The 72,089-nt window shown below is 50.1% G+C and overlaps 2 protein-coding genes across 2 annotated transcripts; one reads left to right on the top strand and one right to left on the bottom strand.

Annotated features, from left to right (window-relative positions):
• Positions 1 to 3,436: 3,436 nt before the first annotated feature.
• On the bottom strand, positions 3,437 to 57,748 carry LOC119092372 (carbonic anhydrase-related protein 10). The gene is made up of 11 exons (XM_037215336.1): positions 57,691 to 57,748; positions 37,441 to 37,464; positions 36,440 to 36,559; positions 18,028 to 18,164; positions 15,748 to 15,963; positions 14,065 to 14,157; positions 11,262 to 11,328; positions 5,659 to 5,813; positions 5,311 to 5,430; positions 4,576 to 4,621; positions 3,437 to 4,445 (listed from the first exon to the last, which is right to left on the bottom strand). Exons 1-11 carry the CDS (start codon positions 57,746 to 57,748, stop codon positions 4,423 to 4,425), a joined length of 1,059 nt encoding a protein of 352 aa, XP_037071231.1. The 3' UTR covers positions 3,437 to 4,422.
• Positions 28,875 to 30,480, top strand: LOC119092602 (zinc metalloproteinase nas-4). Its single transcript, XM_037215557.1, has one exon. The coding sequence runs from the start codon at positions 28,989 to 28,991 to the stop codon at positions 30,303 to 30,305; it is 1,317 nt and encodes a 438-aa protein (XP_037071452.1). The 5' UTR covers positions 28,875 to 28,988; the 3' UTR covers positions 30,306 to 30,480.
• Positions 57,749 to 72,089: the final 14,341 nt, after the last annotated feature.

Consider the following 72,089-nt stretch of genomic DNA (forward strand, 5'->3'; position numbering starts at 1 on the left):
CGCATGTGCTCGCACTCTTCACCCCTGTGTATTTATATTTGGGATGCGACCGATGCTTCTCAAGTTTCCAACATCCCTTTACTTTGCTTGTTTTTCAAAGCAGTTCGCAAAGTGCAGCATGCTTTCCACCGTAACGACTTACAGTTTCGTGTGGAAAGAGAATTATTATAACACCTGGCGACCAGGATGGTCCGGATTGCGGCATTGGAGTGTGAAGTGGCGTTCGAGCCCAGCGAAGAGGATTTTTATTTTCTTCGATGCCACAGCATGATCTCGGAACAACCTTAACACGAAGCCTGGATCCGTACTCGTCATCGGCTTTCCTGTCGTGCTGCGGGCAGGCGGTTCTGGCGTCCTTGCCTCGATCGCGGGAGGGTGACCAGCTGACCGTACCGGAGCCCCGCACGGACAGATAAACATTTATGGAATGGTCTTGCCCGCAGCGGATGAATGCGCGGAGCTGAAGCAGCAGGGCATGTGGAGAGATGCACCAGAAAAAGGTTTGAAGCAAGCCTTGCCATTGACGTCATCCTTGCGCATCGTACGCACATGAAAATTGGAGGACCCTTATAGCCTAGACTGGCTGCATCTCTGCAGCTGTTCTGCAGCAGTACCCAAGAAAAACAGGAATCAGTACACTCTGTTCTTACCCTGAGTGTGCAACCTAGCGAACAAGAAAATCCAAGAGTTATGCTGACAAGCTATGGGATACATAGATCTGTGTATCAGCCAGATGCATGCGTTACCGCCTTGAAAGAAGTCACATAATATAACATGAAAACTTAGTGTGTTGCACGATCTGAAATTAAATGAGCCATAAGCGTTGTATGCCTTTTGTTCTGCGAAACGTTTCTTAGCCTGACATTGAGCAAACTCCAAATGAGCGTTGGTTGCCTCCAGCCGCCGGTGCCGCGAGTCATCTGTTGGACGCTTTACGAACTACAAGTGCTGACATGGGTCGTAGGCAGGGATCCATGCAATTCCTTTTGCGGCTGGGACGCTTTTACGGTGCATTGAGGCTACTATAAGATGGAGTGATTGCTCTAATCAAAACACTTAGCTTGAAATACGTCTCAAAAGAATTTTACGGTGGGAAGGCGATCGATGAGAGAGGATCCAGCTAAGTCAACTATATTGCATTAGGTGAAGGAACGTATCATAGAGTAAGAGAACAACACCAAGTTTGAAGTAGCTTCTTTCCCGTAAGCTTAATGTTCGGCGTTCTCGGAAAGTGGGAGCGCTGTTACACCCATAAACACCTGTCTCTACGCCTATGAATGCTACATGAATCGGAAACCACGAAAAGGAACAGCAGCCACCCACCGATGTCGGACTTGTTTTCATCCGTGGTCAGTCATATCTATTGTATAAATTATTTTGGAACAGAGACAACTGGGCAGCAACGTAGCCTCACTTAAAGTGTGTTTTGAAACGGTCTTGTCTCATATTATTTCCATGAACGCTTATATTTCTTAATAATGATGCATTATTTATGAAATAGTCCTTCTATTCAGCAGCCCAGTAGTTGTGGGAATCAAGGAACGTCCAACGAAGGTAACCTTTGCTTGGTGCTTAAGTTCACCCCAGCATTGTTGTAATCGATCAGGAATTATTAAGTGCCAAACCAGCATTGGGAGGTGCTCAAATCGACATTGAGGTTGTCCAGGAGCCCAACAAGGAGTGCTAATCAATGCTCCTATATTTGGGGTTGCAAGTACTACAATGATACTTAATCTCATACCGGGACCTTCAAATATCCGAAACAGCTGCATACAGCTGCTGTAACAATTACTAAAAAGAGTAAGAAATGGGGTGGACAGTGAGACAACATGGAGCCATTGAGCTGGGCCGCAATAGGGGTGGATGGGTTTTGACCCACACATAAGTTTAGCATGATCCCTGACAGCGGAGGGGCTCTTCGTCAGCTTAGCTCTACGGCAGTCGACATCATCCGGCAACCTTGGAACTCAACAGAGTTGGAGAAACTGAGTTGCCGTTTGATTGCTACTGCAATTCCGAAACAACATTTAACGACACCGTTTGCAGCTCATTCCATGTTCAAGGCATTGACGGTGAACCTCTGTGAAGATGGGGGGGGGGGGGATGGAGAGGTGACTTTCGCCTCGTTTCTTTGCGTGCGCCACCGTAGGGCTTACATTAAATGCTGCCAGGGTTTGTAGGGTCAGGCTCCTCCTAGCCCGGCCTCCCCGGCTAATCCGCCGCCTCTGGTTGGGGATCATGTCAGGCCATCAACAGTTGTCGTAGTTTGCATGCATATTGCCGAGAACTTAACTGATTGCCGAACTCTGGAAATAGCTAGACATTTGAACCTCGTGACCAAACACAGTACCGCCATACCATCGACGTGTAGCGAGCTAAACCTTAAAGTGGTACGTTCGGCAATAATGATTGTGTTGTGAAAAACGTAGGGTGAAAACAACAATTCACGCTCCTAATGTGCCTCTGGGAAAACGGAGCTCGAAGTTATCTGGTATAATGTCAATGACCTAAGTAACCCTAGATTAGTGGCCTTGAAAGATAGCATGACAATTAAAGATGACATCGAAATATGACTTCCACGAGGTTGTGTAACACCGCAGTGAGGAAAAGCCGACAAAAACGTAGAATAGCTTTACTAAATCGCGGCACACAGCACAATGTGCAATGCTTATCTTCTATATGCCCTGGTTAGTGCTGTAACTTTTTTAAAAAATATAAAAATCCGCCTTATCCCATCGTCCAAATTTCCCGACCCCGCCCTTTCCACAAGAAAATTGCTTGAAGTCTACACAGGCCTGCGAGCTTATTCACTATCTCAAGTACTAACTGATGGTCAATGATTATCAGAATAGCACGCTGATTAGCGACCTCTACATCGGAGCTACTGAGCGTCTCGAGCATAACAGGCCAAGAGATCCTACGTAGACGATTAACCTAGTGGTGAAGTGAAACAGACGATTGAGTGTGGTATCGTGTGAAAGTCACATAATGTATTTCTGCTGAGGGAAATGAGTCGGCGCTTAAACCAAAAGCTTGCTCGCATGCACACGTGCAAGAACTGCTCCAGTCCTATAGCCCATCCATGAATTAGTGCATATGATGGGGTGGGCTGTGGCTGGCGCAACGTTTATACCTTATCAAAGGGAAGCACTCGCTCATAAAATGGTGTGACAGGGAAGGGAAAATATGGTAAAGTGTGTTAGATCCCAAATGACAACATCCTTTTGGTGCCAATAACGTCCAGCATGCGGTGAAAATGCACACCGCTGTGTCCACATGCCAGAAAGGAAAGGAAATGTGTAAATATGCTCTGTTACCTGAATTACAGATGTGCAGCAATTTCTGAGGATCTGCAGGAAGTAATATTGCCAGAGGTGATCTCTGATATTTTCGCTCAATCGTTTCAGTTCAATTTTACCTGTTCTGGGTATAATCGTTTTGTATGTTTTGTGCCAAGAAAACAGACACGTGCGCCATCGTGCCCCATCTTTACAGGGTGCTATTGGCCATATCAGCACTCGATCACGGCGCAACCCGAACTCAGATGAGCCCGGGCCCCAAACCGGGAAGCCAAAGTCTCTAACCACTAGACAGTTTCACCAACTCGTGTACGTTTATGTCACACCAGCAGCGCAACAACAGCACATAAATCAGCCAGTACGCTTTGAAAGGTGTGATGGCATGACATAGGCACGTCGACACCCAATGACATTGCGGTGCAAGCCTACACGGGGTGCCCCTCGCGGCAGTGCACATTGGTCACAGTTCTCCATAAGCCAGCGCGCCCAGCCCCCACCCACCCACCAGAGATTAGGACCACGGCGGGCCTAGTACATGCATCGTACACAAATGACGCGCCGTCTAAATCGCTACGGTTCTCAGCCGGTGGATCAAATTGAGTCGTACGATTTCCAATGTGCGAGCTTTGAAGTTGGAAGTGAATCTCAAGCAGATTAGATACACTCGTTCCGAAACATGAACGCGATTCATAAAACATTTCAGCATTGGTAAAAAGTAGCCAGGTTGACGCATTCATTTCACCAAGGCCAAATTGCATATTGTAATGCCTGGTTTTCAGCACGGTGTATTGCATTTATTAAGTCTGGTCTGGACACGAATACATCAAAACACTAATTGGAGTTGCACCATGGGGCATCATCTATGACAAGGCATTTCGTACAATTGCGAATTTCAATATCAAAGCTCGCTTGCAAACTAAACAAAACTCCTGTTCTCTGTAATTGATTAGCAGCTTTCCTGGACCAAGCGAGAATTGGCTGGGGCAAGCAGGAGTATACACTGTAAAGCTTCAAATATCTTATCGTGAGCACAATGTATTGCTGTTCCCGTCTCAGTACTGCAATCGTATTGCCAGTATTGCTCAACTTGTTGACCAAAGTTGAAGATTGGTCGAACCGCTCTTCAGGCTCCCAACCACTTGCTGGCTGTAAAGCGAAGGGAAATATATCACCACAAACGCGCCTTACTCGCATCTTATGTAAATAGCCTCCAATAGGAGAACAGATGGCTTCCCGTCCAATAAATTTCCATGAATGATTGAGGGGAATGGCTCACCTTTATAACCCATTTCACGTTTCATTGAAGGGCATCCTTTTCCGACCTGTAACACAAACGCGCTGATCAAACCTCGGGCGTGCCGCCGCCCGGCGCGACAGACTGTGCCGCAATGCTTCCAGCCACCGCGGGATGGCATATTTGCAAATCAAGTTAGGCTCTGTGCTGACATCGGCGCTGACCAGCCAGGTGAAATGTCATTTCGCTTGTTGAGAACAATACTTTTTTACAGCTTTGACGATTTCAACTCTTTTAACAAGACGAAACACTTGCCGTTAGCCAGGTTCGAACCCACATCCTGTATATCAGAAGTGACGCCTCTCTGCATGCATTTTGGTTTGCTAAAGAAGCGAGTACCGACATGCTCGTTGGATCACATAGGGTTTTGACTGCTCATGTATGACAGTTTCGACCATTCCGTAGCTACTAGAATTGGAAGTTTCGCACTTTAAATCAAAACCAATATCAACTATCCGAGACTAAATATCACAACAATATGAAGGCTGGACATCTATATTCATATTGATTATTACGCTAATACATTGAGGGGCGCACACTGCGGTTTTTAGATGACAGTCGAAGTTGCTGGAAAACCTATTCATAGGCTGACGTGCGTTAACGCATGCATTCGCACAGTGCCAACTGCAGGAGACAGACAGCTCTAGGCGACCGCAGCTATCCCAGGTCGCGTTTTTTTTATAGATTAGCTATCCCATGCGTATCATTGTGAGTTACCTTTCGTCTGAAGTCGATGTTGGTTCTCACGACCCGGTGATGAAGAGGCTGAGGAGGACGGAAGTTGTTCCCCAGCTTCTCAACCGCGGTGCTCTTCCTCAGTCGCTTCAGCATGTGTAGCTGCCAGCACGGGAAGTCGCGCTCATTCCCGGGCCCGACGCTGTCTGATTTTGCTAAGCGCCCTCCGCGTTTTAATTCGGTTGCCTATCCGCGGTCTTCCCGCATTGCTCGGGTTACACTTGGCAAGCATAGCGCCACAGTCTGAAACGACGACAACGCATTTCCCATTCTCGAGAAGACGAAACACTGGCGCCAGAGTGGCCGGCCGGGCCGGGACGCGCCGCCCACCTGCTGCCGATTCATGTAGATGGGTTTGTTGAAGACGATCCAGGTGACCGTCTCGTAGCAGGGCGGAGTGGTGAGCGAGCCCTCGTATGTCAGGAACTGCTCCGTTTGGGGCAGCAGCAGATGCAGCGAGATGCTCTCCAGCGGCGTCGAGTCGTCTGGCGGCCAGCACGGCGGCGCGCTGAACAACGAATCATCATCGCCACACCCCTGGCACCCCAGCGATTATCAGCGAAGTAATCAGGGATATGCGTAGCTTATTTCAGGTAATACACAAACTTGTGCCATGTATTCAGTACCACTTTTAGGTGTACGAACTACAAGAGCGGCCAACTTCTGAAAGATTTCGCCTGTTGGGCTTCTCATGCTTTTTTGTAGCGTGGATTTGTACGTTTTCAGTATGGTAACACCTGCAGAACTGTACATCATGCCGACTGCCATACACATGCGTCTTAAGTTTCTAGCACGCGCGCATTTCTCTTTTTCGTACTGACCAACGCAAAACGATGATTGTGCTTCTTCTTGTTTAGCCTAGTTCGAATAGAAGCAGCTGTATTAAAGACGTGAAGGAAGGCACAATCACTTGACCAGAACAGTGGCTTTTTAGTGGGAAATACGAGTACGACGCAGATTATGAAGCGTACATAAAGCGTAGAAAAACCCAAAAGAGAGACGCAAAAGGTCACCAAGCAAGGGAACGAAAGAATTAACACGTCACCAGTCATATCGATTCTCTAGATCAAATTGAAAGGATAATGTAATACCTATGTTGTCAATAATCGCGCTTTTATTCCGGAAGCGGCATTTCCATCTTCATGCATTACAATAAGTAATATGTGAAAATCTAAATACAATATGTGTGATGCGTAAGGTGGATATCTATTTACATAGTGTTAAGTGTAAACATGAAATATCTATGAAAAACTCCACTGTAAACAACCATCCCCTTTCATCACTCTCAGTCATCGGTCCCTAATGCCTGCCCAGCGACTAATCCTTGGAGCACTGGGGTGGGAACACTGATCCTTCAAGTCTTAGTCTACTCGGATGCGTAGGCAAAGCATCGTCTCAGAAGGTGACGGTGCTGAAACCGAGAGTAACTGGAGTCGATTTACATACGTCTATCCACATACTTTTACTACACCACCATATTTGCATGCGTCACCGTAGGGGAAATGCTCAGGAAATACGAGTATGGAAATGGAGTGCCATGGCATCACGGACCCACCCGCCTCCCTTGTTCTCATCCCGATGCTTGGCTGGCCTTTAGCTGATGCATTCATGGTGCCATTTTTGCAACATTTTTGCACACAAAAATATGCATATCCTGTCTCAGAGATGCACAGCTTTCTGCTCTGGCACACTGGCAAATGATAACAAATAAAGCGACCGACGCGTAGGGCGCGAGTCTATTCCGGCACGCCATTAACTGAGGAAGGGTGACGGGCGTTGTGGGGCTGGCCTGCAGCCATGTTTAGCATCGGGTCGTTTGGAGCTGGTATGCATATAGCTTGTCGGAGTAGCGTAGGAGTAAATTGTGCACCGGTTGTAGACTGCACTGGAGTCCGAAGAACATGATATCGATGCAACACAGGATAAGGCCGCATTCTCATCTGCACCGATAAAATGTATTTTCAGGGCTCACGGTGACCGAGATGGCGCTCCTGCAAGTTAAGCTGGAATAAAACATGGTAAGATGCTGGTGTTTCTGCTCTAATCTGCATTTATGTTAAACGGCGAGGCATCTACCTGAAATTACAATCCCACGCCCCAATGTCGCCTTTCCAAAGCAGAACTTGATCTAAATTAGCGCGCTCACTACCGTGACTGTTCCCAATCCTACACAAGTCGTGGCATTTCACCGTCTGTTTGCGCGTCGGCTGCGCGCGCTCGGGGCTCCGGCCCGGCAAACAAGCACTCGAGCCGATCCAGAGCGGCCACCGGCCGAGCGGCGTCGGTGGTTGGCGCCCGGCCGGCCTGAGCTCGGGGCCAGCCGGCCTGGAGGAGTCGGCCCTCCTGCGGGGCTCATTAGCTGGGCGCTCCCGGAGGGCGCGCCAGGCGCGTTAGTGAAATGAGGCCGGGCCGAGCGTCGCCGGCGCCGTCGCCGTTGGCCGCGCGAGGTCGCTCAGTGAAACGGATGGCAGGCAGCAGCGGACGACAGCATCTAACGAGGACACGGCTTCGGCGTTTGCCGGCCATCAGGGCTCAATAGGCCGCGGAACCTGGCTTCGTGGGGCGGACGGTCTGGCTACGTGTGGCAGAGGGTCTGACTGCGTATGGGGGAGAGTCTGACTGCGTGCAGGGGAGGGTTTGACTGCGTATAGGGGAAGGTCTGACTCCGTGCAGGGGAGGGTTTGACTGTGTATAGGGGAAGGTCTGACTCCGTGCAGGAAAGGGTTTGACTGCGTATAGGGGAGGGTCTGACTCCGTGCAGGGAAGGGTTTGACTGCGTATAGGGGAGGGTCTGACTCCGTGCAGGGGAGAGTCTGATTACGTGTAGGGAAGAGACTCTTACTACATGTACCCAGACCCTCACTCTTTGAAGGGAGGGTCTGACTCCGTGTAGGGGAGGGTCTGATTACGTGCAGGAGAGGGATCTAACTCGGTGTAGGGGAGGGTTTGACTGCGTACAGGGGAGGGTCTGACTCCGTGCAGGGGAGGATTTGACTACGTATAGGGGAAGGTCTGACTCCGTGCAGGGAAGGGTTTGACTGCGTATGGGGGAGGGTCTGACTCCGTGCAGGGGAGGGTTTGACTGCGTATAGGGGAGGGTCTGACTCCGTGCAGGGGAGAGTCTGATTGCGTGTGGGGAAGGGACGCTTACTACACGTACTCAGACCCTTACTATATGAAGGGAGAGTTTGACTCCGTGTAGGGGAGGGTCTGGTTACGTGCAGGACACGGTCTGACTCGGTGTAGGGTAGGGTCTGCCTGGGCCCGAGGCGGGACGGCGCACATTGACCAGGAGACGGCGCGGTGAGTGCGCGTGACAAAGCCGAACCGCACGTGACGTAGCAGACACTCATGAATCACCGGGATCTGTCTGCTTCGTTCAAGGTTCCCAGCCAAGTGAGTGCAGCATGAGCTATAATGTCCTAAATGAGCAGCCCAGGCGTCACGCCTCATATAAGGTAACATTTTACAATCACTATCTTGGGTTTATGCGCTACTTTAAGAAATGTGAAGCACAGTTCTTTGAAAACTACGCAGTGCAATCAATCGGGCAGTTTCATGTGAGCTGTTTTACAAGACGGTTTTTTATCGCAGCATTATAACATCACGACGAGTTTACTTCCCCTGTTGCACTGACGCTCGCCCTGATAGGGGTCCATGCGACTGCCTTAATGTTTTTTTGAAGGTACCTCTTTGGCACATTGTAAAATTAAGCCAAAATCTTAAATAACCTATGGGGCATCCATTGTACGTATTTTGGCAACACCAACGTGTTCCTAGCTTTTCTGATTTCGGAGCAGCGTCGGTTTTGAGGAGCACTGCGCGGCGATCTAGGGCCGGCGCGGGCGGCGGGCGGCGACAGTCAGTGCCGCGGAACGCGCGCTGCTGGCCGGTATTGTTACATTAGTGGAACCATACACCACAACATTACGCTCAAAACACATAGTTACACACCACTGTACTCGGACATCGCTGAAAAAAGTGTGATAGACCTCCACACCGCCACGGCACTAGGCTTCCTTCTTTCTTTGTTGGCCCCCATTGTGTTTTAGAAATAGGCGGACTTGGCGCATGCAAAAAAATTTGGGGAAATATTCATCGCACTTTTCGCGACTGTTAACGGGGATTTCACACCATATCGTTCAAAACTGTCATGAAAATTGTCGTGATGCAGAGAAAATGCCTCCAGTGAACACCTATAGTCAGGCCATTATTATACCTGGCGTGAGGTGGACAGAATGTGCACTGCCACTTATGGACGTGAGTTAGAAACGCCACCTTAAAGCTCGCAAGCCCGCAAAGTGCGGGTAAAAGGAGCTAAAAGGCTGTACCAATGTAGCAGCTGCCTACGGAAAAGTCCGCCAGACCGCGCCGAACAGTGCGGTACGCTAAACTTTGTCACACAATTATGTCGTTGAGCCCGAGTTCCACGATCGGATGTTGGGATCGAAGCCAAAGACGGCGTAGCAGAGAGGAAGGGAGAGGGGGGGGGGGGGAGCAGAGGGGCAGTTGCCCCCTGCTGGTAGTAAGGGGAGCAAGAATATGATTTTTTCTCTCCAAATTTTTGTGAGGCCCTTTTTCCCAAACTAAACGTAACACCTTGTTAAGGAAGCCCAGGCCAATCAGTCGAAGCCCAGCTGGGAGTAAAGGCCCTATGTATGTTAATGAGGCCTCCTTTTTGGCTCAGGAGGACCCATTTCAAATTAGGAGGCCCTTTTATGGGTTAGGGGGCATCCTCCGTATTGTCCTTTCATATGTCCAATGGGCATGGCTCCGGATCAGGATGACCTGTTTTGAGATAACGAGGCCCCCGGGGTATATTTGGAGGCCCTTTCGTGAATGGAAAGCATTGAAAGCGTGTTCTGGATTAGGATAACTCTATGCATCAGGAGGCCCCTTCCTTGAACAGGAGGCCCTGTTTAGGATAAGACCCTTTGTTAGATAATCAGAAGGCGCCCATGCGGTTTTTTAATTGTCGACATTTCTTCACTTAAAACGGACACGTGTTCTCAGTGTCCCTTATCTCGGAAAGGTCCCAGGGCTCTGATTCCAAAACCTATCGATTAAAAGTTTGGGGGCTCAAAAGTCGCTCCGTCTCCGTGATCACGTCTTCAGGCACGGTACAGTTGTGGTCGCTCCGTCTCCGTGATCACGTCTTCAGGCACGGTACAGTTGTGGTCGCTCAGTCTCCGTGACCACGCCCTCAGGCACGGTACAGTTGTGGTTGCTCAGTCTCTGGTCACCAACTGCTTGTACGGACGCTAGCGGTGCAGTCGCTGATCTATCATGATCCAACTGCAAGTCGCACCACCAGCAGCGCATCCAAGGAGGGAGGGGGGGGGGGGGACAACGGGGCACGTCGCCCCTTTCCGTATAAAATTGATGCATGTATGGATGCAAGTAAAAGTCCGCGACTAAAAAACGAGGTATACGTGTCTGTAACCATGCCTCTGAAATTGGGAAAGGAGACAAACCAGGATTGGAAGATCAAACTGAATTCTGGAGGGTATAACCTGGCGTGAAAATGACATTGTGAATGGAAAATGTTAAAGTATACATTCTTCAGCTAGAAATAGAGAACAAAATGTTTCATTTTCGGATAATCAGGGGGAGAAATGTCATCCAGCCCAAATCCCCACGATTACACCCATGCAGGTAGATATCCGAAATGATTTGATAGAAAACATGCCGCTTTGTTTAATGCAAGAAACTTTTTGCGCCCACGATACGCTAAAATGTTCTTTTGGTGAAAAAGTAGAGCTGTATTCCCCTCTTGCGACTTCCTGCACACGCCTACCCGCATCACTGTAGCATTTCTCCCTGCAAGTGCGTAAAGCCTGGCGTCACCACCAGCACCCTACATCACTGTCGCTTCTGCTCGTTTTAAGCGGCCGTAGCCTGAGGTCACCAGCACGCTGCACCGGAGCGGTTACCTTTGTAGGTGGTCCTGGTCACGGCGTCCGTAATGATCCGCAGCCCTCGGTTTGGCTCGTCGCCCATCTGCGACGGAGAAAACGGAATAGACTCACTGCGCGTGATGGTCAACAGTTTACAAGCGTTGCCAATAGGGGAACATTTCGTCACGGGTCGATGCTTTTGAAAAGGGGATTGGGAGCGTGGAACGGCGACTATGTTTTGTTTTGGGATTGCCGTGCCTGAGGTTAGAAGCTGCAGATTGCTTTAACTTCGTCAGTTTAATATCAACTCTTTTGACGGAAATGGATAATTCTCGATTGTGAGAGTTGCTCGAACGGCAACCGAAAGTCAGGTTATAATGTGCAATGAGTATCACGGAAGGCAATTTTGTTAAGAGCGAGCTAGTAAGATTCATCTCTTACGGGCTGCACAGGTGTAACATTTCATTAAGTCCCTCACTAATTTCAGTCGTTTTGTGCTGTGATCGTATATCATAATGTTACTCCCAATTAAGATTTACCACGAAAGCGTGCAGCAGCTTCATGGAATTTTTAACGTTAGGCAACGTCATAGAGGAGACGCCAACGAACTGAATGTTTTTCGCCTGCAAGAGCCTTAAAGCAGGGCCGTATTCTCTCACGTTTTTCACCCAGTGCGTTTAGAACCGACTAGTCCAAGGCAAACATTTTCGTCACCTTCAGACGTTTTCTGCACTGTCACCGACACTCAACGCTACCGCAATGGCGCAGACATCCCGAAATAGGACTTGCCGCAGCCATAAAATGTCTGGAATGCCTATGCGTCGCGCCATTTTGACCGCGACAATTTGGCCACACCGGGTTCGCCGCCGAGTTGGCCGTCTCTGTGGCCGGCGTTTGGAGAGCCTCTTCCCTGCCCTCCCCTTCCGTACCGCGCTTTACTGCTGCAGCCAATGCATGGGAAATGAGGTGGCACCAAGTTCTCTTACTTTTATGGCGACGACATTTTTAGAGTCTTTTTGGAGCCTCCGTCTGAAACGCGGTGAGCAGCCTTGGAGAGGTTTAAGATTATCTGGGCCTACGTTGGTGACGTCGGTTTTTCTCAAATGCTTAAACCACGCAGTATGTATTATAATTGAGAGTTGGTGAGAGAGTACCTTGGATCTACAGTTTCACTTCCGTCAGACTTCACCCAGTAAAGTTAGTTATGACACTAGCGTAGTCAGTTTGTGATACGATGCTGATTCCCAAACAGTGACTGCGAGAAGTGGCGAAGCACGCCCGATGAGCTGTATAAAACAGATATAAACACAAGAGTGAAGGTATTTGTGTATGAAGAGTTAAGTAAGTCTGCGTAACAAGGGTCACTTGAGCTCCTTGGCCTAATTACATAAGGGATCGAGTGACTTATAGCTAAACTACATACGTCACAAACGGATTTTCTGCAGCTGGTGAAGTGATTTGGACTCAAAGACTAAGAAACTGTCGGTAGTGTTGATTTGGTATCTGTACAGAAGCCTTGTGGTGCTGCCCCCTAAGGCTGTCGAAAAAACTCAACCCGAGAAGGGCATCAGATACAGCTAGCCAACACATCAATACGTCATGTACATCCATTCCAGCTGAATGACCTTCTAACGACATAAAAATAGTAAAGCAAGACTAAACCAAGATATTCAACCGAGCCGAGAAACTGGCTCCGATGATCAGGCCAAGCACTTCTCGTGTTGGACAAACACAGATCAGTCCTGGACAAACACTGATCAGTCCGATGTCCATTGATCGATCGAAAAAAGACGAGGCAGACGCGATGTGTTTGTGATCGTGGATAACGACCGGCTGACTTATGGTGTTCGGTTAGTGCTCAGATGATTATCGTCGTGCCCATGTTTACCTGTAACGGACCAATGAGTCGGAAATACTGATAGAAGATTAAAAAGAGGAAATAAGAGAGCGCACTGCATTGATTCGAGTGAGACACGGGTTATCGCCAATGAGCGCGGATTAAACATCCTGCTGAACCACCTCGGATACTCTCACAACGACTGAGAACGATCCTGAGACGCCCCGCCACGTCTGCTGTCTCCGTGGTCTGGGGAGACTCGGGCTAGGCGAGACTCAGACTGGACGTACTGTTTGGCGAGACTGACATAGGAAGGCCAGCTGGCAGCGGGTCAAGGAGAGAAAGCTTGTCCATCTTGTCGCAGCAGCGCACGTAAAGCCAAACTGGCGAAAACCAACCTGGCCTTTCTCGTGAAAGGATGGAGTCACCATTTACCGGTGAATCACGGCAGCCCATTTGTGATGGCCAGCTCATGGTGTGCATAATAAACTCTGCTTAAGGATGTTCTTGACACAAATAAGGAGATTCTACAACATTTTTCAAGAAAGGAAGCGTACCTTGTCATTCGAAGAATGTCGTGCTCATTTCAAATGCATCAATGTCAAGACTCTTAGATTTGGCAGCGCCTACCCTATCTTACAACTGTCGTAGGTTTTGGTAATGCACATATAAGATGCTGTGATCGATACGATCAACACTAATGACCGAAAGCTATTAAAGCAGCTGACATATCTCGCCTTCAAAAGGACGTCTTAAGTGTGCGAAAACTGCGGCTCATGTCCGAACCGAAGGGTTTGAAACCTGAATCCAGTCTTTATGAGCTCAGAGTTCTTTTGTTGACAGTTATCTAGCTTTAATATATCACGAAGCACCGATTCAAAGACGTTATCAAGCAAAATGCTACATTGCCAGCGCTCGAAGCCTCAAGCTGCGCTTGGGTTGTTTGACCACTTAGCTGAGTTCCGTACTGCGTTTTAATGCCCGTAGAACAGCCCATCGTACCTGAATAAGAATAGCGATGCCCACCACACCGTTCGGCTGGTGGACGGCCTTCTCGAAGCTGTCGTACAGGCTGCTGTAACATAGCAGCTGAATCTGAAACACAACAGACATGCAGTCGGGTTGTCTATTCCATCTCAGAGCGCCATCAATTCCCCGTCGCTTGAGTTGGTGTTTTCGAAACGCTCCTTTGCATGCGGCCCAGCGACTTGAGGACGGATCATTCCTTCGTCTCAGGGCCTGAAAAGAGTGGCATTATCTGGCTGCCTCAGTCAACCGGGAGCACTTGGCGCGCGACTCTTGACTCGGCTGGGGCCGGCCTCGCCGCCTCGGGACCGTCCGCGTGCGCCGGACCGCGGGCATCCGCACGCAGTTCGGCGGCACGGCGGTCGTCTTTTATGGCGATAATGCCGGCAGTTGGGTGAGGTCTCCGCCTGGGCCGCCGACGGCATCGCCAAACAGCCGCTCCGCCCCAGCGCAGCCTCCTAACGGCGCGCATTTACATGCTGATGGCAGTGCACTGTGGCGGCAGCGGCGGTGCCCCTCACGCGCCGTGGTCGGGTGCGCCGCTGACTGACACAGCGGTGCCGCTCGCACAGCCGGCCGGGCGACCGAGGCCCACGTGATATCATCCGGTCACATGATGACGGGGTGAGCGATGTAACATTTTTCAAAGAGTGTACGAATGCTGTGCATTTTAAGCTGCCTGGCATACCGCTCGGCCGATGGCCAGTCCGAGAATGCAAGGGTGCGCCAGTCGGCATGTTGTGCAGGATAAGTTTCGTGTGTTTACGTGTTCTAGTATTGAAAAGTTTGTCATGCTTGACGACTCGGCAACGAACGGAATGCATTGGGACAGTCCTCATTCAGATTGTTTGAAACGATCAGATGCTCAGTCTTCCCTTCCATTTGTTTTACGAGAAAAATACTGTGATTGATCATCACATTTAGCAGTTAAGGTCTTCGTGTCGAGTGCTCCACGCTGGCAGACTTTTTTGGGACCGTGGAACCTGACATTTCCCCGTTCGGCCCCCGACCCCGGCCTCCGCTCCCGACCGACCTTTAAGACTCCTACCCGTCCCCGGTGGATAACCGATCTTCGACCTGACCCACATTATCTTTACCGGGAACCGATCTCTGACCCGACCACCGCTGAGCCCCGGTCTCTGACCCGAGCCCTACCGAGCCTCGATCTCTGCTCCGACCCCTACTGAGCCCCGGTCTCTGACCCGACCCCTGCCGATCCCCGGTCCCTGACCCGACCTCCGCCGAGCCCCGGTCTCTGGACCGACCCCTGCCGATTCCCGGTCTCTGACCTGACCCCTGCCTAGCCCCGGTCGCTGGACCGACCCCTGCCGATCCCCGGTCCCTGACCCGACCTCCGCCGAGCCTCGGTCTCTGACCTGACCCCTGCCGAGCCTCGGTCTCTGACCTGACCCCTGCCGATCCTCGGTCTCTGACCTGACCTCTGCCGAGCCCCGGTCTCTGACCTGACCCCTGCCTAGCCCCGGTCCCTGACCCGACCTCCGCCGAGCCCCGGCCTCATACTTGACCACTCTCACCCCGGTCTCGGACCTGAACCGTCGAGTTCTACCTCTAACGTGGCCCCAGTCAAGCCCCGCCTCCCAATCGCTTCCGCCAAGCCCGACATCTGACCCGACCCCGGGTCAGAGCACTGCCTCTGACCTCTGCCGGAAACTGCTGGCCGTCCACGCGGTGCTCGGAGCCGGTGGCGTTCTCGAAGCCGGACCGCTGGTGCTTCACGGTGCCGAAGTGCAGGTGGAAGCGCTCGAACCTGTACTGATAGGAGAGCGGACCGCCGCTGACCATCAGGGGCGAGGACGACCTCTGGTCGGCGAAGAAGGTCACGTCGTGACCCGTGTTGTTCAGCGTCCCACTTATCTGCACACAGAAAGATCAGGCGGGGTCAGGTAGGGTCGGTTGAGAGACGTTCTAGCCAGCCGAGTCAGTTCTTCCCATGGGAGGCCACGTCAGGGTATGTGAGCTGACGCCTGATGATCAGGATAGAATTGATGACCCGACCAGGAGCTTGTAGCCTGGTTGAAAATCCCTAAAGTCGGATGCGATCAATAGTTGTGGTGACAGCCGTGAAGGAATGCACCAACTCTGGCGCGACATCTGTGGCGATATGCTTGCGAAAGACGCGCCGTAAAAGGAGTATTTGACCCCGGAACCCCTTCACTAAGGCATGCAGTATCTCAGTAGCTCTGCGGGAATATTGCATTGTGGCGTTACATTAAATAAGCTAATGCCACTGGATCTCTCACACATGCAACATATCACGTCATCAACCTAAAACCTCGCTTGGCAAGCTCAACCGAGGTCAAGTTCACATGAAGTCAAATCTTGAAAATGGCATACATTTTACCCCCAAGTGGCATATCACGAACCAAAGTTAATGAGGTGCAACTGGCAGCGTGTCAGCTTATGCTAAGGACATGTCAGTTCAAGTCCTCAAAACTGCCCAAAACAACGTTAGCAGACATCTAACAATGGAAGAGTACCGGCGGCACGCTTTCGATAGCATCGGCCGTTCATCGCGGACACGAAGGCTTCTCAAATGCCAAGCTACGAAGCAAAGGCCGAATGCTCGTCATATGATCGTAACACGTAATATGACTTCGTATCACTCAAACGAATACAAGAGCCGGAAGAGACGCTGCAAAATGATTTGATATCAGTTGCATACTGCGTAAGAAGCCTCTCGCCCGTTTCGTTTTTGCTTTGCTTCTGTTGTGGCACATTATGTGTGGAATCGGCGAGGGGTTCGCACTAGAGACCTCTACGCTGGAGCTGGTGAGGTGACCTTCGAAGCTGGCGGGGGTGAATCGGGTCACGTGGACGCGGGCTCGTACGCTCCCGCCCATTTATGAACTGCTGGTGGACAGAGCAAACGGAACTGACCCCGCATTGAGCCTATTTATCTATCATGTATTGATCATATTTCAATCGTTCCATCATAAATAACAGCAACAGCAAAGCCAGCGTGATCCAAAGCAGGTACGTCCAGGTTAAGTGGCCGGCGACGCGCGTTTAGTGGTCCCGTGAATAACATCAGCAGCTTCTCGTGTTTAGTTAACGGGCGCGCTGCCTCTGCCATACGCAAGTAGGCAGACCATTAATGTGTGCCGGAGCGTCTTTTGATCTGTGCACTTCCAGTCCTTTTATCTGGCTTTTGAATGAGAGTCTAATTAGGCGACGAGACGGCTTTGAAAGACATGCTTGAGGCGCCCCTATTTACGCAGGCACTTGACGTAATAGAACCTAATAGGCATGACCACACTGCCACTACAGGAATGTCAGCAAAGGCACCCTAGGCCGCGGAATTCTCCGAGCATTTCAGAAGGTAGGATGGCTTTATAAACAGACTAACAGAGCAGTTGCTGTCGCATGTGACAGCGTTATCCATCGCTGGTGCAGCTGTGGAGGTCACTGGCCCGCTGACGTTCACATGTGCGTAAGGAAACGCCGGCGTGGCGTTAAGTTCATTGACCCGGTGTTTGTCCACGTACCACTGCTGACCTATTACTAAGTGAAATCTTACTAAGTGGAAGTTAGGATTAATATAGTTTACAAAGGCATATAAGGGGAGCATATTATGAATGAGCTTAAAAGTGAATTACGGGTGTGTTGCAGAGGTCAGTGATCTGTCTTTTTTCCGCGTAAATAAAATGCCATTGAACATGAGCTGCAGATGCGCTGCGTAGGTGGTAGAAACGCTTTTTGGTCTGTGTGAGTCTCCAGTGCGTTTTTTAGAGGTCATCTAACCGGTGCTCGTTTAGGTTTCCAAATCGTGTGGGAATTTTGAAGCCGCTGATGCCTCTGTTTGTTCAACGGCACAAATCACCATTAGGTGCATGAAGGTCACTGAGCCGTTATTTTTCCAAAAGCCCGAACCACCCTCGCACAGGCACAGGCGCAGATTCAGGCGTGCAGGTCACTGACCTCGTGCTTATCCACGTGCACAAACCGCAGGTGTGTGTCGAACAGCAGGCGGTCCGGTTCAAAGTTGATCGGTGACTGTTTCCGCCCGCACTTGCAGATTTTCCAGTTCGGGTTCAAGACGCCCCAGTGGTCGACACCTGTTGGGATAAGGCAGATGCTGGTGACACAGATCCGAGAGGCTGCAAACATCACACGTCTGCCTATGCGAATTGCTACACCTGACAGTCCCAGGTGTTGTCCTCATTCCTCAGACCTCATCAGCTCCACTAGCTTTGTCTCATTCGGCGGCGTACCGGGTGGGGATAGGTTCCCCTGCGGTTCCAGCATTTGATGCTATAGAGTCAAAAATAGCACGGTATGCGGCAGCGGGCTATCGGATTTGCAGCTTTAGCGTATATCACGTTAAGTTCTGTCACGTTATATCTTAGGATTGGCCTGTCCGGTCGTCTCGGACAAATTGTTATCACGTTTGCGATATTGGTACACCGAAAAAGTTGTGCCGACGTCGCCTTTTTTACTCCACCTCACTGGACTTTAACCATGAGTGTTATCAGAATATCACTTAGTGATAGCACATTACCAATGGTACATAGCAGCTGTTTTGTTCCCCGTCTGACTGTTTTGCAGTTCAAATTAACGCTAACTTCAAAAAATTTATCCTGATGTGTCCCGCACTTCAAATGACCACTCAAACGTCATGGGAGTTAATAACCCTGACTATCTAATACAAGTACAAATTATAATGGAACTTTGTATTGATTGCATAGGCAAGCGAGCTCAGGAATGGCATACGGTTATTAAAGGTATGTACACTATTTTCATTATTCGCTCTTTTTACAACTTGATTGGCAACTAATTTAAGTAATGTGTGTCAATTTGTTTCTATGCAGATTTATGTCAAAAGATATGAACAGTAGTAACGTGTCAGATGTTTAATGACGGCATTCTGTGCGACATCCTTTCGAATATTTCAATATGTTTGAAAAGGTGTGTAGCGGTCAAGGTTTTAACAACATTGCTAAGGAAAATGGATCAAGCAGCTTTACAATGCTTTTTAAAAAAATGTCAGAAATAAGACCGATTCGTTTCAACCTCAGTCAGATCCTTGTCGCCACCGACTCGCCTAGGTTCAGCGAGCTGCTTTATACATTAGAGATTTGGTTAAACCACCAAAAGCATGAATGCACGTGGGAGATTTCTTGACTATGTTGAGACGCGCTGAAAAGAACGCAATAAGCCCTCGCGCAAACTATTAAGATGCACTTTAAAGATAATTGAGGTATGCGCAACTGATAAGCAGCCAAAGCAACACGCTGACTCTTGAGCATAACGCTGAACGAATATTTAAGTACAATGTCTCCCAATTAACTATGTTTTCGAACACGCCGCATGATGAGTTTGAGGTGAACAATTACTCCTTCGTCAGAGAGCTATTGTAAGCTACTTACCATTTTGTATCAAAAATGTCTGACAAACTCAACGCCTCGTTCATCCCAAGAAGAGCATCCAAATATTGCAGCAAAGTCAAGCCAGTAGGCTGTAAACTTCCCACACTTCCCGCAGTCTAAACGCAAGACGGTGTTCCAGTTTCTTGCGGAGATGGCAGCGGACGTCCGGCGGCCTCACTCTCCCGTCCCCGGCTGGGGCGGCTTCGTTTACGCTCGCTAAAAGGCGCCAAAGTCGGTCCACTCGGGTCGTCGGCCGCGACGCGGACCCAGGCTGGCCAAACAGAGTGTGGCCCGACGGATAACTGTCGGTTCAGTGCTGGGCGGCTGGTGCAGCCCAGCACGGGCGCGGTATCTGGGTGGCACGGGGCCGTCCGTAGCACATGTATTGGGTACGAGGCCGGCGCTTTCGGATGCAACCCACGCTCTTACGAACACAAGGCACAGGCAGACGCAGAACAGGCTAGTGGCGAACGATTACAGACACTGGACAGACACGGGGCAGTCAAGAGCATGCACATGACAGACACGGAGTGTGCATGGCAGAGACATAGAATAAACATAGACAAAGCGCAGGCAGCACAAATGAAGTGAAAACACGGTAGAGACACGGCACAGACACAGCGCGGACACAGAGCAGGCACAGGTTAGTAGCAGAACAGACACAGGACAGACGGTTAGGTTGTTTTCTGTTTTGTTTCCTCTTTTGGAAGAGGTGGTCAGATTTGAGTCGTTTGACTTATCCAGTTATCCTTCGCTTATGTTTATGTTATCATACCATTTATCGTATTTTAAATAAACTAAAACAATCAAACATCAGATAGATAGAAAACTAGCACAGAATAAACACATGATTGGCACGCAGCAAACACATGATGTAAAGGACACAACAAATGCGTACTCGATCATCTTAGTAAGCAGCCTCCCCATTTGTTTCGCTGTGTAGTCCATGGGAGCCATCTAGTTTGGCGAACCCCATGGCCCTGGAGACAGAGCACGGCCCGGCTGGAGAGCTCCTTCTGTGTGGGCCTAACAACTGCACCGAGAATGCCGTGCAGCGGCTTTCCTAGAAAGGCTTGGCAGCTTGCAAAGTTGGCATGGGGAAGCGCACTAAAAGCGGGTGGGGCAGTTCTGAAGATCTGCGCAGAACTCACACCGCGCGGAGATAACGTCCTCCGTGTGGTGACGAAGCTACGGGGTCATCAAAGAAGTTTATGCACGGAACTTTGGAGTGATCTGGGAGATACAGGTTAGTAAATGAAAGCTATGGAGCGCAGCTCCTGGTGGACTGAGGCGTGCTTTCCAGCCGTTTGTTATCACATCACTTGGAGCCTGAATGTTAGCGCCGCATGTGAGGCGACCTGGGCGTTCAGAGGTCTGGGCCAACGTTCTGTTGCATGACAAAGGTCTGACTCCATCTCCGCAATAGTCGTGTGGTGCCTGAAATACCAATGACGATGCGGCACTGTGAATGGCATTGACAATATGTTACGGGTTTATAGCCGTGGCAACATACCAAGTCGGGCCAGCTGTCCTGGCATTGTATCCCTGAGCACCGGCCGGTGCCAATCTATCGACAGCTTTAGCCGGTAAGCCCTGTCTGAGCAAACCTGCCCGCCAGAATCCCACTTTCTATTTCCGTGAGTTGAGCCCATTTATCTGCCTCGATAGGCGCTCATTGGTCAGTTAACAGGTCAGTCAGCTGAACCAATTCATTTCTCAGCGCTTGGTTGTCGCCGAGTCGTCCAGTTGAACCGGCTGTTTTAGTCCGCGCTGTTCACGCGAGCTCAGGCTACTGATGTGCCCGGACCGGCCACTGGCGCCTCTTGATAGGTCCTCTGCCGCATGGTGACCGGTCGCCACCACCTCCTGACCGGCCACCGATCCCCTCCGCCCGCAAGCCGGGCCGGCGCGTCTCCGGGCGTCCCGTGGACCGCACCCGGCCCCCGTCGTCTGAGCGGCGCCACCCGCCGTCGGCCATCTATCGCGCCGATGGTGAATGGCTGCAGCGGCCTCCTCGGCCATCCGTCATCCATCATGCGAGCCAGGACGGGTGGCGGCGGCGGCGCCCGGGCCGGCGCCGCGCGAGCGACAACGGCCGAGGCGCGCCGCCGCCGGCGACACCTCCCCGGCCTCCGGCTCGCCGCTCCGCCCTCTGATTAGTGTAATGGCGCTGAATCCCGGCCCGGTTTACATGCGGCTCTCTGTCATCACAGAGCGCCGCGCTGTCGGGGCGATGGACTGACGCCATCACGCTGAGGGGTGGCGCAGCGACTAGCTGACGGCACCACATTGGAGGGGTTGTCGCAGGGAGGGGCTGACGTCATCACATAGTGGATGCCGCCACGATGACGAGTCGGCGTCGTCACAGAGTGGGTGCTGTCACGGCGAAGGGCTGATGTCTGCACAGGTTGGGGCTCTGGTCTGGTACGCTGACGTCATAACACCGTGGAGGCCGCGTACATCGCGTGCTGTCCACATCGCGTCGTATGTCAGAGAACTTGGCATGCGCGCCAACATCATGAAAGACGGCTCTTACACTGTTCACGTCTCCATATAAAGGCAACTTTTGTCGTCGGCACACAGTGATATTTTGTACTTTTCTCCATCTCATATTTAATTCATTAACACTTAACATCACCATTGTCACCGATCTTCAGTGCAGGGGAGCCGTGATCGACCCCTCTCGTGATGAGGAGACCGCAGTGACCGACCACGCTCGCGATAAGGAGGTCGCTGTGACCGATCCCGCCTGTGACGAGGTGGCCGCAGTGACCGTCCCCGCTTGTGACGAGGTAGCCGCTGTGGCCGATCCCGCTCGTGACGGGGTGGCGGCGGTAACCGACCTCGCTTGTGGCGCGGCATCCATCGTCGCACCGGAGCCGTCCGGGCCGGTCGAACCGACGGATGGACCGGCTCCCATTGGCTGACAGATCACATTACCCTGCGGTGACAACTCAGGCACGCCACCATGCTGGTAACGGAGCTATGCTGGATTCGACAAGCCAACCTGGAACTGCGAAATGATGAGGTCTTCAGTCAATCCTACCAGTGTTTTTACATTTAGTTCTTAGTTTTTGGCCCATTTAGTATCATTATTGGATGTAATTCTGGAATCAAAGCCCACGCTAAGCAGTGCTTGTTGCATGAGCACTGATCGTGAAGTTTCGCGTCAACAGCAAAATTTTGCGACGAAAGCTTTACATGCCGCAATGCTTGAGTAGTCCGTCCTGCGCCCTGACGTCACCTGACCTTTAGCGCTGCCGCTACCACCTAACGCAGGCACCCCAGTCAGGGGCCAATAGCGAGCGTCTGAGGCGACTCGAACCCACCCCGTCATGGATGGAAGTCAAGCGCTCTAACCAGCTGAGCTACAGGGACGAAGTGGTCACCGCCAGAGGGAAAGATATTAATCAGGCGGCGTTCAAACTGAACTGTAAACTAAACTGAACTGAATTGACCTGAACTGAAAGCTGTTACACTTGTATTTACCTATGAAGTGGTTGTTTAGTAATAATGAAAGCTGGGACTGTGCTTGCAACGCGATGCCAATCTTTTGGATTTAGATATCACCAATATTATGGGAATGAGACCCTTCGTTTATTTTAGGCAGATCGCATGAAGAGCCGCAGGATGCTTCGCAGCCATGCCGCGCTAAAAACTGCCGAATTCCTAATAATCACTACAAACCAGACCTGAACACATGTGTACTATTGTGGCAGCTTATACTACGCTCACATACTAGCGACCTCCGTTTGCGCTACGTTCGTCCCGTATGCCGTTCGTCTTGTGGGTGCCCACATCACATAACGACATAACGACAATCACATACCACCTGCTGTTGTCCTTGTGTCACGCCTGCAACATAGGTGAACACCGCTCATAGGGAAACCTATTCCCATTCAAATTCCCCTGGACATTAACCAACACGTGGTCTCAGATTTTGCCAGTCTGCAAACTGCTTTTATCCTGAATAACTGACGCTGAGGGAGCCGCACAGGTGAAAAGTCTGTGCTGTGTTAAGCCCATTTTGATAAATACCATGAGCCCATGGGCTCTATTGTACACTATTATATATATATATATATATATATATATATATATATATATATATATGTATATATTATTGTTCCTTATAGTCACGATCTCAAGCCTCAGATTTGCGCTCAATCGAATTACTTACTGATTTGCTGGGCTCGTCTTACTTATTTGCTATTTACTGAGCATATATTTTTAGACACATTCACACATAAATCTCGAGGCTCTTGACGGCTGACCACGTATCGTAAAAGACAGATGCACTCGACGATAGCCATCTCTTCGAAAAGGAAGCACTATATAGCCACGACAATGCCAATAATGACGCTGACAATGTCAATAACAATGGCGATGTGATTACATGCAGTGTAAACAGTGTGGCCATTTCTGTCTGTTTTCATCACTTGTGGCGCCGCGTGAAAGCACAGAAGGTCGTATGACTTGGGGCGGGGCCAAATCAACACCAGAAATGTTTTGAGAAGGAGAATGAAGAAAGACTGTGCACCGGCACTCATTCAGTCGCTCAGTCAGCCTCACCGATGTCTCTAAACAGCGTAGCGATGGGACAACGTTTCATGAGACCCCTGGTGGCTTAGAGGGAGTGACGCGATGGAGTGAGGGGCTTCCTCTATGCGCTGTGTGCGAGAGCGACGAATATTAACGGCCTCCTGTCTAGGCCCGATGTGCATTGGCATAAATAATTTCAGCTGCATTAATTTTCTAAGTACTGGCTAATAGATTGGACGGCGTCTCGGGGCCTATGTAGACCAGCACCGCTGCACAGGGAGCCATGCAATTTGTATGAGTGCGGGAACAATCCAGAAGTCGATCACGGTGAGAAGAGGGGGGGGGGGGGCATGTTGAGAGGGGGAGAGATGTGCCGCCACGGATTCTCTGACTCCGGCAGCTACAATCGTGCTATTTAAAAGTCGCACGTTGGTTTCGTCTCCGACTGGACTGCTCACGTCATAGGCAGCCCTTGCACACTTAGAGAAAAAGGTATTTCTATGTCGTTTCTGCTTGCTTTGCCTTTCTGGTAGCCAGTCTTCAAGCAGACATTTGCAACCCCGAAGAACCAGACAGATGCTTTGCGCGACACGGAATGAGCAAGGTGATAGCAGATGTGAATGTTCTCAACGTGTAGATCATTCAAAGACCTAAGCGGGTGAACTTAAACGCTTTTGGGAGTGCATTAAAATAGGGTATGTCGATGTAGTGAAATGATCGCCTTTCATGAACATATGCGGTATAGCGCCTTAACTCAGAGATCACGTGGCTTTAAAATTGCTTGGTTATGGGACGGATCAAGACCATGCGGCGATAATGCTGCACAACCAAACCAAAATACTCAAATATTGTATACAAAGCCTTACATAGCGTCATCTTGAGAAACCATTAGATCAGACACTTTTAGTAACTCATTGATTTGTTGGCTACATATCTAGCCAGATGCCGTAAAAATTTTAAGCATTTGTCAAGCATGAAATGACACGCATTTCATAGGGCCAATTATTGCACTGTCGATTACTGGCGTCGCTATGTGCCGAACAACGCTGAGCTCGCGTCACGTGCTGTGAACGGTGCACGCGCCTACCCTTTTAAGTTGATTTCGCGTTTGCATATGCTTTGACCTTGAGATCTGAACCAATCCTTGAAACCTTCTCTGAAAAACGGACAGATCCACGGTTTGCGCCCGGACGCACGCTTTTGGTTGCACATATGGGGACGCCCTCTTGCCAGCACGATTGAATGTTCTCTCTCTCCCTCTCTCTCTCTCTCTATCTCTATCTCTCTCGTTGGACGGAGCTGGTCTCGTGTCACCACGTCACAAGTCCGGTAAGAGCTCGTCCTGGCTTCGGCATGTTTTGCGCCACATTTTGTAAGACAAATTTCGCTCAGCTCATTTCAATCTAATGTAAAAGCTATGATGTCCGTACTGCAATGCGGTAGGAAAAATCCCACCGGATCAAATACGCTGCACCTAAGTGACTCACAAGCACGACAGCATAACTTTTGGGAAATGTCGTTTCTTAGTGCTGAAATCATCATGCGCCCCCCCCCCCCCAAAAAAAAATACTGATGGTTGGTGGTTGCAAAGACAACTGTAAGTTTATGATGATGTCTACCGGACAGCTTGCTTAAGTTGAAAATTTGCACACCGTTTAAGTTAGGCTCGCTAGATCTGCGATTTACGTAGCATTCAGTTATCTCTGCCATCTATAAGCTATGTTTCATGCTAGATTGGGTATGCAGGTTCTCAATATTTTTCAATAGCTTTAGTTATTCCTGTTCGATCTGGGCGCGGATTTAACAACTATCACTTTAGAAAACCAGCGGCGAAAGAGGAAAATTCTTACCGTTTAAATAGGAGTTCCCTGTTCGAAGACAATGTTTTTTTTCCAGCTGACACCTCATAGTTGATTTTATTCTGCTGCTCACAGAGGCAACGGAATGCAAGTTTTAGGTCCAGCGGGGTATTTACCATGAGTGCTAATATAAACGTGTAACTAAGAGTAGTTTGACATCTCCACTTTAAGCACAATTCCTACAACTTCACTATGACATTTCCGCAATACGGATTGCAATCTTTAACACGCAAAACCACACAACGATTAGAATTCATTGCAAATGGAGCCACGCGGTTTTCACGTACAAAATGGGAACCAAAAATTGGGGTAACACAAACTTTGTATGTATAATTAGGCAGAATTTGATGAGTCCTCTTCGGGAGCACGGCGGGACTTTCTCACTGCGAGGTGATGTTTACGTTATCGCGATATATTTACGGTTGCAGAACACATTTTGTCCATTGCCCTTTGTTTACATACTAAATGACGAACCTAAATTCCGCTCTAGGATAGTATTACGTGGTTAAAGATACCTGTGTAGTATTGAGCTATTTTTCACACGCAGCAAATGCGCCAACTGACCCCTTTTGCACTACATTCGTCTTTTTTGCGAGCAAAATCCCCCACGTACCCTTGCACCATGCTGCGGCTTCACTGCCGTCACCAAAAAAATGGCCCCGGGCAATGCGTAACGCGTATCACGTACTGCATGTGCGCAGACAAAAGTCTTGCGCCAGCTAAAATGTTTACAAAGCTACGACTGAGCCCAGAAAATCACGCGCTACAAAGGCATAGCGCTACAGCACGTATCACGTGCTACATGAGCGCAGACAAAAGTCTTGCGCTGCCTAAAATATTCGCAAAAGCTACGACTGAGCCAAGGAAATCACGCATTGGCCCAATGTTGCCTGGACATTAGCCAGGGCCCAGACCCACTGGGCCTGGGCCCGTCCAGGACCAAGTCAGATGCGGCGGTCAGTCGTCGAACAATCTCCGACTCAAGTCCCGGCCAAAGAGCTACAGTCGCCCCGGGGCAGCATGTGCTGAACGGCCGTCTGGTTCACCTGACAGCCGACGCAACACAGGCACGGCACGATCGATTTGGGAAATTGCAGGCATTACTCTGGCCGGCTGCCCTGTCAGGGCCACCTGGGAGGCCCAGTCGGCCGCGGCGGCGACGTGAGGAACCGCAAAGTGGGTGGCGCCCGACAGTGAGGCATTGGCTACTCGGCGAAAACCACGAAGTGAATGTTTGATAGCTCAATTGAAGCTGCACGCGATACTGACTCATTTAAGCGTTCACCGTTGCCATCTTGAGAACCTTCCTTAATCTGAGCGATTAGGTGCGCAATGTGGTTCGAGAACGGTGCTAATGGCCAGGGTTGCGAAAAGGAACCTTGAATCCAGCAGATAGACAGAAAATGACAGATGTTGCAAAGCTAAGGTAGCAAAGAGGGCCTAGCCGTTTTACTGAAACCAATGGACATTAAGCTGGATACAAGGGTGCCTTAGCATTCAAGTCACCCCTGCCGACTACCAAGAGCTTAACTCAACGAAAGAGTATTGAGGGTGTCAGGCTCGTGGGCGAGACAGGCGCCGCACATTTGGACAAACTTGGCGTCGGCTTACACACATCAACTCCTTTTCCCTGAAACGGGAATACGCCGTTCTTCATTCAGTGTATCTATCATCGTTGTGTTGTTACGCAAGGGTGGTGGCGCTGTGCGATGGCTTGGTGATAACGTCGGATCAAATGAATCCTTAGAGCTCCCGCTCTCAGGCTGGCTGTGACGCTGCAGCACCTACAGTGCTGATCGAAACGGAGTTTCCAAGCAGGCGGTTTTGGTCGATATTGGTGGTACCGTGGGGCTTTGCATACTAGATTGGTCTTTTTGACCGACGAGTTACCTATGCCTACATGTTTTGCGCAAGAGCAGGTAGGTAGTTTTAGGCTCATGTAGCATATTAATACCCTCATGCCCACGTAAATATCTCAAAGACAGCAAGCAAGCTGTCCTCTTGCTCAGCTCAGAAGGTAATGTACATGAGGCTATATGGCTTATAGGAATACGTTACGGTCAGTGTCAAGCGGACTGATTCTGCAATGAGTTTGCTTACAATACGGTGAGCGTACGGTATTTATGATGTCCACTAGGGATAGCTTATCCGTTTGACAAATTATAGGAATATCTATGTCGTGTATTAACATTCATATCCTAGTCCAACCATGATTACGTCCCGGCTGGGTTCCCTTATCGACACACAAGGGCCTGTTGCTGCTAAATGAGTGCCGTTTATCTAAATGGCCAGTATAAAACAGTGTAACTGCTGTCCATAGCTTGTGCAAGTTGAAGTTCTCGTTGGCGCTGCTCAGATATAAAGTAATCTATGTAAGCATTGTCCCGTCACGATTACTGCAATTGAAATGGCATGTGGATTGAGGAGGCGGACGTTGTACCTTAAGTCTTTCATATCATGGCATATCTCTTACCTTTTGACATGTTTTTTTTTCTTTCTTACTAGCAATAATAAAAGGGCAACAAGTGTGATTCTATGTGAACCCTACAGGAATAAAATGTGTGGTAACCTAACAAAGGGTTGCTGAAAATCCGTTAGTCATATCCGTGCTGGAATGTATTGCAGCCAAACATTCCCTTTTCAACAGCTCGTTTGAGCTGGGCTGCTTAGCTGAGTTGAGCCTGTCTTTTTTGCGCGTATTTTACCGCGTATTGGCCCCAGCTCACAATGTCATAATGTGAAATAAACGACGATGGTAGTGTAAATGCATGCACGCCAATATACATATGGATGTAAGATAGCAGCATGATGTAATGTGCAGCTAACAAGCTTTGCAATTTTGCAGTTATGACCTTGACAAGGGTAGCCATTGAAAATGCTGATTTCACAATATCTAAAGAATAATCTTCATGTCAGATATGACTCTAATTAGGGCACGTGCTAACATTGAGCATTGAAAATCAATTGAATTAGTGAAATACTACCGAATAGCTAGAAATGCCGCTGGAAATTACGTTTCAGGAGTGAAGATCAAGATACAAAGTGCTGCTATTGAACGAACAAATCAGGGTGGGTTTTCATTTTAATATATCGTACATGTAGTGCAAGCACGATGCTATCACACTTGCTGGGTTTGGTATGCATCTACAACTTATTTGTTAGTATAACTGGTCGACAAGTGGACATATTCAGCCAGGATGAAAAGCAGAAGTGTGAAGATGCCAGGAAGGCGTTTCTTACATCATCCGACAGGGCTATGAGAAACTGGAAAATAGCGGATGTTAGAAAGCTGGTTTTTGAAGGCGACATGATCGTGACGGCAGACCAAAAGAGTAGATGGACTCAAACTGGATACTTGACTGAAAACACACAGCCTCTTATTCAAGAGAAATGGGCAAGTAACACCGTTACTTACACGTTTGGAACTCCTGCACCAAATAAGGCCTTAATCACAGGCGCCATGAAAGAATGGTCATCAAAAACGTGCATTAAATTCGTTGAGGGCTCCGGCAATGCAATCAAGATAACTAAAGGTAAAGGATGCTATGCATCCTTAGGATACCAATCTTCGGGCATGCAGATGTCGGTATCTGACCTATGTGACAAGGGCACTGTGGTCCACTTGCTGGGCCATGTGATTGGAATAGTCCATCAACATTCTAGACCAGACAGAGATCAGTTCTTGTTTATCCAGTTTCACAATACGGCCTTGGAGGATGTTTTATTCTTAAATTACAAGGACTATGACAAGTGTCCATACGACTATGGCTCTGTGATGCACTACGACATGTTTGGTCTGAGCTACAATGGCGAAAGCGTCTTTCTGGGAAAGGCCAAGGGATCAGATGGCATGATGCTATCATCTGCAATTGGACAGGACTGGAGCTCGCCTTCCGAAAGCGATGCTGCCCTTGTAAACCGTGAATACGGATGTTCAGCTAAATCCTGCAGTACAAAGAAGATCAAGCCACCCAAGTGCAATCAGGAGGGGCTGGCGTCACAGCGCCAGTTTGAGCGTACAGTCACTTTCCAAAGCATGATGACTGAAACCGCCAAGGCAATCTCGTGCATTTGGAAGACTGAGGTACCAGAAAGTCTGACCTGCTCCCGGGCCGCAATAGCAGTGACGCTGTCTTCAAACCCCAGCAACGATCTGAAGCGAGTCTGGTTCGCCAGCGGATGCCGACTCTTCCAGGTGGAGATATACGACCCTAGCGCGGACATGAGCTACTTCTATTGCGGAGCTCAGTTTGCTAGGAAGCCGACCAAAGTGTTCGTATCGACGGCCCGTAAAGTGTACGGCATCGCGAAGCTGTATCCTGCTGACTGGGAGGGCTTCAAAGCTGCTGCGATCGGCACTGGTTCAGTTAAATTCTTCAACATCAAGGACTTTGTATGCGCAGGAGAGATCAATGGAAAATGCTATTAGTCAGACGGATTAATACTACATGATACCTGATATGAATTTGGACAAAATATTTAAATTAATTTTGTCGGACGGTTGACAGCCTAAGTCACAAAATATGCTGATGAGGTTAAAGTAACGTAGCCATTTGTCATAGTCATATCTAAATGTTGTTGGTGAAAATAAAGCATATCATTCATGAAGTGTGTCAGTGAGAGCAATAGACTAACTTCGCGTTTAAGGATATGGAGGTACAACTAACTAAATAACTTCATATCACGTAATCTGGAGGTTTCCATACTTCATGCAACTTAGTGAGCATACACTCTATTATTGCAGTGAGGGCTTTGTGAATGTACTCGTCATGCCAGGCAGAACTTTGTTAGCAGGGAAACTGGAAAAAACTAAATGAACCTAACGCGAAGACCATTCGCTGCACACCTTACACCGCAACATTTTCATAGCAGAGGCGAATCATTGCGCACTGTTTCGATAACCAGCGACACAACGTTGCACTTGAAATTGCAGCGATAGTGTTTGGAATATGCTCTAAACCAGCTGTTTGATGTAGCAATAAATTGTATGATGCACTAAATGTCTCAGCTTTCATGAAGCCCCACTTTTTCAACGCCCCACACTTGTGTCTCGTCTCAGCCGAACCAACAGCAAACAATTCCAGAAATCCGCATATTCCAACCCGCTCAAATGCTCTCAACAGTTTTGCTTTACGTGGGTTCCTGCTCACTTATAAATCGCATGCCGCAGCCGATTCATCTGTTACAGCAGGCGTATGTTTTTGTAGCGATGATCTGTTAGACGTTTTACGGAAACGTCCTAACGTTGAAGTAACAGCCTTTCAACGCCAGTCAACAGGAATTTTGCGAGCATTCGCGCGTGAGCCTGGAACTCGAAAATAAGCCTCAATTAGGAAGGCTACGAAAATTACATTGTCAGAAACACTACAGGTGCAATCACAACGACCCGGACGATAATGGCCATTGACATAATCCGTGTCGTAATACCTCAAAGGCTACGTGCTTTTTGGCCTGGCAACGGACTGAATAAGAAAGGTGTTACGTGACGTCGCGCACAATCCTCATCGGACGCAACGAATTCTTTTCGTTTACTAGGTCAAAGTTAGGCGGAAGTGTTGCATTTTAATAGCTAGTGGAACGAAAGTCTGTTTTTCATGACCGAAGAACGTTTGAACGAACGTATGCTTGGCATGTTATGCAACAACGTATTTTGCACTTTTTATGTGTTTTCCATGCGTGCGCGTTTTCCATGCACCGCATGTGCATTACGCGTGAACAAGCATGCCAATGTCATGGATGCGTATGTATTGTCATGAATATTAGGAATGTATAAACAGTATACGTGTCACGATGTGCAAAAGTCCGACAACAATTATACGTGATGCCACGGGGAACAGAACATTCTTGGTGCAATGCAAATAATTTGTTAATGCTGGAATACTCTCTGGGTGGTTTTGGTGAACAGCTGGTTTTGATATCACGATTTTTCATGGCAGAAATACGAACTGAAATCTCGTTTATGTCAATTCGAAGTTGTCAGCTCTGCTTCGATCCACTTTTGTATACACTACATGAACCACTATAAGACGCTGTAATTACCTTTCTTCTTTGCACTGCGTTTTCTTGTCCTTAGCCCAAGTTCTAGGCAAAAGATAACTGGAACATTGCGTGGCACAAAAAATGTGACCAACGATATGCCAATGCACAGCGACGTTGCTAAGAATCGCGTCAGATCATCCATCAGTTACATCAGAAGCTTGTACAATCAGTCAGCTTTCCCCCGTTTTGAGGTCCATTGTATTAGAGACAATTCGTGACGATGTCAATGTCCGTTGGGCACCAGCGAAACTAGTGCAGATCATATGCACACCGGTGAACGTGTGCGGTACACGGCACGTTGGGCGTGACGTTCGGTTTTTGATACTAGGTCCTGGGCGTGTGTCGAACGGCGAGCAGCCGACGCGACCCATGAGATGCTAAAAAACGGCCTAACGCGCCAAAACGGGCGCCGCAACTGTTAAGAGGCCGTTGAGACTCTGGTCAAAGCCAGACTGTGAAGGACCCCAAGGAGCTGAGGGAACGTAATAATGGCTCAGGTGCTGAGCGGTACGGAACAAACGTGGAAAAACGCCCCGAAAAAATGTTTCGAGACTGTGACGGTCATAAAACAGCCAAAGTCCTTTCAACTAGTCATGGTGCCTAAAACTGTCTATCGACTGCCTAACACACGATCCGGAAGAAACCCAAACGGCGGGGGTATTTGAGTCGACGGAGCCCCCCCCCCCTCACCGCAAGGTCAAGGGCCTGGGATCCGTGGAGACGGAGAATGCCAAGAGGTCCTGCAGTGATCGTGTATGGGACCTTAGACACTACAGGGGCAGAGTGAGAGACACGAAACTTTCGGAGGATTTGCGGACTAGCATCAGACCCACGGCAGTCAAGGAGCCGTGGATGGCAGAGTATCCGAAAACGGTCAAATGGTCGACAGACAGACAGGCAGACAGACAGACGTTGAAGCAACTACACAGGTAGCGAAGGGAACTCAGGAAGGTTCAAAAGACTATGGATTCAAAATAGCCTTACGCTGCCTTGAGCTTTATGTATCTTATGATATTGGCAGCAGGTCCCGAGGCCCTGAGGTCCCAAAACGGACGGAAGACAGAGATGGTCAAGTGGCCCTGACACGCTGTGGCGTCAGCTTAGCCAGGGAGTAATCAAGACAATCAGACAGTCACGTGACAATCAGTCGAACCGAGGCAGTGGACTATCGGGAGCTCTGAGATCTCGAGATTTTGAAATAATTGTGAGCTTTTTATTTTTATGTTTGATAACGCAGTATCCACGCGATACTTTTGCGTAAGTGAATAGCCTATCGGGCTGCTCCAGGTCGTCCATAGGACGAATAGGTATGATTGTTGTATCGCTTCCATTGGATTGTTTCTGACGAAGCTCAAGCAAAGCGCTCTATACGGTTTGCAATATAAGAAAGAGCAATAAAACCAAAAAAGATCTGTATATATATATATATATATATATATATATATATATATATATATATATATATATATATATATAATATCTATATATATCTATATCTGTCCTCTCTCTCTCTCTCATCGTCTATCTCTCTCTCTCTCTCTATCTCTCTCTCTATCTCTCTCTATCTCTCTCTCTCTCTCTCTCTCTCTCTCTCTCTCTCTCTCTCTCTCTCTCTCCTCTCTCTCTTCTCTCTCGCTCTCTCTCTCTCTCTCTCTCTCATCCTCTCTCTCTCTTCTCTCTCTCTTCTTCTTCTCCTCTCTCTCTCTCTCCTCTCTCTCTCTCTCTCCTCTCTCTCTCTCTCCTCTCTCTCTCTCTCTCTCTCTCTCTCTCTCTCTTCTCTCTCTCTCTCTCTCCTCTTCTCTCTCTCTCTCTCTCTCTCTCTCTCTCTCTCTCTCTCTCTCTCTCTCTCTCTCTCTCTCTCTCTCTCTCTCTCTCTCTCTCTCTCTCTCTCTCTCTCTCTCTCTCTCTCTCTCTCTCTCTCCTCTCTCTCTCTCTCTCTCTCTCTCTCTCCTCTCCTCTCTCTCTCTCTCTCTCTCTCTCTCTCTCTCTCTCTCTCTCTCTCTCTCTCTCTCTCTCTCTCTCTCTCTCTCTCTCTCTCTCTCTCTCTCTCTCTCTCTCTCTCTCTCTCTCTCTCTCCTCTCTCTCTCTCCTCTCTCTCTCTCTCTCTCTCTCTCTCTCTCTCTCCTCTCTCTCTCTCTCTCTCTCTCTCTCTCTCTCTCCTCTCTCTCTCTCTCTCTCTCTCTCTCTCTCTCTCTCTCTCTCTCTCTCTCTCTCTCTCTCTCTCTCTCTCTCTCTCTCTCTCTCTCTCTCTCTCTCTCTCTCTCTCTCTCTCTCTCTCTCTCTCTCTCTCTCTCTCTCTCTCTCTCTCTCTCTCTCTCTCTCTCTCTCTCTCTCTCTCTCTCTCTCTCTCTCTCTCTCTCTCTCTCTCTCTCTCTCTCTCTCTCTCTCTCTCTCTCTCTCTCTCTCTCTCTCTCTCTCTCTCTCTCTCTCTCTCTCTCTCTCTCTCTCTCTCTCATCTATCTATCTATCTATCTATGTATATATGCATATTATATGCATACATAAATGAATATATGTATATATTTATATGTATACATGTATGTATGTAGTATATATATGCAAATATATGCAAGTATATATACATATATGTATATATATATATATATATATATATATATATATATATATGTACCTGTTGTACCAGCATCTGGTTGAAATTGGTACATTGGTGCTGGATGAAGGGAATGCCGCAGTCTGGGGTCTTATTTGTGGTATTTGTTGATGGATGGGACTCCCGACGTTTTCTAAGCACCTCCGAAGCAAAACTTATTGATTGGTGGTGATGCATCTTATCCTCGGAGGCCGTTTCTAGCAAATTGCGTGATGAACGAATTGAAAGACTTTGGCGAGGCCAGACGGTCCGAATCGCCTTGCGAATCATGCTTTCGTTTGCGGCTCAGTCCGTGCATTGGAGCCCGCATGAGGATTGCTTCTCACGTTTTAAGGCGGTTGCGAATTATTTTTGACACCTGAAAACGCATACGCAACTTTCTCGACGTTTAAAGGCGTGTGTGAATTGTTCTCAATGTTTGAAGGCACCTATGGGTTGTTCTTGGCGTTTGAAGGCGTATTCGAATTGTTCCCGACGTAAGGCTCAGCACAGCCCGCCTGCCCTCCAACGTCACCTGACCGTCAGTGCGGCCGCTGCCGCCGGTAGCAGGTCACCCGGGTCAGAGATAAAGAGAGAGCGTCTGCAACGGCTCGAACACACCTCGCCAGTGATGGGCGAGTCGAGAAGAAGACGCCGTAACCAACTGAGGTACCGGGACGGGCTATAAGGCGCTTTGAGATGGGACGGTTTAAAATGTAGTTCAGCATGTAAAATGTAGTTCAGCATGTTCAGCATTTTCTCTATGCAACCTCCGACCTGGTTGCATAGAGAAAATGGTGCCGAGGAATAAAGTCATCACATCTTTTATCATTTAACGAATGCTTTTTGACAGCGTCGCTTAACTTCAAGCTTCTGGTATCCTGAAGCTCGATTATTTCCCAAATGAAATCTCCAAAGCCATAACGAATAATAAAATGAATAAAATTACCGAAACAGCAATAATTCAGGGTCATTCTTGCTTACACAACATCCGGCGCGTGTTTGTCGCGCTGCTTTTCAAACGGTTAGTCTGGAGACCGCACATTCACTAGTCTTTACCGTCTATGTCCTTCCAATTATTATGCACATGTGCGTTGAAATGGTCGTGCAGTTCAGCCTAATTTTTATATAGATATATCCTGCAGAGAACACGATTTTCTTAAGACCCTCGTCTGTACGCGTCAGGTCAAGCCCTGCCGTCTGTACGTGTCAGGTCAGGCCCTGCCGCATAGATTCGTTGTTTTGTGCCTCGGGACACCATTGATAAGCGAAAAACACCACATATTTTCGTTGATTAGAGCAGGCCGTTTTACTGTGATGCATTTTTGAGTTACATCCAATTCTCAGCTTTGAAAAATGAGGTCTCCTTGAGCGTCAAATGGGAAGTCATTTTGTAGCATCAAATATTTTTGGAACCGACCAAATATTAAGAAGGTTTTTATGTTGACATGGGGCGCAAATTGAAGTGGCCGAAGTTCAGGGAGAAATCAAGATTATGGGGCAGGTAAGATCAAATTTATCGGCTCAACCTCCGACCAGTTTTAGAAAGTCACACCCCTAAGCACATCGCTTCAAAGCTTGGTTGATATATGTATATATATATATATATATATATATATATATATATATATATATATATATATATATATATATATGTGTGTGTGTGTGTGTGTGTATATATATATATATATATATATATATATATATATATATATATATATATATATATGCACGGCGCGGAAGCTCTCATACAAACTACAAAGTTCCCATTTTCGAGTTTTCCTACAAAAGTCACCCGGCACCGCCACCTGGATCCCTTCATGCTGCCCTCGCTACCCCAGACGCAAGCATGAACCGTCGCTCCTGTCTCAGGCGCGCCGTCTCCCGAGTCCCGCCTGCGGCCCGCCTGAGCGGGCGGCGGTCCGAGCCGATACCTGACACGCCGTCGTAGGTCCACCAGCCCTCCCACGAGCCGACCGCCTTCCCCGCCGGGCTGCACTGCCACGTCGGGTCCTCGCCGGCCAGCAGACAGTCTGCCTCGACCGCCTCCACCGCTGCAATCAGATGTGGTGTCGGCTCATTTGTGGCGAGTTGGCAGTCCATCAACATTTGGGCTGATGTGGGGCGCTGCTTGCGCCAATGCTGATGCGGGCGCGGACGGCTGAAATGACTTTTGGTGTTGGTGTGGGATGTGCGATGATCTATGTGAGTCTGGGACTGCATGTGCGTGTGGTTTGGATAAAAGTGTGAGTGCCAATAGTGTATCAAGCCCGGCTATGTTTGGTGGTGTGAAAAGTGGGATGTGACAAGGAAACCCCATCACTGACTCAAGCAAAGAGAAGAGGCTGTTATAAAAACAGTTTCTCAACAACTCCAAATGAAGACGAGGGAAATATCGCTACGTTTGAACGCCTTACTTCGGTGTGACTCTGTAACATTACACATTGCCGCAATGATGATGCCAGTTAGTGACAAGATAGAAATAAGAAAATAAGCAACAGCTTTTTACGCAGGCAGTTTCTTAATAATCTCTCTAGAAACTTGTTTAACATAAATCATGTATTTCCCGGTCAAAACTGCAACACGCAGCAATATCACTATCAATAAATCATTACACATCCTGAACATGTGCCGCCGCAGGCCAGCATTCTTTGAGCCAGCGCTCGTAAGCGAGGCTACTCTGGTACCAAATTCGTGTGATTAAACCCCCCTTCTATTGTCCAGACAACAACACCACCGCAACACCCACAGCAAACAGCCGCCAACAGTAAATGTCTCACAACTCAGCCTGTCCAGCACAAACCGAGCCAAGCACGTGGGTCAGAGCAACGCCGTCCGTGACGTCAGCACTGGCCGAGGCAGGCCCGCTGCACTCGGGCGTCCGGCCCGCACGGCCGGCGGCAGCGACACGCGCGGGTCAACCGCCCTCACTCACCGGCCTGCCGCAGCAGCAGCAGCGCGAGCAGCGTCGCGCCGGGGCCCATGCCGCCGCTGGCGTGGTCGTTGGCGACGGCCGCTGCCTGGGGAGGTCCGGCCGTCTCTCGTCGGCCCGCCAGCGCCCCGCCGCCGGCCAAGGAGCGGCGCCTCCCGCGTCGACGCCGCGGACGGACCGACGGCGGCCCGGGCCTGCCCAATCTGCCGTATTGATCGCCAGCGGGGCCGCCCGGGCCGCCGCCGAATTTCACAGACGGTGGGGCCGGCGCCCGGCCCGGGCCAGCCCCCTCCCCATCTCCCTGCGGCGGAGCGCCGACAAAGGCGGCCGCCGACCACGGCCGGGAGAACAGAGGCGAGGCCGCAGGGGCGGGGGGGGGGGGGGGGCGGCGGCCGCGTCAGAGGCGACGGTGTGGTGGGGCTCACTTCTGATGACGAAGCCACAGCTCTGCTGTGCTGAGATTTGCTTCGCTTTCGAGGGCGGCACTGCGGGTCTGCTGTTCCTTCATGGGCTTCACTTCCGGCAACGAAACCAAAGGTCCGCTCTTCCTAGATGGGGTTCGCTCCTAGCGACGGACCATAGATCGGTTATCTCCGGATGGGACTCACTTCTGGCGACGGAGCATAGATCTGTAATCTCCGGATGGGGCTCACTTCTTGCGACGGAGCCTAGGCCTGTCGTCCCCAAGTGGGGTTTACTTCTAGCGACGGATTATAGATCTGTTGTCTCCGGATGAGGCTCACCTCTGGCGACGGAGCCTAGTTCTGGTGTTCGCGGATGGCGTTTACTTTTGGCTGCGGAGCAAAGGTCTGCTTTCCTTGGACAATGCTTATTTTTGGTGACGGAGCATAGGTTTGCTGTCTTTGCGTAAGGTTATTTTCTGGCGACGAAGCACAGGTCTGTTGTCCTTGGATAGGGCTCACCTCTGGCCAACGAGCGTAGGTCTGTTGTCCCTGGATGGGGCTCAGTTTTGTTGAGGAAGTTGTTGGCATGCGGCCTTTAGATAGCGTTGCTTTCTGATCGCAGAATCTGGCGTCCTCCTTCCGTCGATGGGGTTCACTTCTGTCGACACACCCACTGGTCAGTCGACACTCCATGGGGCCCGCCTCCGATGAAGGAGCGACGGGTCTGTCGTCGTCTGGCTGTCGAATGCGGGGGCGGTGTGTGGGTTGCTGTAGCCAGTATTCGGGCCGCCAGCACGACAGCATACCGCCAGCGTTCGGGGAATCCCGGCGCGTCACACCAACTCACCGAATCACTGAAGCGGAGCTCCCAGCGAGGCCCGACGCCCACCGACCTCGTCATATGACACGGAACTTGACCTGACGGGATGCGGAAATGGTCAGCATGCAGAGTTTGACCAGCGGGCAGGGTCTGATCAGCGGGCAGGGTCTGGTTAGTGAGCATGGTCTGGTCAGCAGGCAGGGTCTGGTCAGCAGGCAGGGTCTGGTCAGCGGGCAGGGTCTGGTCAGCGGGCTAGGTCTGGTCTGGCTAGGACAGGGTCTGGTCAGCGGGCAAGGTCCGGTCAGCGGGCAAGGTCTGGTGAGCGGGCAAGGTCTGGTCAGTGGGCAGGGCCTGGTCAGCGGGCAGGAGCTAACGGTAGTATTGTGGTTAAGCTGCGCGTCAGGGACATTAGAGGTGCGGGGTTTGATTGATTGTTTGATTGTTTGGTTCCCCGCGGTGTCTGCCCTCTCTGCCAGGATGAGACGCCTGCGAAGTCATGTAGCAGCTGTGCAGCCCAGCAGCTGATGGCGTTGTCAAACTTAAATGATGGTAGTCGGAGGGCTGGTCGTGGTCAAAGCTGCTAAGAATGCGCTAAAATGCCCCAGCATCCCCTAGCTCTTTACCCCATGGAGATTTGGAAGTGGTGCTCTTTGCAAATAGCCTGGTACATGAAAAGGCTGAGGTTTTTAAGCAATCTGTACAAACGCTGCACACTCAGCCAATCAATACCTAATTTCGATGCCTTTAAGGCGTCGGGAAATGGCTAAAAAATAGCTAAGATTTGCACAACCATCCTGTTCTAAAAGGGGTTATAACACAGATCCAAAGCAACGTGGTTCCTCTCTAGGCTCCTTAGTTCGTACTGAAAAAGTGAGGCCTGTTTCTTAGAAGCGGTGATACTGTCTGTCGCCAGGGGTGAATTCGACCTTTGTCTGCTCTGCTGGTCATGGCTTTGGCTGGATGGCTACCGCCCATGCATTTGACTTCCCCTGTCGACCTAAAATATAGGATCCTTATATGAGAGCAATATGTCTCTTCAATGACTGTGAATAAGCAGACAAAATGACTGAAATGTCGAAAATGCTAACATTTTTACAGAGGCAGTAGTCACAATACCACAAACCACTTGTTCCGATTCAATGTTCATATTTACATCGTTCTTCCGCATACTATGCCAACATTGGCATCAAACCAGGCTTGCATGAATTATGCGCCAGGATTCCACTGTTGAAAGTCGGAGGCTCCTCCGAACAATTTCAACGGAAGTATCTCCGTAAGCTCATGCCGCGCATGTAGCAGGCGGATCCCCACAGTGACGTCGAGCTTTGTAGCACTCCGATACGCATCATATTGGAGGGGACCTTGCTAGAGGCTACACACAGACAGACACGTAGCCAACATTCCTACCTGGGGAAAATAATTATCCAAAGAATTTGGACAATTTCGTAAGAAATCACCTGGTTTCTAGTGTAAGCCTCCACGATTAGGGGGGACGGCTCCACTTACCCGGTTAGGTGGCCAGAAGAGCCCCTGAGCAACCAGAGTTGACCATTGGTGACCAGGACAGCCCCTGACGAACAGCAAAACCCCTAAACAGTCAGAGGGGAACGTCACAGGCCAAGGGCTACTCAGTGTCCCCGGCCGGCAGCATAAGACCGGCGACTGAGTGTCCCCTCAACGACCAGGAGGGCCCTGAAAAGCCGAAACAATCCACAAGCGGCCGGAGGGCCCTGAACGAACAGGGATCCCTGAGCGATGAATGCGACGCCTGAGCAACCAAAGAGCTCCTGAGCAGTACCGAGGCGTCTCTCGTCGTGTCCAAAAGGCCGTTAGTAAAGGCAGAGGGGTCCGAAGTACCCATAAGGGACCTTAGGCGTCAGAGTGCCCCTGGTGGCCAGAAAGGGTCCACTGGACGGCCAGTGAGGTTCTGGGATGTTTAGATCGGCTTGATGAACAGCCAGAGGTGGCCAGGTACTGTATGGGCTTTTATTCTAGCAATATCTTTCTTCTTTCATCTTTCTTATCTTTATTCTTTATTTTTTTATTATCTTTCTTTTCTTATCTTGTATCTTTAACTCACCTCATTTGGTACGATCATTTTCCTTTCCAATGCGCGAGTCTAAAAAACCTTCCCACGGGGCAGGCTTTGCACCCTTCCTCCTCGGAATCTCGGACCTACGTTACATTTTCCGGGGCCCGCCCGCGGACCGAGAGTCCCGACTCTCCTCTCCCCGGCCCCGATGGGATCTCCAGCCGTCGCGAGGTGGGGAGTGATTGAGCTGGTGACACGAGGTGAGAAGAGATGAAGTGGCCAGACCAACGTCATTATGTGCGGACTGGCTAAACCGCACTGCCGTGGCCGGTTCGTAGGAACCGGTCAGGATACACTACGGAGATGACACGCACTCCACGCAGAAGCTGAGCTACGGTGATTCCAAACGCGCAGTGTATTTTGAATCCATATCAATACTTTTTCTCGGGATTTAGACTACGGCTATAATTTTTGAGTTGAATGGATACAAAAGTTATGCGCCGGTCTCATGTTTTTCCAGGGTATTTAGTTTATGCTGTGATAACCATTCAACCAATTGATTTTAGCTTAATGCAGGTGGGAGGCGAGTATACAGTTATGTTACTTGTGTTAACACATAACGAATGGTGCAAAGAGGTGCACAACTGAGTGCGCTCTGTGTGCGCCGGATCGGAGCGCACCTTTGGCGTGCGTGTCCTACAGAGCGGCGGGGGGGGGGGGCTGCGCTGAGGGAGGATGGCGGGGAGATCATCGCCCCCACCAATCTCGCTCTGTTCTCCATCGCAGCGCTGCTCACCACCTCTCTCGATGGGTGGAGGATCTGATGGTGTGGAGGCACTCAACCTGACATGGGGGACGCACCGCCTTGTTCCGTGCCACAGGGCAGCAACAATGCCCTCAGTAAAACGGATGTAGAAGCTCCTCGAAGAACGTAACAGTATGTGTGGCAGGTGAGCATGCGTGCTGTGAGCGGTGCCTCTCAAGTTTACATCGGTAGAGTTTGCTTTATTGTTGTTCGTGCCAACTGAGCTTCCGAGATGTGTTTCTTTCGTGTTTTGGGACGGGATATCCACTTTTAAGAGTATTGTTGCACTCACACAAACCATCCGCGTGGGACATGCCCTTTTACATACTGCTTTTCCTGCTCCGTTCCAAAGAAAAAATATATACCGCTGGGAAAAAGAATAGTGAGCTGAAGTAGTACTAGCGCGCAGCGCAGCAGGTAAAGAGTTAGCCGCATGCGTGCACGCGGCGACGTTCTGACAGCTCCATTCAAAATGGTGCAGAGTAGCTTTCCTGATGATCTGATCGAGCGCCATCATAATTGAGCAGACCATACATCTCTGTCCAGTGCAATTGTTTGTGCGATAATGCAATCTGGATATCATGTGCGCTCTTTTAAATAGGGAAAACAATGAAAATAAATCGAGACATTAGAAGAGGTAGCGTAAAGTCTGCTCGAGATTACATGACACCCCGGATGCCGTCTGCTGCGCTGGCGAATGCTACGACTGATGTCCAAGTTGTCAAGTGATGGCATGTACTAACGGTGCGGTCGTGTAGAAGGCCAAACGCTCAATCCATCTGATCCATTTCATATCTTGCGCCTGGGGAGTTAAAGTCGATTGACACTCACGACCCATCGATTAAGAGCCGATTGTCACGTGATATCACGTGACATCCACACAAGTTGTTATGCATGACACTGGGCACCAGATGTTGTCAAATGATTCCCATGTGATGCTGGAGTTGGTCCTTCATCCATAGCCAGGCTGTCACTTGCTGTCAGCTGATGAATATCTGAACCCATGTTTTCCATAATTTCTTAAAAACGTCCTGATGGGCTCATTGTTCTTGAAAGGTCTCTTAATTCACCCGAAGTCGCAACTCGTAACTGTCTGTTATCGCTATTTTTTCATGAGGAATTAAATGTCTACTTGATAACGTCGACTGACTTGGCTGTTGAGCGGTTATAAGTTTTGGAACAAATTTGTTGGATCATTTTCAAGCCTTCAAAGCACTGAATTACGTGGAAAGCTTGCACAGAGGGCGTGATCACCCACGACACGAGGAGGTGTTACAATGAACCGGAGAAACCCACCATGGAGTAAAATGTAGGATGAGGAGACCAGCCTGGATTAGATATACCCCAGAAAGCCGTAGGTCCAAATCTCGGAGACGGGCTTAGTAAGGTCATAAATGATGTGGTTGCATGTTACAGAATATATTTTTAGGTTGATAAGGCTTGGAGTGCTGTGGTCGTATGTTGCAGAGGGCTTTTAATATTTTACAAAATGGTAAGTGGTCTGGTTCTGGTTGCACACAACCAACAGGTCAGCATGTAACAAACGACTTCTTCTTGAGTGCGACTTTAAAAAAAAATCGTTCTGGCCTAAAACGCCTCTTTAAGAGGGACCAAAGCCGGGAAGGCCCCCCAGGAGTTCTTAAACTGTCCACGACAAATTAGTTATCAAGTCGAATTAAGATGCTACAGATCAACAAATTATTTGGAAACGGCCAGGGTTCCAGGACGATTGAGTGCCTGCAATTTTTACACTTGTACACGACCAACAGGTCGACAAAAAATCCATCTTATAAAAGCTTTAAGGAATTTAAAACTTAAGAAACTCAAAAATTTTAAAAACGTTCAAATACTTCCCACAAAGCTATAAAACATCAACAATGCCAGAAAACTTTACCCCCAGGAAGTAAATGATGTCATGTATCGCCTCTGCTCTGCCGACGTTTGTGAAGCCCACATAGAAACGATATAAACATGGTGGTAGCTTGTTTGACGCGTGTTAACCATATATATATATATATATATATATATATATATATATATATATATATATATATATATATATATATAATACTTGCATTTATGTATGCATACATGTATACGACAAATTACCACAGAAAAGTTGCAGGTCGCATGAGGGACCGCAGCATTGCATTAAATATTTGCGTTAGCAAATCTTTGGGATCGGCACATGGGTCATAGCACCTCCTGTATGTTCAAAAGTACGTTCGACAGTGCCGGAGTACTGAGAGGCGACGATGGTAAGCTGAGTAATCTCCTTCAAAGTTTTAACGGGTAAAGAAATATCCAAAAGCAATCTTTTGGAAAGTTGTTGCACCACAACGCCCAATGGATTTGACAAAAATCACTTAGAGGCCCTTTGACGCTTTGAAGCCATCGCAAGGCAAGCTGTGGAGGCCAGGGAGTGAGAAGCAGGACAATGCTTCAGCCAGGCATGTTCAAATTACAAACCAGGCAAGCCTCATCAGCGGAATACCAGCCGTATTGAAGACAGAGCCTGCTGGCGCTCGGGGAAAACCATTCGGCGCGAGGACGGTCCGAGGCTTCGCACCACGCGGCGCGCATACATCGGCGCCCATGCATGGGATGTGATGCCGCCGAAAAGTCATGATTCGATTTAGCTGTTGTGGTGTTTCTTGCAATCTCTCCAGACGTTTCAGTGCATAAGGGACCGCAAATTGTACAGCCCTGCCCCCTGGATGTGAGGGTGTGATCAGTTCAAGAGAGCGTGGCTCAGTAGATTGCTCAACACGCATCCCCTACCGGATGAAGTTGGAACTAGGCTGGTCACCACCGTCATCAGGTGTCGCCAGTAGTCCAAGCATTGTGGCACGCGGACAATACCTGACCACGGAATACGCCACGACCAAGCATGCTTCTTACGCAGGCTGATACAACATTATCTGTACTAAGCATGACACCAAACAAAACAAAAAACGGGCACTGACCGTTGACGGCATTCAACGTACCGGAGACGCAGGTCAGCATGCAAGACACGACAATCATTATGCTAAAAGTTTCGGCGCCTCGATCAGAGACGTCAAAGGTATGTTGTAATTGCCTACAGAACGTGACGGTCACACTCAGTGATTACGTTGTTGATCTTGATATTATTGAAATGTGATTTTTGGCGGAACGAGATGTATACCTTGCATATGTACCAGTATCCCCAAGCACACTGCAGATTGAGTTGAAAGCAGGGATGTACGCACGTGGTGAACCCTAGAGGCAAGAGCCCTCTCCCTTACCAAATATGTTATAGGCATTAACACTTGCGTGAATGCAAATTCACAATTAGAATTTGAAGCGGGCAGGTCAAACTAAACGTACGACACCGTGAGGGGTTGTTTTGCGCCAAGTAAGGAACTCCGTGTCTCCGGCATGCTAACCTGAGGTTGTAGTGAAACTCCCTAATAGTGCCGCCCGGTTGTGAAATCCTGCGTGCGCGCCTGGTTAAAAGCGATCGTTTTAACCTATGGCAAGGTTATGAGCGACCGACCCGGGCCTAGAGATGAAACGACGGTGACGGTAGTCGAGCAGAAAACAGAACAACGACTCACAAATTGTTAGCCACCGACCATCGCCAGGTGGAACACATAGGTGCGCTGGAGTAAAAGAAGAAGTGGATGGCCATAAAGCTACCGTGTAACAAATCCATTTCACGACGCGGACCTGAGATTTTCATTTCTAGGCTTTACATTTCTGCAGCGGCTCGTTGTTGCGGTGTCCCACCAACCCGACTCTACTCTCGATCTGAAGATAATTAAAGCTGACGATTCAAGAGTCTCTAGTCTTACGTTTGCTTCGCCATCGTCCCTTCACTCTCTTCACAGTCATTCGACACGTTCCCTTAAGGTTCAACGGTCGCTTCCAGCCTCTTAATGCTCCTTACTCATTTCAAGCAGGATGATAACGTTACATTGTATGGCTATTGCATCGGATGGCTGACAAAGTATAATTTACAGAAGCCACAGCGCAGTGCCGTTAATTGCAAGGTATAACCACAGGAACGGTACGAAGAAAATCTGGTATTGATGCGCATTGCCGTTACGTGCACGGTTATTGTTTGGACACTTCTACAGGTAACCGTTTTTATGGCTTACATCAACGGTGTATAGAGCTGTTTTCCTCAAGTAACAAACAAACAAACAAAAAACAGGGTCACTGAACAGTAAAGTACGTCAGAAACCCGGATAACAAAGTGCTTGAAGCCGAACTTGGGCGCTTGGAAGCGTGCGGGACGTGCCGTGGCTGTGCTGTACAGTAAAATATGCTTTATTTCCAACTGCCCAGAGATCGAGGCGATCAAGGATCACTAGGAGCGGTCCTGTTCCACTGTTACAAGTTCTCCAAGACGGGATGTGGTTGGGTTGTCATGTCCAGCATTGGAGTGGGTCAGAACGACAGCACGGGCGCGAACGCCGTAAATGGCGTTAAATGCAAGGCAGTGTCTTCACATCTGGAAAACTTCAGTGACAAGCGCCCGACGGCGAATGTTACGTCAGCTGACCGAATTCGACAATAAAACCCGGCGCGAACTGAGGGGAATGATGCATCAACATGCGGAGGAAACAGGACACGGCGTCAATCCTTGACTAGCTGCATAACTACGAACCAAGGAGCAGTTTTTGGCATTGCCAAAGGTTTCTCTGCTCATGGATGGCTGGAAAGCAAGCATTGAGAGAACCAAAGAGCTAGAGACGAGATAAAGCTGATTGGGCACCCGGGGAGTGTCCCAACTACTGATGTCAGGCGCGAAGACAAATGGCTAAATGTTCGTGTGGTTGACACAGAAGACTTAATGCTACTGTAGTGCTAACTCAGACAGCAATAGATGTCCGGATTTGTACAGGTGCTGTTCATGCCGACATTCTGACTAAGCAAACCGGTAACTGCGCACCGTTTCGGTGTTTGCTGCCAAAATCTGCTTAGAACCTGTTGTAAAGGCTCACTGGGGCAGAGACTTGGCGACTAACAGCGTCATTAGTTGGCCATGTCAGTCCGGGCCGTTCTGTTAGCGCATAAGCTGACTCTGCCTGCCATCTCACTACTCGTGTGTGCTAGCCGGGGAGAAACTACACACTGACAGAACGCGATCGAAATAAGAACTGTGAAGTGGAGCGGGTTGATGCACGCGCACCATGGATCGAGCTCAGCTTCCATTGGAGGAACTTTGATGTCGCGTTTACCTCAGCTTTTCGATATCTAAATAACATGGCTAAGAAGATTCGCCAGAGCCGAGGAAACAGAAAATACGTTGATGTTTTGGTAGTCCGCAGCTATTTTTAAGACGTGCTGTTTCTAATGGAGAATGACATACCCCGGTCATTTCATCGCGTCACTCAATCAAGCACCTTCAATTGGTGCCACCTTCAAGCAATTTAGAAATGTTTTCAAAACCGACATTGTTCATGCGAGCCTTGTGATTGGAACCTGAATAATGTATTTAATAATTTAATCAGACCCCAAAAATGTACCGATTTCTATAGAGCTTTTAGCAGGCGGCTGCCTTACCTTTTTCTACTGAGTCTATCTAACTTAGGTGTATTCACTATTTGTATGTACTTGAATAACACGTCTTTGAAAAATTTAAGTATAATGGCCAAGATATGCCAAACCACAATGCATTGTAACGGGTGACATTTTTATTGATTTTGAAAATAAAACTCCAACACAGGTCAATGGCAAAACAAAAGTCGATGGAGTCTTCCCATAAAGATTTACCGGCATTGTGGTCCAGGGGAAAAGTTTTATGGCGTCAATTTTTCCTTTTTGCTAGGGTTGTTCTGCAGCTTTTGGATCGCAAAAGCCTTGGTGAGTAAACAGGAGTCAATATCATTTACTTTACAGGTGAACAGCAGATGCATTTTGCATAAGCCATGTCTCTTTACAGACCATATTTCGTGTACAATAACAACTGGATACAAAGTGGACAAGTCTAGTTATGCTCGCATGAGAAAGGTAAAACGGAAAACATCAAAATATAAACCTTCACATAGCATTCACCTTCCAGCTTGATTATTACAGATATGTGCCAAGAGCCCCCCCCCCCCCAAAAAAAAGGAAGAAGAATGTCTCCTTATCATATAACCATATACCTATGTGAAATCCTGCATCCACACTATGGATCCGGGCACCTCTATTCGCATTCCTCTATTCGTTCCGTCATATCCCCACCTCCCTAATTGTATTTCCAATACCTCTCGACGATACATTTGGTGGAGATGCAAAGAGCCTGCAGGGAACCACGGGTGTGCTGCTGGGCCATAACCGCATTATCCTCAAAAGTAGAAAATCTGAGATAACCCTATGTTGTTTTCGCTCACACCCAGCGATACTGTAGACGCAGAGCCAACTTTGTCCGAGACTTTCAAAAATAGTTCATCAAGATGTGCTTTGATGTGTTGGTTGAAGACACAGATGCTTATATTTCTGCTGGTGAACACAACGTGCTCTGCATGCGCGTTTCCCAGCATACGCGCAGCGACAGATCGACACACATAAGAGTATGTCCACCTTTCATTCGACTGCTCCATAAAACCTTTGGTGGAAGTCGACAAAGTGTGCTTCCTGCGTCATTTATCTCTTCGACATTGCCGTGTGATTTGGGTCGAACGCTAACTGCCTGCCGCAGCAGCTAACCATGTAGCAGCTATCCATGTGCATCTTTCGCTGTAATCTAGTAGTGGCGCACTGACAGTAAGTGCGTATTGTATTAGTGCATATTGCATGGTCTCGTTGGTGCAAACTGGAACAAACGTGATAAAAAAGTTATCAGATGTAGCCTCGAGTCTGGTTTGATGTGGGTATGTCTCGTCTATGTGCAGTCTAGTATATTGACTGAATATGCTATACCTGGCGACACTGTTCGCGTTAGGGTTTACGTCTCATCCATTCGACATAACAAAGTTGGCAGTGACGCCCTGATATGTCAGTGTGTGTCTAAGATGTATGGCAATTGCTGTGTGCTCTCTAACTTCACATCTCATGAAACCAGCCTACTGCTTTGTCCATGCACATTGATCATTCATTGCGACATTCATAACTGGCACATAACAGGCACAACGTCATCCGCATTGCCGATGACGTCGTGCCTGTTGTTTGCTCCCAGGAACGTCCTGAGATTGGACAGTAATGTGTGTGCATGTGTCACACTTCGCCTCTTGATGTCTCAGAGTTACGCCCCAATCCACAAGCTTTTGCTCTGAAACATGGACTTTATAAATTGTTGATCTGCCCATTGACAGTACAACGTTGATGCTTCATTGCCAATTGCTTTATGACCTCTGAATCTATATGATATGTTAAGATACGTGCCGTGTCTCAAATCGTTGTGTGTTCATGAAGCACCAGAAAGGTTGGCCTGTAAGCGACCGAAAATCTAACTGTTTCATATCCGTTTTCGGTCAACCAAATATTGAGCTTACTTTAACATTGTTATTATCTACCATTTCGTAAGACCATTCGGTGTTCTTGCATCCGCGGACGGGGCTTTTCATACATTTCGAGGGCTGGAATCCTTTCTAAAGCTGTAGCATTTGAGCCCACGGATGCGCAAAGCGCAGTTAAGAAAACCGCTGAGCTTTCAGCGGACATCGCTGTCACATTTCCCAGTTATGACAAGCATTCAAAGTTCAATGTCCATAAAGCCAACATTTTGGAGTTACCAAAAAGCATGGACTTTTTTGCGCTAGGCGCATACGAGGCTGGTCATATTAAACGCCCCCGAGATATACTGCCCCACACAAAAATGCATGCATTCGCTTTAGAAAATGCAGCACATTATCCATAGTTCATCAGCAGGCAGCTATTCCTTGTACACCTATCACTGTTTAATGGGAGCATCCCACATTTATACGGGGTTTTAAACCGAGAGAGCCATTTTGAATATCACTCAGTGCAACTCACAGCCCTGCCTTTTAAGACTTGCAATCCCATGCCTTCTGGGCGTAGCGCCCATGAACCTGTGCAGACTATTTCAAGGCCACCCAGGCATGCATGACGCCATAGACGCCATAGTAACGTCACGCGATTGCTGCCACTCCATCGGCCATGTAGTGTCCAAGGCCAATAAAAACTTGACCGTCGAACCATTCATGTCTGGCGCACGTCAGCACCATTTATGTCATCAACGGGTTTCAGTTGGCCCTCAACTAATTAAATGCATTCAGTGTAAGTTTCAAACACAACTCACGCTTTGTGCTACATAAATGGGATTTTTAGGTTTTTCCCACATTATCAGATGACATTTGTTTTCATGCCAACGTTGTCAGCTCCAAATTAACCCGTTGAACTAGTCCGGGGGTTATGTGTTTTACTGCGGTTCCTTTTTGCGGCGCACCACTGGCTGACCTTAGCGGGCTGACTCTAAAGCGAGACCGCCGACTCTGGGAGAGGTGCCAGCTGGCGGCGAGCGGCTGCCTCTGTAGCCGAGCTTCTGGCAAAAACTGGCGGGCTGAACCAGGGTCTCGTCCATTCTTTCCTGCACCAAGGTCCTGGGCTCATGTAATAGCCAGTGACGGTGCTGGGATGACATAGTTTGGGGTCACTTTTATTGCTGTTTCGTGATCCTGGTATAGTGATTGTGACACATGGGACACTATTGCGGCATTGTGACATCATACATTACACATTATAGACGAAGCTGTATTGTCAGAAGTAAGCAATGCGCAAGGTTTGTCGAAATAGGAATGCGCGAGGGATGGACCGCTGCGAGGTATAAAGCACATACAAGCGACGATCCGCGGGAACGCAAACGCACGAACAGCCCGGTATTGACCAGAGAAGGCGGGTTTGGAAAGTACCAGCCACTCGGACAAAAATGCGTGCAGTAAAGTTGTGCATAGAAGAGGGAGTATGACGAAATCAGCTCGTGGGCAGGAACGAAGCAAATAGCCACTCACGGCCAGAGCCCGGTGGAAAGGTGATTTGGAATGACGTAAACCCCAGCGAATGGAACGTATCGGAAAATAGCACATTTGCGCCCTTTTGTTGACTTGTGTAGATTGGGGAAAAGGGGCGTGCTGGGAAATCGGGTCAGTCGCGAAACTCATCGTGAAAGAACATGGAATTATGTCAATGGAAGCGTGAGTTTATGGGTGAAATCATTGAGAATTCTAAGAGGTGAGTGTATTTAGATTTATGTGTCGGTCGTCTAAGGAGCGGACCAACCAGATCCACAACTTTTGATGAATTTTCTTGAGCCCCGCGATGTGGCTTTCGACCGCCCCAGACCAGACCATGCTGCCATATTCCATCAGCCGGCACACGTGCGCGTGCAGAATACTAAGAGTGGCTCCATCAACGTGCGCGTGCAGCATACTAAGCATAGCTCCATCAACGCAGCGCGCCATCATGGGCAGGCAGGCACTGGCATGCTGTGGATAATAGCACTCAGGGTTCGTCTCGATCTGATGACCATCACGTCCACATGGCTGGCAAAAGTAAGCTTGGGGTTAAGCTCAAGTCCTCAGTCGTGGAGCTCGTGGTACAGCGTTCAACGACGGCGCACCGTCAAGCGCGCACAGCGTCGTGACGAGAAACTCCCGAGGAGCGAAAGACGAGACGTAGTTCTGATGGAGTCAGTCTAAAACGCCGGGCACGCGTTTGCACGTGCCCTGTCAGCGATGTTGTCAATGACCTCCTTCAGCGCGCGCGAATCGCCTTTGCAGATGACTCGGTGGTCGAGTGTGATACCGTCGGCGTACGCTACACAGTTGGTGTTCGCATGGAGCGGAATGTCAGCGACGAGACGAATGAAGGGCCGCACGGAACGCGTGAAAAGGGTGCTCTGCCTACAGGCACGCCTGATTAAACCGGTGACTGCGGGGGCTGCCTACCATTCACCACAGCTCTCTGGCCGCGGTCTGTTAAGCACGACTCGATCTAGAAAAGGGCCCCATCAGTTACGCGAACAGCTTGTCTGAGCTTATGTAACAGCGGTTTATGATTCACATTGGTGAAGGCCGACGTACAGTCGGCGTGCACGGCCGCTTAGGAAACTTAACACCCGAGACAGGCCGGAAACACAGGCCAGATTTACGTCCAGAACGCCGAGGGCTGGTGCCGCAGGCCTCCTAGCCGACGGCGGAGCCCCGTCCTGCGACCACACCAGCGTGAACACGCCATACGCAGCACCTCTGGCCCCAGCCGCATCCGTCGCAGCCTGAGCATTTCGCCGGCCGGCCGCGTGCTCCCCTGCAGCCCCTCGAGCCCTCGTCACCCGCCGCCCCGCCCGCCGGACGGCGTCGGCCATAATTGCCGTATTGATCGCGATGCAGCCGGGCGTACATGTCAGCGCTAGTTCGGTGTTGCACCGACGGCGGCGCCACCATCACTTGGGGAAGGTCATCGCGCGCAGCGCGTCGGCCGCCAAATTGTTGAGCAAGTCCGCGGCCGGCTGCAGCGCCGGGGCGCGGTGAGAGCTGCTCACCGCGCGCCGGACGGTGAGCTCCGCCGCGGTGAGAGTGGCCCACGCGATACTGCTCGGAATCCAGCGGCCGTTTGAGCCAGGTAAGTGGGCGCGGACGGCGGGCGGTCGGGGGCAGGGGCGGAAGCGAGGGGCGAATGCGTAGTTGCTCTGCCGGGCGAGCGCCCGGCCCGCGCCCGGCCGCCGCGGCGGATGGGTAGGACCGACGCCCGCCTGGCGCGAGCGGACTGCAATGTCATCTGATATCTGCCGCACGCGAAGGTCGTCTTCGGCGCTGCTCTGCAGATGAGTCGGTTCGGAGGTGTTTGTGTAGCGGATTGGCCTTGATTGACTTTATTAAATGCTAACGTTTTGAGCCGCGTGGATGAGCCTTAGTGACGACACGTCGTCGGGAGTACGACGCACTTCGTCAAAGGGCGCATGCAGGATTTCGCAATGGGGGGCGCAACTCAAAATGAAGCGCTGTAAAGCAGTATTTTGTCGCAGAATGCTTTGCATGGCATGGAAAACATGCTATGCATAGAGCAGCATTGCATGCTTTCAGTTGGGCTATTTTTAGGCGTCTTGGTTCATATTTGAATGGCTGGGAAATATTCCCATGCACATAAATAGAAGCAAACAAATTAAACAGACGTGCCCCGGTGCCCCCGCTTCCTGACGCGTTCGACCTAGCCAGCAAGGTGTTGCAGAGCTGGGAAGATGCATACAGCTCAGACACGATCACTCTGCTGGATCTGTCCAGAGCTGTTAAATTCTCTACTTCTTTTTTCTGCTGCTCCATAAATGTATTTAAGAAAACCAAATAATTTATTGTGCAACATGCTGGCATTCCGGGCTGTTCCGGGCTGAGGAGACAAACTGGACAGAACAGGTTGTGTTGAGCTTACCCTCAGAGCTTGGCGCACGGGACGTACGGCATGTTCATACTGCGTTGCAGCACAGTACAGTTTGGCGCGTCTGAACGGCCAGTCTAAGAGACTAGATCTTCCGAACTTCACATAGGCATCCTTCACGTACGGGCCTCCCACAATATTATCATGAGACTCACCGAGGTAGGTGATCAATGTCGAGATGTGGCCTGCGTGCGCGCGTGACATATTGGACTCGGGCTGCTCTGAGTCACGGAAGCTGTTTTTTATTTGTCATTCGGAGACCGCTGGTAGTGCGGCCATGGGTCTCGATCTTGACCTCCGGGCAGTCGATCGCATCAGTTTGGCACCAGCATTGAAGCAAAATCAACATCTTGATCATGATGTCTGCATGAAAGCAGCAAAAATTTCTGTGCATTTGTATCCGTCATCATTCTCATTAAATAACATATATATATATATATATATATATATATATATATATATATATATATATGTACATCCCCAAAAAGGCCGCACGAAGCAGTTAATCGCGTGAAGCATACAAACTTATCATGCTAGCGTCTGTGTGGTAGCACTGTAGCCCGAACCTCATCTGATGTGGGCACATTAACAACCACATGTTTGGCATTGGCCGAATTAGCTCCGCTGGACGCCGACAGCAGTGTGCGGCAGACATGACGCGGCGGAGGCCATTGCCTCCAGCGTCGCGTGCTGGGCGGAGGTTTGGCTTCAGGCCGAACTACGCGGGTGCGCCACCACCGGACCGCTTGGGTAGGCTTATGGCACCTCATGCGCTTCACGCACGTCATGTTCTGTTCGAGCTAGCCGACGCCTACGCATGGATTGCCCGGACCAGGTTTACCCGCGCAGCTGAGCGAGTCTCAAAACGGATACTCCTCGGCTATTTTTAGCTCTCCTATGGTGGGCATGTAATGAGCCAGAACACGATGAATGCTCGAAGGACGGGACGTTCGCGGTGAATGAGTGGTGGCTAGAACCAGACATGGGTTCGCGGGCTCTTGGACAGGCCTTTGTATCACGCTTCTTAGTGACATACAATACTTAACCTTCGAAGTGTGCGTCTTCGTAAACAAATGCCTCGTAAGAGCAAGCCATCGTAATGCAAGACTTTGCATCGGCACATGCTATTCTTCGTACCGCATTTCTAAGAACGCGCAATTTTTGGTAGCGCATTTTAGCATACGCATTTTGTCGTGGCGCACTTCTTGGTATGCACAACAATTCACGTCCCACTGTTTCGTACGTCTCGTTGTTTCCGCTGCAATTAATCCAACCTGCAAGTTTCTGGTGGGATCGTCCGAACGCGCTTAATCAGGTAGAGAGTAAGTTTGCGCATAAGTTTGGTGTGGCTCTCAAGTCCACCGATGGAGCATTGGGTAAGAAGCCAGGATTTTCAGTCTCATAAGATCGGGAACTCAGTTTTCAGTCGACTATAAATGCAGCAATCGTACGTTTAGATCGTGCTGTTTCGGGGGCGCGATCTCAACATGTATTACAGAATGTCCCGATTGTATGACATTTTACCAACTGAACTATAGGACGGGCAACAGGCATTACAAGGGACTCAGGTCATGCGTCAGCTTCGCAGGGTCATGTGAAGAGGCTGGACATTATGATATACTAGTTTGAATGATAGAGTACCCCTCTCAGCCAAGACGGCAAATTATATTGAAGAAACGGGGGAATAAAGGGAAAGCGATAACGAGCAACGCAACGGTGTGGAGGGCGTGATCTTTTTTGGCAATGTTCCAACGACAAAGAATTGCATTATACTTCTTGAGGTCATCACTGAAGCATCGCATTCACGTTTATAGGAGCATTGTGAAGTGCGACACACTAGTGATGGACATGGTTGCACATGATTGCATGGTGCATGCAGTGCTGCACCATGTACGCGCTCTCCCACCCACCACCTGCCGCGAGCGCTTTCTCGTCAAGGGAAGCCAGCACACGCGAACACGGCGCTTCAGCTGGTTCTCGAACCTCCTAGTAGACTCTGCACCCGCCCTGTGTGGCCGAACCTCAAACATCCTCGGTCCTGTGTGGCCGAACCCCAAACATCCTCGGTCCTGTGTGGCCGAACCCCAAACATCCTCGGTCCTGTGTGGCCGAACCCCAAACATCCTCGGTCGCCCGGAACTGGGGCACAATTGGGAAGTTTTCTGCACGCACCACGTCGTGGACTCCTAGACTCCTTCCACAGCCTGAGCGTTGAGCGGCACAACGTGCGGCTGTCAGGTACGACCAGAACACACATTCACCATTGGGGCATACGTCTGACAGATTATGCAGTAATCCTATATTCTACTGGTGGTGCGAGACCTCGGTGACGGCGGTACGTCACGCTACCCCGTTTGGGCAGATACTCGCCCATATGTGAAGCTCCCGTGGCTTAGCACGGATATGGAAACCGGCCTCGCGTCTGTTGTGGAGCCAGGTGCCCCGAACGTCACTAAACGAGACCTTGTGCTTATGCTTACAGTTCTCTTGTTGTAATCATTGTTGAACTTATGTCACTATTCCATGCCGTGATATCTGTATTCAAGGAATGAAATATTGAACAAAGGTATCGCATTGGTTTTGACACAGCTTCATCTAGAAACAAACAACTGACGACTTCTAGAAGATCAGACGCCACCACGGTCCATTTAGCAACACAAAATTGTATGTAAATGGGGCTTCAGCCCCACACGGTATCTTGGGACTGCTCTGTGATGATGAACAATATGTCCACCCTTCTCACGCACTTGCTGCCTTCTTCTAACCAGATTCTGTGCACGTCCTTCTAGCTAATCCCGAACTTGCAAGCCAAGAGACGGGCAATTACCCCTTCCTTGTACTTGGTGGCTCGTGTCAGCTCTGCCCCCTTTCTTCGACTCTCTGAAGCGTATGGAGCAAGGTTAAACCAAACAGCCTGCAAGGTTTGCTCCTGCCTTCCTATTTCACATCACCCCAACCTTAATCGTCCAGGACAGTGTAAAAACGCTGATCTTTAAACCTCAATGGGACTCATCTGATTTCCTATCCATGACTTGAGACTGCTTCGATTTTGTAACAAAATCGTTTTTTCTTTGCCCACATCACAGACGGATCTTCTTCAGGAAGCAAAGCCACATCGAAGAGACATGCTAACGCGACCAAGGACGTTAACGTGACCGTATCAAATTTATATCATCTACTCATAAGTGCATGTATAGGTGTTGATACTAAGAAATTCGTAGCAGATACATAAAAATAAGTAGTTCGCTGGGACTTGTATGCAATTTTTTCGTCTTTTGGCAAATTTCGCGCCATTGCGGCGCGGTAAACTAGGCTTGCTGTGACAAACCTTTGGGTTTTGCTCGCAGTGTGACAAGAAGAATAGCACTCGCGAAGAAATGTAATGCGAAGAATTGCGATACGAGTGAATGCTTGCACGAAGAAACGCGATACAAAGGCGGGTGTATTTGAAGAAAGGCAATTGGCAGACGAGTAAACGCCTACCTCATCGTAGATGGGATCACGTTCTCACCAAACGATGTGACAGAGGAGAGGGCTGAGAATGGGTACTACCAATAACTCAAACTTAACTATCGCATGATTTTAATTGGAATGGCCTTATGCTTGTAACTGGGCGAGACCAGTCGAGGGGATGAATATAGCATGTGCGCTTCTAAACAGGCTTCTTCATAGGCCCAAAACCGCTGAAAGTGGCCACTAGCGAAGGCACGTGACTCTTTTCGTTCGTTTAATATTAGTTATGAGTATAAGACCATTTATCTCATCTATGATAATGCTCAAAATGGCATGATCCGCCGTTACACCTATTTAGCAAAGCCCGTCAGCCCGCCGGTCAGTCTATTGTTTTAAGCTATAGCATGGTTGAAGTTATGCGGTGTGAATGACATGAATGTGCCAATGCATAAACAAATGACGCAGCAATGCTTGCAATTTTATTTGTTTGTGGTCTGTGATAAGCCGTTGGCATTTTAAAGAGGGTCGTCCTTTTAAGTCATGCGGAGGAGACATAATATCTCAGGTCATGTAAAGTTAGCTGGGACATGGTTTACTGCAGAAAGTGAAACGCAATGTAAATGCACCTATGCTTATAGGACTTTGGTGGTGGTTAGGCTTGCGTGACAGCAACTTTTCGGGTGTCTCCCATGCCCACATTAAACTCGCGCAACAAGCTGCAGCACCTTCATCTCAGCGTCGCAGTTCTCCGGCGGAGCTGCTCCGCTCCAACAGCAGCTCACGCGTCCAGCCTGTCGTCCGCAGCCTGCGGAGGCAGCGCCTGTGAAGACTGAGGCTGCATGTGGCGCCGCTCAGCTGAACCCCGCGGGAAGCCGAGGCCACCGCGGTCGGGATTCGCCGCCCCTGATCGCGGCGTCCGGATGGCCGACAGTCGGGTGTGTTTGCTCGACGGCCGGGGTCGCGTCTTTGGACCCTCCCCCCGCCGCGCCGTATGTGCTGGAGGCAACAGATGTGCTCCCAGCGGCCCGTCGGCGCCGCTGTCTGGGCGACGGTGCCCCCTGACCTCGCCCCGGGCGGCGGCTGAGGTCACCGCCCGGGCCCGGCCAATCAGCGCAGTGGCGTGGCGGCGGGCACGCTCGTCGCGCCGGCACGGCCCGGGTGTCCGGGCTGAGGCGGCGCCGCAGCGGTCCTTGGTACTCTTCCAGCGGATCAGACAGGGCCGGGCCGCGCTGCGCCCGCTGCGCAGTAGCGCTGCCTCCGCCCGGCCGTGCCAAAAACCGGGACGTTCGACATGATTATCTGCACCAAGATAGCCCGCGCCGGCTCTTATATTTGCCGGTGTGTTGTAAAGGCGTTGAGCTAGCAGTTGGGTCGCTGTCAGTCCGGCAGGTTGACTAACGGCTGGACTCCGGCTGGCAGGCGGAGAGCGTCTCGACGTCACCGGGTGTCGGCACCATTGCGTTTCGGTCGAATACAGGTCAATAAATCAGGAGCAGGCAGCGCGCAGCTTGAAGCTGCTGCGATCTTTCTCCTTCATGTCGAGTCCGCCGAGCATCAGCGGTAGTCCCTCACGCTCCATGGTGCCTGACTTCGTTCGGACTGGCGCATCATCCCATCCGACTCCACTCCCCGAAGTGTGTGAGCGAGATAAGTCAGTCAGTCAGTCGTCGTCGTCGTCGTCGTCGTCGTCGTCGTCGTCGTCGTCGTCGTCGTCGTCGTCGTCGTCATCATCATCATCACCATCATCATCATCACCATCATCATCATCATCATCATCATCATCGCCGTCATGTCAGTCATCCATGCCATCGCCCCTCGCTCTCCAAACGGCGTGAGCGGGGTGTACCGGCCACCCCATGCCACCCCATACCACCCCATGTGTACCAGCCACCCCAGCCATGGGCCGTCTTTTCCCGACTCCCATAAGCTCCAATGAGCAGTGCCGCGGGACCGGCTGCATATATTAACTGGACATATTACTGCATACATTACTGTGCATATTACTCAAGCAGGTCATGGCGCACCGGCCCGCAAGACTTCCGTGTGACCTCGTTGACCGTTGTCGGCCTTCGCTGCAGCGAGCCAAAGCTGACCTACGATCGTCCCCGGCTGTCGTGGGCTTAAATTGACCCTGGGTCGACCCTGATTGCCGTGATGCCGAATTTCCCGTCCTCTACCGAATTTACCACTTTGAAGTTGGGGAATTGAAATTTACCGAACTGACGGACTTTTCCGCTGATACCTTGACTGTGGTGCGCCGGAGTTTGCCGGGTCCGGCCTTTCCTCTCTGGTAGTGCCGGTCACGTGCCGCCCCCCTGGGTCGGGAGCACGTATAATCGCGTTGAGCCGCTGTCGGCATCGGGGGCGGGGCCCCGGCGGCCAGGCCGTGAATGACAACGGCCGGTGCCGATCACGCAGGGAAGCTCCCGAAGCTCAGACCGGCATGCAGCCGTCCAGTGTAGAGACTGTGGGACGTCATGTGGGACATGATGGGGCGGGAGGGGGGGGGGGGGGGGCCGGACATCGGGTGGTGCCATGGTTTTCGAGGAAGAGACCCCATTTCGTTGTGTTTGACGTTTGAGGCGTCAGGTGTCCGTAGTTATGCCAAGTTATTAAACTTCAGTACGCCAGGAGGTACCGGTTGAACGACATTATAGGGCAAACATTGGTTGCTTTGACAGCACTGGACGTTTCAAGCTGTGTCACTGATCACGTGCGGAAAGTACTAAGCAAGGTTAAGCAAAAAATGCGCTTGAAAACCAAGACACGTGAATCCAGAAAAGGGCCTGAGTCTTTGCAGACACTATCGATCAGAATATTTGAAAACCAGTAAATCATTTGAGCTTTCACATCCTAACATCAGAACAATGTAAACTCGGAGAAAAAGTTTACGTCGTCGGCAGTTGATCGGGAACACGATTTATTCTTCAACTCGTCCCGGTTTGTGGCGCAAATTGCAAATTGGGTTATTTCTTTAGTGAGGCTGTTGATGGTAGAGTTGTGTTCGATATAATCAAGACAGACCTTTAGCTCCTGTTTTTTTTTTTTGCATTTCAAGCCCAGAGTTGTGACACTTTTGTCGATGATCAACATTTGGCCAGACGACACCTAAACCATGCACATTATTCCATAATTATGACGTAATTGCTGGGATTTATGTCAGAGGAGGTCAAACTAGACTCAGGTCAATGACAGATTAATGATCATGGTGACGTTGATTTCCTGACACAGCACCTTCTGACGAGAGTGAAGTGCGCCAGGTGTCCACGCGTGCGTCCAACGCGGCAGACGTGTGGGATGTTGCCTGTCTTGGCTTATGCCCGCATTCTCGCGTCATTACGTGAACGCCGGTTCACATTTCGGTGGAGGTGTAATTGCGTGGTGTGGTTGAGTCCAACATCGGTGGGATGCGTACTTGCATGGTGTAGTGGAACGCTGTATGGCGGAGTCCATCACCACAGTCAGCGAGGGATCAGTTCATTGACACAGCCTTTCTAACAATGGTTACAGGAACAGGCATCGCTCGACACACGCTTGTCTCTATCCCGACAGCTGCTCTGTCTCTCCACGGGCACTCGACCGTTGGTGCGGCCGGCCAGCGATCGCGGTGAGCGAGGCTTTAACTTGCCAGAACTTAATTTAAAGCAAGTTACCGACCGATTTGGTCGGTTTTAGTATCTTCGACTCCTTGTTTTCTTCGCAGCAGGTACACCGGAAAACCATTTGCTGGCATGTTTTGCTTTCTCGCGCCTCAGTCTGTGAGAATCTTCACTGAGAGTTATCCGGTGTTCTCGATATAGTTAGAATACTGCCTCCTCTCACATTCACTTTACAAATCTAACTACCATCCTAACAGCCTGTATGGTTCGCCAAGCCCCTAATGTACCGCTGACCTCTGTATCGGCAGCTTGCCCTGTTGTCGCATTCGGTCGGCTGCAGCCGTTTAGGAATTAACGTTCGCTGGTGGATGTCGACCGCAGCCATTGCTTATTTCCAGCCAAAGCCGCCTGGCGGTACTCAGCCTTGAAGGCGTGTGCACTGTAGACTTCGGCGAAATTTCAGTCCGCCGCGGCATGCTCCCTGCCGTGGTGGAGCGGAGCTAGTGCAAGCGCCGCGCGGTTGGGGAATGAGTCCTGCTCGGGTGTGATCGAAAGCAGGCGCTCCGTGTCGTGCTCTACAGGTCCCATGGGCCCTAATTAGTCTAGTCTTATCTAGACACTGGCTGGTGCAAAACGTTGGGTACTGTTTCTGTCTGGGATGTGCACTGAGTCTCTCGGTTTTTTTTTGTTTGTTTGTTTCAACTGGACCCGGTTTAGCCTGAAGCCGTGTAAGACAGGGGCAACGTTTTCTGGTCATTTCGGAGAGGTTAGCTTCGTTGGCCGCTAACATACCATTCAACCCAAACGTAAAAAGGTTTGAAATGTCGATGGGACCATAGAAAATGCTGCGTGCATGCGTGACTCACTTGTATTTCACATACGTCAATACTGAGGACCTTCTTTGATGGCAATAATGTATTTTGACGCAAGAATATTTTTCAAATGTGCATGCGCATGCCGTCCGGTATAAAAACAGGGCATACGAGCGCGCCTGCCGATGGAGGAGACCCGCGAGAGGGGCCCGACGGGTGTGTCGATGGGCCGAGCCTGTGTCGCCTGCCGATAGAGGAGCCCCACGAGTGTGTTGATGGGCTGGACCTGTGTCGCTTGCCGATGGAGGAGCCTCGCGGGTGTGTCGATGGCGGGGCCAGTGTCGCCTGCCGATAGAGGGGCCCGCGGGCGTATCAATGGGCCAGGCCTGTGTTACTGGCGCCATCGTCGACACACGGGACACGACGGCTCAGCCAGACGGGACTGGACGGGACCTGACCGGACCTAGCAGAAAAATTAGGCGCGGAAAGAACGTGATGTTGTCAGACCTGCCTCATTATGTCAGTGGACAGAGACCAGCTTTCCTCCGTCTCAGCAGATGCGGCGGAGCCACTTGGTGGGCGCGGTGTACGTACGTTGAGCGCGACTTTGAGAGACGTTGAGCGCGGCTTTGAGAGACGTTGTGTGTGGCTTTGAGAGACATTGAGCGCGGCTTTGAGAGAAGTTGAGCGCGGCTTTGAGAGACGTTGAGCGTGGCTTTGAGAGACACTAAGCGTGGCTTTTGGGACGAGCAGAGAAACGGAGCTGAGCCTGCAGGCTCGCATGTGGTGCTCGTGAAAGATTGTAAATACAACAAACCAGCAGTGCCTAAGCAGTGGAGAAAGCCGTATCATCTCGGAAATCATGCTGGGATAGCTAAAAAAAAAACTGAGTTGGTACTGTGCCAAAAGCGAGTGGTTGGCATATGAGCACGGGTCGTGCCACAAACTGCAGTTGGGAGGGTAAATGAAGGACAGTAGGTGTATGAGCACTGGACGGGTGGTGAAGCGGCGTAGTTGTGGCGGGCGAGCAGGGGCTGGTCAGCGTCGTGTGCTGTTCTGCGCAATGGCGGACTGTCGCAGGTTGTAGCCGGTTGCATCTAGTCTGGGCGTTGTTTAGGTCAAGCTGGACCGGTCAGTTTGATGGATCGGCGCTTCAGCAAGTAAACGACGGTGATTGCCGTCGCAGTACATTGAATTTGTACGATTTCGGGACGTGCTTTCACGTTGTTAAGGACGTTGCTAGGGACAATGTGACGTGGTGAACAAACGTGCCGAGCCCGTCTGGTGCGGTGAGCGGACTTGCTGAGCCCGTCTGGTGCGGTGAGCGGACGTGCTGAGCCCGTCTGGTGCGTCAAGGGGACGTGCTGAACCTATTTCGCGCGGTGAGCGGACGTGTTGAGCCCGTCTGACGCGGTAAACGGACGTGCTGAGCCCGTCTGATGCGGTAAACGGACGTGCAAAGCCCGTCTGATGCGGTAAACGGACGTGCTGAGTCCGTCTGGTACGGTGAACGGACGTGCTGAGCCCGTCTGGTGCGACAAGCGGACGTGCTGAACCTGTCTGGCGCGGTGAGCGGACGTGTTGAGCCCGTCTGACGCGGTAAACGGACGTGCTGAGCCCGTCTGATGCGGTAAACGGACGTGTTGAGTCCGTCTGGTACGGTGAACGGACGTGCTGAGCTCGTCTAGCTTGGTGAGTGGACGTACTGAGCCCGTCTGGTGCGACAAGCGGACGTGCTGAACCTGTCTGGCGCGGTGAACGAGCGTGTTGAGCCCGTCTGGTGCGTTGAACGGACGTGCTGAGCCCGTCTGGTGCGGTGAACGGACGTGCTGAGCTCGTCTAGCTTGGTGAGGACGTGCTGAGTCCGTCTGGTGCCGTCCATAGACGACTGTTTTTGAGCCGACGTGGCCGCCGGCTCTGTTGCATCGGCGAACACCGGCCAGCTAACCAGCCTGTTGGAGCGGCCATAGTTGGGTGGTAGCGCCACTGTCGAGCCGCGAGAGGCCTTCATGGCACCCAGCCGTGTGGTGCATACGTATGCAGCATGTGACGGTTGTCAAATGCCACGCTGGTCTCGCACGGTGTCCCTCAGCGTCGCTGCCGGCGCTGATATCAATGATGCCAGGGCTGATATGAATGATAAAAGCCCGTCACAAACGGCCACTACTCGTATCAGTGCGATAGGCCCGACTGTGTTACTCGGCCATTGCAATTATGTAACTCTGATATATGACCGGTCTTATCTGATCCGAGTGGCAAGTTTTGTCAGTCAGCTAAGCTCAACGCGCAGCGAAGATGACGTAGCAGTTAAGTAAAGTTTTTGGACATGGGGTGATCTTGTAACTGGATTAGGGATAAACTCAAGCTGCTTCGATACCTTAGAGATGCATACTGCATGTGCGTGCGTGGTACTTCTCACCTTTCCATTTCACAGCAATAAGATCGCGGTATGAATGATGAACTGTGGCGCTTTTTCTTGTCCGATGGACTCCAGAGGTTTTTTACCATCTGGTGCGCCCTTGGCGTTCTTTACAACCAGGGTTGTTATTCCGCTGTTCAGACCTCGCCTAAATCCCGTGAACTGTCGTTTTCCAGCTGGCTTCGTCTTTCGGGCTGATATCTGAACAATCATTGACTTACGTTAGGGTCTTGTTATTGCATTGGTTATTTGTAAACGGTTGATTGAAGTTTGCGGCGGTGTGTCCCATTGTTTGTTTATCAAACGGTTGAAGTCTTGCATCCTCAGAATCGTGAGTAGTGGATCACTAGATCCAAAGCAGGTTTGTCTTCATACTGTGTGACCTCAATATGCTATTTTACAACGGTTTGATACCTGCATGCCTTAGATTTTCCCCTAACCAAACTTAGGTTTGCCAGAAGGCGATTTAAACAATTTGGATATCATGGGTATTATTGCGTTATAAGGGTATCACATTTCTGTCATTGGCGTTGTCATCTTGGTCTGCTTCAGTACTCTTCTTGTTTGCTCTCCATTTGGAGTCGGAATTTGGATTTCATCTGTGACTGATAATGAGCATCTAGAAGTTACATGCGCCAAGCGACTTTGTCAGTGACAATGGTTGTGCCCGATTGCTTCTAGTAATTAGCATGGAGCCGTTCATGAACAGTCAGTTATCATTTTGAAATATGAATAAGTGAATATTGTCGTGTAAAACTATCCGCGGTACTCCCGACCGTTATCTGACATTATTTTGCACTTTGACGCTTACCTCAAAGACGTGCATTATTAGGTAGCAGATGGTAAATCATCGACTTGACCTTTTTGATCCAGGGCTTCGTGATTTTATATGTGCCTCACCATAAAGTTGACCGCATCCCTGTCAATTTTGACTCCTTAAAAGTGTGAAACTATGATAACAAAAAATAACGTGGATGTAAGCGATGAAAAGGTGCGAAACAAGTATATATCGTCACACAGCTCATGCGCGTTCATTCGTCCATCTGCCGATGGCCTCGCGCTGCTCACGGTTAAGCTTCCTCGGCAACGGAAGCTGCCGTGCCAATGATGTCTTCAATGCGTCAGCTTACACTTCGTAAAAAGCTGCGGAAACATATGTTTTCACCACTCGGAAAAAGACCTGCGGAATCCTGCCTGCATGAAACGCCTCTCACGAGATTTGGTGAACCACTTAAACGTTAAGGTTGTATACAACGTCATGGGTCCATTGTGACACAACGTGGCCGAAGCTTCTTAATCGAAATTATAATTCTACTAGCACGTCTTGAGCAAATGAGAGCTAATCCAATAATAAAACTACTGTGAACAACGCTGGTGCTCTACTTTGATGCATAATGCATTGATCTCCAAGCGATAAGCGTGGTTTCATGCAGGATGTCGTAGGCACATTTCAGATTTGTGTAAGGCTGTGAGGTACCCTGGAGAATTAATGTGTTGCAAAGTGTGATTTGTCTTGACGCAGTATTAAGCGGCGCAGGAGAACCTGTCGTACTCAACCTGACAACAATGTAATGTGGCACTAGCGATGATGTAGTGTTCTTGGTCTGTTTAAAGGGGTTAGCTCTTTAGCTTTACCTTGGTTTAGCCTGTGCTATATTTCCACGAATCTTATTTAGTTTCGGCAGCTGCAGCAATCATGATTAATTTCACAATTATATGGTGTTTGAAGGTGTACGCCAATACCAAGCCACCCCAATTCCCTGCGCGTACCCATTTATCCATCACGAAAATGTTCCTGTGGACGATGTTCTGCTCAAGTGCCTTACTGGCGCCGAAACCACTCGAGGCTTCGCGCATACCGTCGTAGAAACTTCAGTTTATTGCCGACACTGCACTCGTGGCAAGCTCAACGCAGCGTTCGAGGGAGCGCCACACGAGGACTCGAGCTGCTTTTACGCTCGTGAGTGTTTAGCAGAAGGCTGTATGAGTGGGGGCTTGAACGCTCAACGGCCTACCGGCTTACAACGCAGATGTATGTTGCTTGCAAACAATGCTGAGCGCATGGCCATTGGTCTCCAGGATAAACAAAATTGCGACTGCGGTTGCGCATGAACCTACGGAGACATTTGAACGGTTCAGAAAGTCATGAAAGCCCGTGGATGTAAAGCTGGGAAGTGGTGGGGCGGTGGAAAAACATTATTGTCCCCTGGGGCCTTTCAAATGATTAAATTGTCTGGTGGTGTTCAAGATGAGACGAAATCAACTGCGTTACACCGATCATTAAACAATGATACGTGACAGGAAAGCTGACGCCGGCCGGCTTTGACGCAGGCATTGGTCATTGTTCACACAGCTTTCTCGTTCAATGCTTCCGTGTGTCTTCGGTCCCTGTCCATTTCGGCACTTGTAAGAAAGGGTCAATGGTACCTGATTTTACCATGTTGCTCATATGTGGCATGTCTTTAGGAGTGTGAATGTCTCAAAGGAACTTGCCTCTCCTCGGTCACAAGCTGTTTCCCTAACATATTGTGTGAATGACGTAGTTCGTTGCCACGCACTACCGCTTTTTATTCCTTTATACAGACTTCACTAGTGGGGCTTTTTGCTTTCAATGCACAGACCATGTTGTGCTCTCTTCAGCTGCAAGCGCTGGCGAGAGCGCAAGGCATGCGGGATGTGTGGCGGACGGACGCGGGAGGCAGACTGCGGTGATGATGTGTGGCGGCCGGACGCGGGAGCCATGCTGCGGTGATGATGTGTGGCGGACGGACGCGGGAGGTAGACTGCGGTGATGATGTGTGGCGGACGGACGCAGGAGGTAGCCTGCGGTGATGATGTGTGGCCGACGGACGCGGAAGGCAGGCTGCGGTGATGACGTGTGGCGGACGGACGCGGAAGGCAGGCTGCGGTGATGATGTGTGGCGGACGGACGCGGAAGGCAGGCTGCGGTGATGATGTGTGGCGGACGGACGCGGGAGGCAGGCTGCGGTGATGTGTGGCGGACGGACGCGGGAGGTAGCCTGCGGTGATGATGTGTGGCGGACGGACGCGGGAGGTAGACTGCGGTGATGATGTGTGGCGGACGGACGCGGAAGGCAGGCTGCGGTGATGATGTGTGGCGGACGGACGCGGAAGGCAGGCTGCGGCGATGATGTGTGGCGGACGGACGCGGGAGGCAGGCTGCGGTGATGATGTGTGGCGGACGGACGCGGGAGGCAGGCTGCGGCGATGATGTGTGGCGGACGGACGCGGGAGGTAGACTGCGGTGATGATGTGTGGCGGACGGACGCGGGAGGCAGACTGCGGCGATGGCGCCCGTCCACCTTCTGCGTGGCAGTCAGCAAAGCTCACAAAGGCACATGTGACGTTACCCCGCCCGCTGCAGGGCGAAGCGCACCGTCCGCACCTGCACGATCGCCACCGCGACGGCGGCGAACGGCGAGTGCTGTCGGAGACATCTTGAGTGTTTACATGCCGCGGCCACGTCTCAGTGTGGTGGTTGAGTGTGAGTGGTGGTCCGAGTGACCAGACAGTGGGAGTGGTAGCGGCACTGAGTGGGAGTGGTAGTCCCAGTGGCCAGGCAGTGGGAGCGGTAGTGATTTTGAGTGAGAGCGGTAGACGCCAAGCACACTGCCGGCGACGTGGGCGATCACCAGGTCCTCAGATCTGTCACAGTCGCACGCGACACGCAACAGAGAACCCGCGCACGCACGACGAGCCCATCGTGACCGCCACGCGTCCTTGAGCCGAGGCAAACGTCACCAGACGCCAGCACAGCTGTGCAGCATTCACGACCGCGCATTCGGCGGCGAGCGCGGGTGGCGCGAGTGGGATGGACTCGTTAACAAACACCGCACTCAGTCCGAAGTTTCCCACTTCTGATCCTGCCAGGTGGCGCTGAACGACGGACGGACCTGTCTCGGACGGCCCACCGGCCGGACGGCGCAGTTTCGCGACCGCCCGCGGGTGGCGTCTAAAGCGGTCACTGACGTATTTGTCCGCAGTCGGAGGCCGACGTGAAATGTCAGCACAGACGGGGCCTGGCCGGGCACGTGTGGTAAGCCGGGTTGCCGGCGTCCGGCCGGGGTGCGCTGCGGTCGGCGCGGCGGAGGCGGGGGGACCATTTCTGGAGTTGGAAGGGCTGTTTGGGCCGAGTCTGGGTCGACTAGTATTCAACGGGTGCTGCATGGGAGTTGGTGAGGAGTTACGACACCGTGGGATGGATCCAATGACGGGCACCGACGCTGACGCACCCTGGGGGAAATACCTGAAGTGGAAATCGTGGTTTTATAGTGAGATGCAAGCACTCTTGGGGTAACGTTGGTACTATAAGGGTCAGGACATATATAACCTACCTTTCTGAAAGGCAAGCTGCTGTCGTCAGATGCTACTATGCATGGTACCTAAATCAGGAAGTACAGTAAATGTGTGCAAAATTCATATGGAACATGTACTCATGTTTCACAGATGATTCGGTAGCAGGGAAATGATTCAAGTGGTCTATACCCGCAGCCTACTTCATTTCCCTCCTTACGGCGCATGCGCGCGGCAATGCATCCTACAATGCAGCAGCCAGAATATCAGCTTCCATAGGGCGGCTTTGTGCCGGCTCCTCTGGCGAGCTGGCATATGCCTTGTTTCCGCATATGTATTACATTAGATTTAGATAATTTTTCCGTTTTTAACGCGCATACCAACCATGGACATCCATCCATCAACAAGCTTCCGGGTGGGTTGGATGGCCAATTCGGCCTTCGCCCCACTCCCCTCCCTGAAGTATTTCCAGAATTATTTCCGATCGACACGGCGTAGTTACGCCAACCTTTTGTGTGGCTATCGTAATAATATGCAGATATTTTGGCATGCAAATATTTGCCTTGAAAGATCGCTAACCTATGGCAGTTCAAAGTTAGGCCGTGGCCGTCAGAGAATGCTTAGGGAATCGTTCTATTTGATGAGACAACGGAGTTCTAGACGAAGCCACACATCTCTGGGATAGTTTTCAAGACCATTGTAAATTGAATTTAGGATTACGACAAATTCCATTGACGTTGGTCACGTCTGAAGGGCAGACCAATGTAAAAACCGGTCCGCGTTTTCACTGGAGAGCTCGCTTCTTTACTGGAGGCTTTTGGTCACCGTGACCTTCTTAGGATCAAACAATGTCGCTGCCCTGAAACAAACACACATCACCAGTCACCAACCTGGAGGAGTTTGATCTTTTTGATCTCATCTGACCTGAAGATCATGACATATGGATCTCATCCGCATTCACGTGGGACTTAACAACATACTCAGCTGCTGTGACTATGTGGCGTCGCCGGCCTCTCACCCTGGCAGGAAGGGTGGATATCGCGGGGAATCGAACCCCGCACCTCTAGTTTCCCAAACATGTGGTTAACGCTGACGCGTTGGCCACTACACTGTCGGCTCTCTGACACGTGGACCCCAAAACTTGGCAGCAATGAGACCATATGCCGGCCATTCCACTACGAATTTGGTGTCTCTTTGGAGATCGCAGAGGTTCAAATTGAACCCCCAGCCGAATACGTCGTATTCAACTCGCCATTGGGGCGCGCGAAGTAAAGCCATCCAGCCTCCGTGGTAGAATGCGGGAGGATTAGAAGGTGGGGATCGCCTGCTTCTGTTGATCCTCACAGAATGACGGCGTACCGGGTCAAGAAACCACTTTTGCATCCCACTTTAATCGGTTGGCATGCTAAGTTGGATGAAGCGGATACGAAAAATGACAACGAAAGTACCAGCGCTAATGCAGGAGAGGCTAGCCAATGTAACACGTTAGGAATTAGGATCCACACGCAATGCAGGAAAGGCCCTCGGCGAGTATACAGACGAAATGCATGCTTGGGATAGCTGGGTACACATTTTTAAGATGATGTGTTTCATCCTCGTGGCACGCTCCAACTGCGTCCAACGCGCCAGCGCACTCCGACCGCTTCCAACGTACCGTGTCACTCACTTTTCAAGGAAATCGGCTTTAACACACAGGGATGTATGACAAGCATCTAATGTGATATCGGTTCAGTCCACACGTTGTCTGAGATGATAACGCATCCCGTCCAAGGGTGTTTAAGTACGGTGGTGCAAGCCTGACTCAGCCAATGGTGGTACGGCCGACTTCACGGAGTGCGCGCGGTGTTGTGCGGTTCTGTCGGTTTCCGACAACATGGAGGGTGTTGGCAACTGTCTGTTTCGGAAGTCGCTGTAATCACGCAATCAGTATGTAAAAACGCGTCATTCGCAGATGAGGCCCTGGTCACGCTGAAGTTACGTCGTGACCAGCTGTTCACGGAAGGCGTTGTATAATTTGCGCAGACCACGTTGATGTTGGTTGGACTTGTGCTGTGACTGTCCGTGGAGACATTAGCCACGCAAACTGCAGGGAAATCGTGTGTGTTTGCACGGAGGGTCATTTGCAACCGGGGCATAGAAGGCCGTTTCCAACAGAGCCTAAACTGCAAAGTAACCAGGACGGAAAGCGAAAAATTGTGTTCGATCCGACCCTATCTGTATCCGGGCAGGAATAATCCAGATCCAACGCAGATCCGTGAGTCCCCAATGCCGGTATAATCCGAATCCAGTTACGTCATTGAGAGACATGGTAAAGCCCACGCGTCGTGATCAGGATAGGAGCTTATTACAAAGATTGGTCGCATCCTTGATGGCATGCACCATCATCCAGTCCCAGGGGTCGATGCTGCAGCCATCTGTCGGCGAGGTCGACAGATGGTGGGTATGATTCTCCGCAGCCCCCGGCACTTTGCGTGGGTGTTCTGAATTTGCTCTCGGAAACCGCTGGCAGTAACGGTCGCTGGTTTACGGCGCCATGCAATGCTTAGGTTATTGCGTAGTTGACTGCTAAGCGGGCACTGACATTGAATTTGATTCGGAATTACGGCGCCTCGAGGGTGAATGGTACGTGCGGGTATGAGAGGGAGCGTCCGCACGTCCTAATGTTGCAACATCACGCTGGCCTTGTCTCGAGGCGACTGGCAGACGCAGCTCGAGATGCATCACCCGTGAGTTTGACTCCATCAGCGTGCGACGATCGCCTCCCGGTGCAGAGCGGAAGCCCAGTGTGACCTGGCACAACCTCAGCGTTGTCTGGCTGATAGGCGGCGAGGAAACTATTACACACCCCGGACGGAGCCCGTACGGTTTTAGGTCAGTGTGTACGCCGCCCGCCATGTCATGAGAGAGGCTACTCGTCTGAAGCCGCTCGTGTGGGTGATCCATACGGCTCGGTTCCTGCTGTTCGTGCAGTGGCGTCACCGCGATCTGGAGGTTCAGAGAGAGAGAGGGGGGGGGGGAGAGAATGCATGCCGAACGATCATGACTACTGGAAAGATTCCCTTCCCCCTTACCCATTTCCGTAACGCACCGCTCCCCTTAGAGTCGCGGCGCTCACTTGTTGAACGTGTTGTATTTTACCATGTTGCTTTAGCGCTCAGGTATAACGTGCTGCAAACCAAGTTAAAGCTTAAAGCAACACGGCAGTAGTGAAGATGTTCATGGTGCGTGTCTTGGCACCGTGTTCGGACCGCTCGTGATAGCCAGCGTTCAGTTTGGTTTAACGTGGCTGCTTTCGCCCAGCCATGCTCACATCTGTAGACATCCAAAGTACGTTCAAACAAGCGGACACAAATTCCCAGTCGGTCCGACTTTTCCAAAGCTGCATTTTTGCTTTGAAAGAAAAGATAGAGCGGCTTCTGACATTGCTGTCTCCGAGTATACCGAGCGGTACGTTTAGCCATAAAGGAATTGCAGTTTTTCATACAAACTGAGTTAGTTCCAGAAGCGATCACATAAAGATGGTAGAAGTGCAATGTTACCACCATGTTTTTTTTTCTAGAAATACCCTCATCCGTTCAAAAGTATATTCCCAAATGCGTTGTGACTTTACTGCGTCTTTTTAACGAAATCATCTGATGTCTTGCAGTCCATCGCTGAGATGCCAGCATAAACAGCTTTTGTATAGCATCTATGGTGTCAAAGCATTAGTTTTCTACTCACACGTACTGTTATACCACTGCACCGAGATGAAGAGCACAGAGCCAGCCGGTGTGACCCGTGACCCACGCCGTACCTGTCGGTACATCGGTACGAGCCATCGGTACCCGTCGCGCGTGTTCAGCAGCACGCCAGCTCACCACCGACCCTGCTCCAGCCTGGCTTGCTACGTTGATATAGGCGGTGGTGTAGGAACAGTGCGCTATGTCTCAAAGGGAGTTTCCCACTTCTGAGGCATGTTTATGAGCACTGTGAAGTGCCAATGCAACATCGTTAAGATATAATCGATATATTGATTTTATTATTTTCAAGTCCAAACTATGCTGTCGATACTTTGTAACGAAACTGCGATACTTCCTTACGATTTTCGCGATCGCCGTCGTCATGACAACCGCCGTGGCGGCACCTCTATTGGTGCAAATAAAAAAAAATGTTTGTGATTAGCCCAGCGGGCGGCAACGGCTTCCTACCGAGAAGCGCATTGGTGGAAGAACCTCTTGAACCAGTGCGTCACTAGGTGATGTAATGCTCCCATTTCTAAATTCTGAGTGCGCCTGGAAATTTTGCTGCTTTGGTAAACGCCATAGAGGATTAATCAAAGCCATAGTATAACGTTGCATTGAATTCGCGGAATAATAGCTTCATACTCGCTTTTTGTCCACACGAAATGTTTCGACCTTTCGTAACATTCATTGCGCTCACGTTTTTATTTTTACCAAATTATTATGTTGTTAGCATTACAAAACACAGGCGTGGAAAAAAGCGAGGCAAATGAGCTGTATTACTTCATAGTGCTGAGCAGGTAGTCAAATTAGATTTTTTCCGCAGGGGCGGCTACTTCAAGTCAAAATGCTGAGCTAACCAAAGGGATTTCGAGAAAACTGTCGTTACTCATCGAATCGTACGCGTCTAATGTAGCAATAAGTGAAACATGCAG

The sequence above is a fragment of the Pollicipes pollicipes genome, unplaced genomic scaffold (assembly GCF_011947565.3).
Source record: "Pollicipes pollicipes isolate AB1234 unplaced genomic scaffold, Ppol_2.1 Scaffold_3447;HRSCAF=4054_pilon_pilon_pilon, whole genome shotgun sequence".
Taxonomy (NCBI): Eukaryota; Metazoa; Arthropoda; class Thecostraca; order Pollicipedomorpha; family Pollicipedidae; genus Pollicipes; species Pollicipes pollicipes.

Bases quoted from the DNA above. Each gene is read 5' to 3' on its own strand.
- LOC119092602 (XM_037215557.1), top strand. From the start codon at position 28,989: ATGCTATCACACTTGCTGGGTTTGGTATGCATCTACAACTTATTTGTT.
- LOC119092372 (XM_037215336.1), bottom strand. From the start codon at position 57,748: ATGGTGCCGACACCCGGTGACGTCGAGACGCTCTCCGCCTGCCAGCCG. The intron at 15,964-18,027 runs GTCAGTGACCTG...TTCTGTGTGCAG, and splicing joins TGCACGTGGATAAGCACGAG to ATAAGTGGGACGCTGAACAA. The intron at 4,622-5,310 runs GTAACTCACAAT...TTTGTGTTACAG, and splicing joins ACATCGACTTCAGACGAAAG to GTCGGAAAAGGATGCCCTTC.